The sequence below is a fragment of the Humulus lupulus genome, chromosome 9 (assembly GCF_963169125.1).
Source record: "Humulus lupulus chromosome 9, drHumLupu1.1, whole genome shotgun sequence".
Taxonomy (NCBI): Eukaryota; Viridiplantae; Streptophyta; class Magnoliopsida; order Rosales; family Cannabaceae; genus Humulus; species Humulus lupulus.
The window spans coordinates 35,945,445-36,017,533 of NC_084801.1; the positions used below are offsets into that span (position 1 = coordinate 35,945,445).

The following is a 72,089-nucleotide window of genomic DNA, read 5'->3' on the forward strand; positions in this document are numbered from 1 at the left end:
TCAGAGATCCCTAGAGACTCGGGATCTCCTTTATACGTTTATTTATGACCAGGCTGTCGTATTTATTATTCGAGAGAACAGGAACCTGTTATCTTGTTATCAAATCATATGCCGATATAAATGAGAATTATTTGTATTAAATGTAGACATTATGTAAATACGTGATTGATTCATGCGGTTACCCAAACCTGTCCATGGAATTTTCCTATAAATACTGGGAATATTGGACAGGTAAGAGGAGCCATTATTCTGTAATACAAAAACTCTGCCGAAATAGAGAGAGAAGCAACAATAATATTGACTCAAGGACTAGGTGGATTCTAACCACTGAACCACGTAAAAGTTCTCTCTTCTTGAGTGAATTTTGTTGATTGTTCATTACGGTTTATTATTAAGCACTAACCTGCCTAATTATTTCTTAATACACTGTTGGCGAAAAACTGCGTCAACAGTTTTGTGCTTTCATTGAGAGAAAATTAGTGATTCATCAAAATCCCAGTCGATTCTCATCATTGTGCTCACTCGCTAAATGCACAGTAATGAGATAGAATAGCCTGGTGGGTAGGAGGCCCATCATACCGCTGTTTCGAACGAGCGTGGCCCTGAGATCCAACAACGTCCGGGAAAACAACCGGAGGGACAAGGCGACACTAGGATTTCGGCATCCTTGCCACCGAATCCAAATCTAGATTACCTAACTACCGTTGAGTTAGAAAACATGCAATTAAGAAGCCATCTCGCTAAGGAAAATAGGCAGATTGAGGAGGTTTTGGCCCGGTTACCCCTTTTTGCAACCGACGTTAATGTCAGAAAGAGGCAAAGTGGGTCTCACAACTCCCACAGGAATAATCGATCTGAACCATGTCGACCAGTCATAACTGCCACTCCAAGTTTTGTACCTGCGGAGCGAGATCACCAAAATGCTCGACCCAGCGACCATCATAGTGGTTGTCAGCATGTTAGTCGGTCGGTTAGGACTGCAACCCCAAGTTTGGTGCCTTCTTCACAGGTCCCCAGGAATGCCCATGGAAATCCACGAGGAGGGCTGGGATAGGCTCACAAAGATCAAATGTCCAACCAACCCTCCTACGTCGCGATCGGATCACCAGGCGCAGAGAACCAGAGACATTAGAGTAGAACAAACGCGAGCTAATTTAGTCCGCCTTGATGGAATGAGGATCATCTCCAATAAAGCATCCCCCATCGCCTATAAGACATACGACACCACCTCGTCCTCAACGGGACATTCCAGCCTATGGAGACAATAGGATGAATCCTTCCCCATATGCTAATACTTATGTCCAACGAACAGGTGTCAAAAATCCAGATCCTCAGTCACAAGCGTGAGCTGTAAGTTTCACAAACGGGAGTTACTGGACTAAAATTCATCATAGTGGTAGTTCCGAGGGTGACCTAAGAAATCAGTTGAGTTTAGCACAGAGCCCTCGGTACGATCCACAACTCGATTTGCACGATCATTTGAATTCGCAAAGAAGAAATCCAGCTCGGAATGAAGATATTAGCTATACCCGACAAGAAGGAGGTTCGTCCATAGTACGCGATAACGGGAATCCCTCACAAGACCAAGCTCAAGCTTAGTGGGACAATAACCCATCAAACGCATACGATAGGATGGGAGCTGTTGAACAGCCCCCAGGTAACCTAGGGACTAGTGACCAAACCCTCGAAAGACTAGCTTTGATGGAAGAGAAAATGAAGAGGCTTTTATCTGGAAAAGAAAAAGATGATTGTGACTTAGTAGACGAGCTTGAGCCTTTTGCTCCAGATATTGCAGCGGCCACATATCTGTAGGCTTTAGAATGCCACACTTGTCAAAATTGGATGGAGATGGAGCTCCGTCAGATCACCTCGGAATTTTTAACACCATGATGATGGCTCATAATGTAGGGCTCGATCTAAGGTGTATTTTATTCCCTACAACTCTAGTCGGGCCAGCTAGGCAGTGGTTTAAGCAATATAAGAGGCATTGCATAAGCTCGTGGAATAAGTTTTCTTCTGAGTTCCAAAAAGCATTTTGAGCTTCACAGGTAACTCGGGTTGATACCGATTCATTGGCCAACATAAAGCAGCAACCTCGCGAGATGTTGAAGGCATATCTAAGTAGGATTTCCAATGTCGCTGCACGAGCTAGAGATGTTGATGACAGCTCCAAATTCATGGCAATGAGGACGGGAATCCTTTTTGAGCGTGACCTGTGGCAGGAACTCCAAAGAAAAGGAGTTAAGAGTGTGGAAAAATTCTTGGCCTGAGCTCAAGAGTGAATTAACCTAGAGGAGGCGCGAGCTTCCATCGCGAGAACCAACTAGACCCCTGTCCAGCTTGTTGGAATGGTAACGAACGTTACAGCTATGGCTCAAACCGTTACCCAGAATAACCAAGTAGGGAATAACAAAAGGAAGGGAAATAGCGAAGGCGACTAGAGCGGGACGAAGAAAAATAAATCTGTGGAGAAGTTCAAACCTGTTTACGCTACTTATACCGACCTAACAGACACTAGGGATCAGATTTTCCTGGCAAATGCTAGTCGCCTTTCATGGAAGAAGCTAGAACCGTTGAAGAACCAGAGGGTGAAGAGAGATTCTTCAAAGTTCTGTCGATTCCATAACGACATCAGTCATAACACTGATGACTGTCGACAGCCGAAAGATGAGATCGAAACTCTCATCAGAGCCAGATCGTTGGCCCAGTACGCCCGAAATCGGGTTGTCTCTAATCAGCCCGTTGGACCAAACCCTCAATCAGTTCCTGAAGCTCCAGTAAGTTAATCCGGAGTCAAAAAAATTAGGTCGAACCTCCTTCGATAGTAGGGGAGATATAACAACCATTTCGAGAGGAACTCATTTGGCAGGCACGAGCAGCGGGGCTTAGAAGAGGTACATTAACAAACTGAAGTCCAATAATGGGGTGGAGTTCATCCCGGAACAGCGGTTATCGAAACAACAATAATTGGAAAAGTAACCAATCATTTTCATAGAAGAGGATGCTAGCCACGTCCAATTCCCACATAACGATCCGTTGGTCATAACCGTTCAGCTCGCCAACTGAAGGGTTCGGAGAACACTAGTAGATAACAGAAGTTCTGTGAATCTATATCAGACACCTAGCAATAAAAGTCCCCTCAGCCGTGGCAATATGCATCGTCAGAGGTGATCAGCTCGCTATCAGAGAAAGCTATAACATTTCTATGAAGGGAAAATCACAACCCGGGCAACAAACAATGGTCATAAATGACGGAGGTTAGGAGTCCCAACAAGTAGAAGTTACTTGCGGGATGGAAGAACCTCACCGAATAGTGACGTCGCCAAACGCGATGACATTGACCCACAAATAGGCGAAGACAGGTCAGAACTCCATGCCATAGAGGAGCTAAAGGAAGTAAACATTTACCCCAAAGTGGCTTCAAGAGTCGTAAATATTGGGAAGAATCTTGACGATAAGGGGAAGAAGGAGTTAGTCGATTTCTTACAGGAGAATCTGGATGTTTTAGCTTGGTCGCATGAAGATATGGTGGGAATAAGTCTGAATGTAATCATGCACACCTTAAATTTGGACAAGAACGTGCCTGCAAAATCTCAAAAATGAAGACGCTTGGGAATAGCTGAAGCTCTTGAGGAAGAAGTAGCATGACTATTGAAATGCAGGTTTATCCACGAGGCAAAATACCCGATCTGGGTCATCAATCCCATGCTGGTCCTAAAGCCAAATGGGAAGTGGAGGACCTATATCGACTTCTTCGATCTGAATAAAGCTTGTCCCAAGGATAGTTTCCCACTACCAAGGATTGATCAGTTGGTAGGTGCCACGGCAGCTCACGAGCTTATGTCATTCATGGACGCATATTTTAGATATAACTAGATCGCTATGAATCTTGCGGATCAGGAACATACTAGCTTCATGAACGAACATAATGTATATTGTTATAAAGTTATGCTCTTCAGGCTGAAGAATGCCGAGGCTACATATCAATGTTTGGTCAACAACAAGATGTTCGCTAATCAAATCGAGAGAAGTATGGAAGTGTATTTCGATGACATGCTTGTCAAATCAAAGACTGCCAATAACCATGTGTCTGATCTAGAAGAATGTTTTGGAATATTAAGGAGGTATGGCATGAAGCTGAATCCTCAGAAATGCACTTTCAGAGTGGCATATGGAAAATTCCTAGGGTTCATAGTCAACACAAGGGGGATAGAGGCGAATCCTAAGAAAATCAGATCGTTGTTAGAATTTCCCTCGCCTAGGTCGCGTAAAGAAGTTCAAAGCCTGATTGGAAGGGTGGCAGCTTTGAATCGTTTCATTTCAAAATCCACTAACAAATGTCTGCCATTCTACAACTTGCTCAGAGGAAAAAAAATTATAGTGGATTGAGGAGTTCGAACATGCATTCCTTGACCTAAAAATGCACCTGGCCGAGCCCTCAGTGTTATCTAAACCTATGTCGAGAGAACCTCTATTCCTTTATCTGGTCGTGACAAAGAATGCAGTCAATGCCGTGTTAGTTCGAGAAGAAGACCGTGCTCATAAACCAGTATATTATATAAGCAAGAGACTTTTCGGAGTCGAGTCATGATACCCACTGTTAAAGAAACAGGCATGATGTTTGATATTGGCTTCCAGAAAGCTTCGGCCATATTTCCAATCCCATTCTATCTACGTCATGACCGACCAACCTTTAAGTCAGGTTTTGTAAAAACCTGAAAACGCGGGGTGTCTTTTCAAATGGGCTATTAAACTTAGCTTGTTTGAGATATTGTATGTGCCATGGACCTCAATCAAAAGTCAGGCCCTTGCTGATTTTATGGCTGAATGCACCAGATTTCAATAGGAACTCTTGAAGGAGCCGGTGCAAGAGTTATGGAAAATCTTCGTGGATAGATCATCAAATGAGAACGGATCAGGAGCAGGGATCATCTTAATCTCACCAAAAGGGCATCGATTTCATACAACTCTGAGATTCGGATTCGAGGCATCCAACAACGAAGCCGAATATGACGCCTTACTAGTAGGGCTGAGAGTGGCAAAGGAGCTCAAAGAGAAAGCTATCCAATGCTATAGTGGTTCTCAGCTCGTGGTCAATCAGGTATTGGGAGAATATCAAGCTCGAAGTACCAAGATGGTGGCCTACCTAGCTAAGGTAAATGGAGAACTGTCTGAATTTGAATACAGTTCTGTTGAACAGATACCCCGCAAGAAGAATTCTAATGCTGACACTTTGGCATGACTTTCCACCACAAAAGAAGCTGAAGCATTGAATGTAGTGCCAGTGGAGTTCCTGGAGAGTTCGAGTATGACAGAAGAAATTATAGAGGTCAAAATGATCGACATAAGACTGACCTGGATGACTCCCATAATGGAATACCTCGCAATAGGAAAGAAACCTGACGACAGAAAAGACACAAGAAAAATACTTTACCAAGCTCTGCGGTACGTAATAATAGATGGAACCTTGTATGACGTGGTCATTCCTTGCCTCTCCTACGATGCGTTCTGCCCGAGGAAGCCAAAACCATTTTACAAGAAATACACGAAGACTTTTGTGGAGATCATGCTGGGGGAAAAACCTAGCACTGAAGATATTGAGGCAGGGCTATTTTTGGCCCACTTTAACGAAAGACTCAATCTCGTATGTTCAGAAGTGTGACAAATGCCAGCATTTCACTTTGATTGCCCAAGCTGCTCCAATCGAGGTAACGATGATTTCTTCCCCATGGCCATTTGTGGTATGGGGAATCGACATAATAGGCTCCCTACCTATAGGAAAGGGGGGAGTTCATGACGCGGTGGTGGCGATTGACTATTTCATGAAGTGGGTAGAAGCCGAGCCTCTGGCAACCATCACTTCAAAAAGAGTCCTGGACTTTATGGTGAAGAGTATTATATGTTAGTTTGGGCTTCCTAAAAAGATCATGTCAGACAATGGGACACAGTTCGACAGCAATCTCGTCACTGACTTCTGTGAAAAATATGGCATCACTAAGAGCTTCTCCTCAGTAGCATATCTGCAGGCCAATGGGCAGGTCGAAGCTATAAACAAAACCCTTAAGGCAAGCTTGGAGAATAGGTTAGACAAAACCAAAGGACTATGGCCCAAAGAGCTCCCACAAGTACTTTGGGCCTACCAAACTTCTCACAGGACCTCCACGGGGTATACTCCTTTTTCCCTGACTTTTAGAAGTGAGGCCATGCTTCCAATCAAAGCAATGGTAACTACTCACAGGCAAATGATGTTTGATCAAGAATAGAATAATGGACTACTTAACACACCCCTTGATCTAATCGAAGAAAAACGAGAGGAATCGCAACTACAACTTGCCCATTATCAACAAATGATCACTTTTTATTTCAATTCAAAAGGCAATAGTCATAGGATGGGGTTAGGCGAGTTAGTTCTCCGAAGGGTCTTTTTAGCAAATAAGGACCCCAATAACGGTGTATTAGGCCCAAATTGGGAGGGAGCATATCAGGTTGTTGAGGTCTTGCATGAGGGAACTTTCAAGATAGCTCGTCTGAATGGGGAAGTAGTCCCACGGACGTGGAATGCTCTACATTTGAAAAAATATTATCAATAGCACCACCATCCATGTAAGGCTGATTTATAAAAGCCGTTCTGATTAAATAATAAATAGATTGCTAAATAACTATTTCTTAGTATTGTATTAGCTCGCATTCTCATATTTTTAGAAGCAACCAAGAAAGTTTATACATTCTGGTTGCTTGGGGGGCACATAACCCGAGGTTGGCAAAATTAAGGCTACTCGATAAGATTAAAACCTTAGAAGCTTGGAAAAATTGATTATTCAACGGCTTTTTAGAAGCTCGAGTTTTCAATAAACCTAGCACGAACTAAGTTTAAATCATTTAAAACTCTGGACGTAATCAGGCCCGAAACTTAGAAATTTGGGAAAATTGATTAAAGGGCTTTTTAAAGCTCGAGTTATCGATAAACCTAGCACGAGCTAAGTTTAAATTATTAAAAACTCTGGATATGACTAGGTTTGAGGCCTGATTCTTAAACATGTATGATACAAATAAGCAAACAAAACTTGGACATAACCAAGTTCGATAAAATCTATCTTGATCTAAAAGTCGATTCCTAAAATCTCGAATGGACAAGAGTCTAAGGATTCATAAGCATGAGAAACTAATACAGGAAAGACGAATGGATTAAAAGTTAGATATATATATTAATATAAAATAAACAAATACATTGTCATGTCGAGGAGGAAAAACCTCGAACTAAGCACGAAGGAAATTGTTTAATATCAAAAAAACTGTTAACAATTACAAAGAAAACTAAAAAAGAGATCATTGTGCTCCATCAGGTCTTCGCCCCGCAAAAGTAACCTCCTCACCTCCCTCTGCCATTTCGTATGCCTCACCAGTCTCTGATGGTTCTTGCGAGAGCCGAGCCTTGAATTTAGCAAGGTACATATCCCACAGCCTGGGCTCCATAAATGAGAAGTTTCCATCCTGGTTGAAGACCAAGCAATGGTATAACATCTCCTCCATGGCTGATGAAGACGTTACCTTTTCCTCCTTGGCTTTAGCTTCAACCTTGAGTAATTTTGTCTTGAGCACGCCAATCTCAGCCTGAAGACGTTCAATGAAATGATTCACCTTAGCGGTTTGAGCTTGGGAGGCAGATAACAAGGTCTTCGCGGCCTACTCGCTTTCCAGAGAGGAGGAGAGAGCAGCCTAGGCAGCCTATTCATTCTTCTGAGCATTTGTCAAGACAGCTTTGGCGGCCTGCTCACTTTCTCTTCATTTCTAGCCCTAGCACGAGCTATGCTGCGGTATTGGGCCCGAACGGACTAAAAAAAATAGAACAAGTAAAAAATATGAGTAAAAAAAACAACAAAACAATTTCACCAGCAAGTATGGGAAAAGAACTCAAGGTGAGATTCATCCCCATGGCGAACTCAAGGAGTTCTTGGGGCTGCGCTCCTCAATGCTCCTCAGGTTCCTCGAGATGGCTTTGTAAGTGAGACCCACCATGTGAGTCATGGTTTCATATATGATACCTTGGAAGGCTTTGGGAATCTTCTTGAGCTCTTAAGGATCGATAGGTATTCGGACGGTGGGGGCCTCTGCTTGAGTAACTTGGGGTTGTGGGGGAATATGTCGAGAGGGGGGAGGAGGAAGTTGCTCAACAACGACATTAGCCACCGGAGATGGCTCCTGAACTGAGCTCGTGTCCTTATTCTTAGCATGGGATTTTGAAGTGTTCCCCGTTGCAGGGGTGGTCTTCTTTGCCACCGTAAGCCTCTTCACGATAGGGCCCGTGCCGACTTTCTTAGCTTGGAAAGCAGTTTGCAGGTCGGGAGCTCCTGGTTGTTCAATCTCTTCACCTATGTAGAAAAAATGGAGTTAGTTCACAAAAGTTGTATCAAAAACATACATAAAGAAAGATAAAACAAAGATCCTACCCTCTGGGCTGGGGGAGGAGTCTATTATCACCAGCTCGGGTGTTTTGACCGGGATAGGCACGATCTCCGGTCCTTGATTTAGTGGAGGGGAAGGGGAGTCTAAAGTCAAAAACATATATAAAGAAAGATAAAACAAAGATCCTACCCTCTGGGCTGGGGGAGGAGTCTATTATCACCAGCTCGGGTGTTTTGACAGAGATAGGCACGATCTCCGGTCCTTGATTTAGTGGAGGGGAAGGGGAGTCTAAAGTTAATATCTCTTGGATCCTAGAGGGTTTGAGTTCTTCCTCAGGGCTGGATTCGTCTACATATTGTCTTAACCTAGGAGGAAATGCACGCTAGAGCAGAGAAGGCTAGGTCCTATGGTTTGTCCCATATTCCTCAAAAATGGCGGATCTAAAGTTTAAGGTGTTATCAACTACTATTGTGCCCCTAGGGTAGCTATTTTCGTAACGTACCACTAGGTGGTCTACGCACTGGAGAAGGGTTACATTTAGATTCGGGTTAGAAGGATTTCGGCTAACGAGCTGATTCGGGTTATAACAAATTATCCTAAAATCAGCAATAGCCCTATTTAATTCCCTAAAAAGGTATGGGTTACCTTGGTCGGAAGGGCCGACTGCTACCCCAGAAGGAGCTCGGTTAGGATCAGGTCTATGGTCTGCTACAGGGGCTTGCCTTTTTCGCATGAGAGGCACCTCATCCTCTTCCTCCTCGTCATCCCTAGTGGCTGGCAAGGCCTCTTGAGTGGAAGGGAGCTTGGGGATCACCGGAAGAGGAGCCCAGGTCCTCAAGGCTAGTGTTTGACCCTCACTAATAAACTTACAGGCCAGTATTGTGACATCATTCACGACCTGGAGATAGTCCTCTTCACCAGGGGGAAGTCTAGACAGCTTCTCATACTGACCCCCAAGGTTCCCAAACTTTTCCGTCCTTGAAAATATGGCTGGATGAGAAACAAATTCAGTTAAGACATGTACAAAAAAAGGGAAAAACATTTCAAACCAAGGGATGAGATACTTATGGGAACTATGTTCGTCGACTGGAGGATGTAGATTCAGATCACGGGAAGCTTCTAGAAAGATTTTGAATGTCTGGGCACGATGAACAATTTTGGGGATTCTGGAAAAGAAGGGAAGCTTGGAAGTTCAGAAAAGGGAAATTTTTAAATGCAAAGGTGATGAGTTTTGAAATTTGGCCATCCTATTTATACATAAATTATGGAAATTAATCTGGGCCATCCAATTGGGTTAGTTCAAAATCCAAGGGCCAAGATTAAATAGACAAAATGGCGGCAAAAAATTGACAAGACAATTATTGCAGTCCTCAAAACTCGAACAGACGCCAATCGCAATAGACCATGTGTCCAGTATTCGAGTAGGGGGCAGGCATGGTTTTATGTAGCAGAAGTCTAAAAGCCCCTATTGTGTAGGTTAGAAAGTGACAACATCATACACGAGTAGGAGCTTGGGGGGCAAATGTTGTACCCTAATTTTAGCACGAGTTCATTCACTCAGCTCGGGTACAACTGGCAAATAAATACACGAAGAAATGACTAAGGGAAATAATATATAATTATTGTCCAGGAGGACAACTCGAGATTCATAGTAATCATACGTGGTGTTAGGCGGCCTAAATTTATCCAGAACTAAGGATACGATGGATGTGATGCGCGAACTCGAAATATTAAATAACTATGAAGCACGAGCTTGGAGGAGATATCCAGCTCGTAGTAATTCTAGTATATTGCATACTCATTGATCCCTAGAGACTCGGGATCTCCTTTATACATTTATTTATGACCAGGATGTCATATTTATTATTTGAGATAACAGGAACCTGTTATCTTGTTATCAAATAATATTCCAATATAAATGGGAATTATTTGTATTAAATGTAGACATTATGTAAATACGTGACTGATTCACGCGGTTACCCAAACCTGTCCATGGAATTTCCCTATAAATATTGGGAATATTGGACAGGAAAGAGGAGCCATTATTCTGTAATACCAAAACTCTGCCAAAATAGAGAGAGAAATAGCAATAATATTGACTCGTGGACTAGGTGGATTTTAACCACTGAACCACGTAAAAGTTCTCTGTTCTTGAGTGAATTTTGTTGATTATTCATTACAGTTTATTATTAAGCATTAATCTGCCTTATTATTTCTTAATACACTGTTGGTGAAAAACCGCGTCAACTTCTTCAACTCTGCTTTCAACTCCTAGTTTGATCGTCAAAGAACCTTTCAGATCGTCTTCATTCTCATTAATCAATGTTGTAGTTCCTTGAAATTGTATTCTCTTTCTTCTCCATCCTTTCCTTAACATCCCACTTTTTTATCTTCTCCTACAAAGCGGAGCTTAATTGGTAACTTCATCCTTTTGTAACCAAATCCCTTACGATTCTTGGCTCTCTGCCTCGCTTGAGTCAACTAACATTGGTAGTTCTGCTCTAGGTGTTCATCCAAGTTACTCTAAAAAACCTTCCAACTAAGGCTCTGAGCTCGCCAAAGTCATTTTTCTAAAAATCTATGTGAAAATACTTATAATAAGTACTTGTTTGCTTTCCATCCGCTTTTCTTGTTGTATCCAAGTATACTCCTTCATCTTTTATAGTTTAGACCTCCGTGTCTATCGTGTGTGCGATTAGGATTTCCTTCTCCTACATGCTGGTCCTTATGACGATAGGTCATGGTTGCCATCCAGCCAACCTATCCTTTATTTCCCAACGACTCAACTCCTTCTTGAATGTTGGAGATCGTTGATTCTAAAACCTTCACTAGTTGCATTGACCAGTTCTCAAGACTAGGATCATATCAATCAGTGAAATTTCGATCATGCTTTACCTACGTTTGATGAGTAGCTTGCCTCAGATAATTCCTCAACGTCGGAAAAACATCTGGTTTGTAAGAGCTAACTGAATGCCTTCTCCACTTCCTTGGGCTAACTCCTCTTAACCATGACATGTTGAACCGAACACAACACAGCTCCAAAAATTGTTGGCAACCAACAATCAAACAAACAAAAGAATCTATCAACTCAAACTGTTGAAATTATTAATGTGTGGATTGATGAGTTTAATGCCATTTATAATTTGTATAATTTAGATAAATATTATACTAATTATTATAATTTTTTTTTTGCAAAGTTTCAGATTCAAGTTTGAGATACTATAATATTTTATTAAGTTATTATTCATGATGACATTGATGATTAAAGATGGTTAAGTTTGAACATTATAGTTTACAATTTTTGGCTTTTTTAAATATCATAACTTGATAGTTTTGACCTTTAAATCAAACCAACTAGCCCATAAAAACGCATAAATCCGCCTAGAAAAAAACTGCCCAAATCGGACACTTGTTGGGCAGTTATGGGTTGCATTTTTCTTAAACCGCCAAATAAAAAAACCACACAAACCACCCAAAACCCGCCTAACCCGCCCGCCGTGCACCCCTACATTAAAAGTAGTGTGGCACGTTAAACGCAATGCCACTCGACCATATTTCACCAATCATGATACTCATTCTTTCTCACTTGCGACTTCCAATCATACTAACCAAGACATTCCTATAAACATACAACTTGAGTCAACCCTAACAAAATTTGTGTTAACATGCAGTAGTAAAGCGTAAAAAAAACCAAAGAGCTAAGTTAAGAACTATAACATACAGTGTGATGAGTCGAGTCTTCTTGGTCTTCATGTGCATATTGTGAGGGTCTACAAAATAAGTAAATTAATATATACATGAATTTCCTTAAGAAAACAAAACTTTTACTTAATCATTTTTAAAAACAAACATGAATTTCATCTTTTACAAAACATGCAACTAGAGATCTCGTCTTTTAAACAAATCATAGGTAGCAACCCCTTGACCCTCAGGTCAATTAATAAGAACATGCACATATCTATTCGAGCCTGCTCCAACTCATCGCCTCAAGAAACTATGCTTTGGTCCTTACCTGCAAAATAAGGTACCCGTGAGCTAACACCCAGCAAGAAGATCTATACAAGGCACAATACCCAAAGCCCAAACATAAAACATATACTAGCTCAAATTTTCACAACTGATACCATATAGTACTCATAATCTATACCTTAACATCAGAGTTCCATAACCAATTATTGACCCACGATTTGGCCAGCGACAATGAGTCAATAAAACAATATAAAATGAGAACTGAACTTGAAAATAAATAACAACACCAATAGTTTTATAGTGGTTCGGCCCCAGATTTGTAATAACCTATATCCACTTTAATACCTTGATTAGTGTAGAATTCTCAAAACCCTCGATCAATTGAAATGGATAAACTGAGTTTCGTGAGTTTGAAAGAGTACAAACAATGTGCATAAAAGCACCTAGAACTCTGAATTTACCCAAAGTTTTAGAATTAAAGCGTATGAAATAATGATTCACTAAGACCTCTATTTATAGGCCTAGGAATGTACATAAATGGGTCGTGTGCCTTATATGATTCACATAATAAATGATAATAAAATAATACAAGTTAACTGAATATTACATAAATATCTTGTCTTAACTAATTATGAGCATTCTTTGCATACCATCCGAGCAGCTCTGGTCGTGCCCATCGGCCATCGTGATCAGTATTTACCCCGATATGCTTGTTGATCCAACCAATAAGAAGAAACGAATACTCTTGTCTAGTCAAGGGTCGACCATGTATTCTTTACCTACGCTGCAATGTGTCTGCCACGTGTCATATTCTTGTTCCATGTCATCATGCTAAATTTTAGGGAAACATTTGCCCCCCAAGTTTATTATGATGCGACCAAAATAAAAAAAACTTAACCGATCAACAATATTTAACCCATCACCTCAATTGTACCTTATTTCCTTGAAAAAGTAAGTAGTCATGATTTCATGATTTTTAAGAGAAAAACGAACGACTTCACACTTCCCAATGCTTTAGAAATCACTTTTTTGATCACGACTTTTCACCTACCCTACTCGAGCATATACGACCTTTCATTTTCCCTTTTCATTTTTCACCTTCACTTTCTTTATCTTCAAGAACACTCTAAACTTCCAAAGCAAAACTCAACCAGTTCGTGATCAATTATGAGGCTTTCCAAGTGATTTTCAAGCGATCTCTTCATCATTCTTCAATCCAAGTAAGTTTTTACACTACTTTCCTTTGTTTTTTAAACTATTTCTTTGCTTGATGGACATGATTTTTGAATTCGTAAGTCTGTGGAAAACCTGAATGGTGTTCGTGATAACTTTGAAATTTTTGATGATTTTAGTGTGTACTTCTGGGGTTTAAGGACATATTAGGTAGTGTGCAGGTGCGTAGAGACAATAAGTGGGCTTAAAATCGAAGTAAAAATTCAATTTTGGGGTATTGAAAAATCTGGATTTTTCCCGCCTGCAATGAGGATGAAAAGTTTTCTTGAAAAACCTTTTCATTTTCACTTTTTGATTTGTAACCTTCGCTGCTCACATATTAAAATATGTTTGCTGTTAAATGCTGCTGGTCGGATAAATACTAGATTTTATCCATGAGCAGTAATTATTTTCTTAGTTTACTTCATTCTATTGGTCGTAGATTCTCACTTCTCTTCTTCTTCTTCTTCTTCTTCTTCTTCTCAATTATTCATGCACACTTTCTAGGTAAGTTAGAGGCCATTAGAAGAAGACCTCCTAGAATTGCTGTTCGATGATACTGAGTAGCCTATTCTTTGTATCTCTCATGTTCCTCCTCTTATGCCAAAACCTTCAACCATTCCTTCTATGTGTAAAACAAAAAAGCACATAACACCAATGGGCCGAGTGAAACAAGTGGCCCAGAGAAAGAAGTACCAAGATCCTTACGTTGGTTAGTAACCAGCCAACACTGAGGTCTCAACAACAAATCCATCTCCAAAAATCACCGAACAGGCCCCTGAGAATCTTCTTACCCACAACCTCTGCAAGGTTGGCGTTCACAACGAAAATGTTCTTTAGTACGTTGCCCCTCCAATTTTGATTTCGAATAGAACGGTGGAAAAGTATCCCAAGAAGTATGGCCAATGTGCCCAGAGGCGATTACACTGCCTTGTTGAGGCATAACATGGAGGCAAGGGCAACCTTGCCTCTTCACAAATACTTTAGGGGGGTCACCAAATATTTCGACATAGCCCCTTTTCAAATAACCTCGAAAGAATATAAAGTACTTTCAGCACTCTATATCATTTGCCACCATATGAGATGGCTCGAACCTACCCCTCACGAGAACAACTACCTTTTTTGATCTCAAGTTGAACCCTAACAAGAATAACACAGGGTTCTTTCACTTCTACTATCAAGAAATTACCCGTACATTCCTTATAGACACCACCTAAAAATCCAATGTAGGAAAATACCACCAAGAGTATTTCCTCACAACGGACCAGGTCGCAAACAACCTGTCCTTTACCTGGGGAGGTAATTTCTTCTTATTCCACTATTTTCTATTAGCTGGTCGTTCTTTTATTTTTGTCTGAACTTGTCCTTTCTTTTCCTAGGACCATGGTATCAACCAGAGCTTGGGTCAACCACTTGGGCAACTTGACACACGTGGATAAAAATGTCAAGGAATTGGTCACGGTAAACAATTTAATGCTTGTTAGGCTTTTGCAACCTAATCAGGATGCAAAAGAGTTGACTGGAGGGACTGGCACTGGCAAAGGCACCGAAGAGAAAATCCCCTCCGACCAACCCCAAGACATCTTACAACCCCCAGGCATCGGGAAACTGGGGTTGCAGTAAACCCTGACCAACACCAAACCCGTGCATTCACTACAATGGAAAAGAAAAATTTCTCGAGCACCTTAGTCGGGTAGATATCTCCTCATCAGAGAATGAGAATGGTAGGAATCTTTCTTTACTTGTTGCAATGTTTCCCATCCCAACTAACTTGTTCGAAATGGATGGTATTTTTATTTGTTCGACAATAGCTTTGATTCAGACTTTTTTGAGACAGATAATGCATGTTTTAGCAGTTCCAGTAGTTTACATAATGCAGATCGGGTATTCATAGTAGAAATTTTCTTCTGTTTATTCCTTATTATGCTCGCATATTCCTGACTAATTTGTTTTAATTGTAGTCACACAACTCTCAAAGGCCTTTGACATGTATGCCTCAGGCGGTGCTTCTGCTGGAACCAATAAGTCAAGTAGGAAAAAAGCTAATGGTGCAGGAAACCTCCTTCAACCAAGAATACCCAAGGAGCAAAGGTCACCCCGACCAAGGAAACTACTCCGCCACCATTTCCTCAACCTGAGCCTTCATCCGAGCAAACTAATATCCCCTTGTTGACTAAATTTTTGTGTAATGCAATTAGGTCCACCATCAATAAGCTCAACAAAGTAGCCAGACACTGGTTGAGCAAGTAGGCGTTCGCTGTAATCCCAACTCTAAGGTCCGACCAGGTCCAAGGTCGGAGCTTTAACGAGTTCCTTGGTGTAAGTTTTTGCTATTATTTTTTTTACTATTTACAAATTTTTGTACATGCACTTTTATCTAACCATCTGCCTTGACTTTGTGCTAACCACAGGCGTGTTAAGGAGGAGAACAAAAAAATTTCTTAGGAGCAGAAGTGATGGGCCACTGAGCAGCAGACTGCAACGAACACCATCAAAGCTCTATCTGGGAGGCCAAAACAGGTGAAGGATGACCTGAAAAAGGTGGCCAAGTCAGTAGAGAAATATAAAAGTGCTGCTCAGACCAATCATGACGAGGCTGTAAAGTTGGAGAAAGATCTAGTTGAGAGCAGGAAAAAGTCGGATGCCAACTTTGATTATCTTCCTGAGTTGATAAAGCAGGAAGAACTTGAGAAGTGTGCTGCTCAATTATCTGAAGAGAACAATCTGCTTGCCTCTCCAGAGATTTCTTTGGCTACTAGTATTAACGTCGAGGAAGATGCTGGAACTGCTGTCGATCAGCAAAACTAGCAGGCCCCACCTGGTCAATGGTTTTTTCCTATGTAACTATTTAATTTCTATAATCTTTTTTGAAACATCCGAACAACATTTTGTCTTTTATTTATCTAATTACATCCAAGTAGTACTGCTCGCAGTCTAACGACAATCTATTAGTATTATATCTTTTACGATTATAACACCAATTTGTATGAATGAACCTAGCACAACACATTATATTTTCCTACAAAAATGCACGAAAATGCGTAAAATTTTGAAAAAAATATTCTAAGAGTTTTGGCATGATTTCTCTTATTTTCTCATGTCTTTACATATTTTTATATGCTTTGCTTAACCTTAGTATCTCATGTTCCCCCCAAGTGATCGAGGGGCTTAAGGCTCTCGGTCACTTGCCATAGATTGTACCTGTTCGAACATAACTACTTGTGTAACTTATAAATTCTTATAAATACAACAAAAGAACACATTAAAGAGAAAATGACTGAAAAATACAATAATTGGCAAGAATGACTTGCTATGCACAATTTCTTTTATTTCTCGTAAAAACTAGATAAAATTCATGTCTATACGAGTGACCATAATGGCCTTACTCTTATAAGCGACCAGATAAAAAATTAACTAGCCTTTGTTCAAAACTTGTAAAAAATGCGTAAATATAAGCCACCCCTTGAAAAAGTGATGTTTTATTGATAATACTTTCGTAGGTGTTCTCCATTCCAATAGCGAGGAATGGGATTTGCATTTAACCAAGGATTAAGTCCATGGTTTGAGAACTCTTCTAAGTACCAGGTTACCCACAACAAATTTCCTTTGGCGTACTTTATAGTTAAAGTGTCGAGCGACTTTTTGTTGATAAGTTGCTACCCGTAGTTAGACTTTCTCTCGACGTTCTTCGATCAAGTCCATGGATTCTAATAACAATTGTTGATTTGCATTTTGGTCGTATGTTAATCTCATGTGTGATGGTGGGTCTAAGTCAATTGGTAGCATGGCCTTAGACCCATATGCCAGAGAAAATGGTGTGTGGCCAATTGTTGTTTGGTGTGTTGTTCTATACGATCAGAGTACTTCGGGTAGTGGTTCAACCTCTGTTTACTTAGTGAAATAGTCGACAGCTACAACTGCATATTTTACATCACCTTTCCCTTTGGGTAAATACCTAATCATGTCTATTCCCGAGACTGCAAACGGCGAGGGGCTTTGCATTTGCTTTAGCTGATTGGGGGCTGCCAGAGGTATTTTGGAGAACCGTTGACATATATCACATTTTCTCACATACTCCATGGCATTCTCATTCATGGTTGGCTAGAAATACCCTTGTCGTAGTATCTTTATCGAAAGACTCTGCCCCCCAGCGTGATCACCACAAAACCCTCCATGAACTTCTCACAAAATTTCTTTGGTGATACCCTACAATAGTGGTAGTGAGTAACCTCGTCAATACAGGATTCCATCGATTTGTATAAACTGAGCAGATTTCCTCTGAAGCTCTTTGACTCATTTCTTTCAGCCGGAAATAGCCCCTGGATGAGATATTGTATGGTGGGAATCATCGAGGTATCGGTATCGCTAATGACCATGGTAGAGTCTTCTCCTTGTATGCTAGGAGTTGCTAAAGGTTCGATCGAAACAATGTTTAGTGTATCAGCGTCCTTTTCACTAACTAACATTGCTAGTGCATCAGCGTTGGAGTTCTGGTTGTGAGATACTTGCTGCAAATTATATTTTCCAAACTGTGCCAATAATTCCTTGGTTTTGTTCTAATTGGAAACCATCTTCAATCCTCGGGCCTGATTGTAACGCCTTGGTTAACCAAGTCAGTTACACTGTCTGTTTAAAATAGTGCTTAACTCGCTTAGCGAGTCATTTGGACTAAAATGTGTAATTAAAGACTAAGTCAAGGCCAGGTATTAAAAAGTTTGTTTAACAAGTGATTATTTTTCATTAAAAAATATTAAGTTTATACACGAGATCCCAAAAATCAGTTACAGACTGAAAAAAGACAAATGAAATACCAATTAGTCATCCTTAGCGGCAAAACAGGGTTCAACCCTAGTTCCTCCCAGGCTATCCCAGCCGTGGCGGTCGAGTAGGCTGCATATGTACACACTACCCCTGAAGCTCTCCAACTCATGGCTGGTCCAGCTATCCCTTTCCCTTACCTGCACCACATAGCACCCTTCAGCCAAGGCTCAGTAAGAAAACGTCACATGCACAAATGAGCAACAATATATAAACAGTAAACTCAAATCAATATATTCAATCAAGAACAATATATACGCAACAAACTCAACAATAATATTCAGCACAATCAAAAGCATAAGCCAATCTCACCCGTTAGTAAAAATAGTTAAGTGCAAACAACACTTCTGTTTATTGTATAATGTTCAGGCCCAACGCCCTTAGGCCGAGTCCTTTAGTTTTATAGCCGACCCCGACACCCTTAGGTTGACCTTTAAACATATATAATCACAAATATACATTGAACAACAAGCAATAAGAGGCAGTGTATACAAGCATGTCTATCCAGATATTCTTAGATACATATATATTCACAATAATAACATATTCATTAACAGGGGTCTAAGCCCCATACACAACCCGGGTGTAGTTTTATTACCTCAACTCTCGAGCAGCTAGCGTATGGCAGCCCCGAGCACGATCCCTATCCCTGAGCCCTAGCAGTATAACCTAGTCACAAGAAATAATGGTAATCATCAATCACTTAGATTGTTCAAAAGTTGCAACGTGTAATTCTAACCTCCGAGACCTCGAATTCTACTAAACTGGGCAGTAGAATCCTTCCCGAGCCTTTAGGTTTGAGTTCCCAAGCTTAAAACTCTTAATTGACCAATGTCCTCTATTTGAGCTGTAGCCCTCCTCAGAGGCGCGGCAGCCCCCTACAAGTCAGAGGGTATTCCTAGGCATTCCCCTTGACACGCGCTGCGACACAAACTATCTAGCGCTGCGACGCTAAGGCGATTCAGTGAACCCCCTAGGCCTCTAAGTTCGTGCGGGTCGCGGCGCTCAAGAACAGGGCCGTGACGCGGCCTTGCGTACTCAAATTTTCTTGCAAATTTAAGATTTCACAACTCCCTAACAATCACCCAAACATAATTTTAATATCATTAGACCACAAAAGTGGTCCCAACTGCTCAAAACCTAGCCCATAACTCTAACAAAATATCATCAAAATTAAAAATTCAAAACAAACTCTAAACTCAAAGAAAACTAAAATTCTTAAAAACTTGATCTTACCTCTGATTGATCCCTTTACTAGCTGCCTCTTAATCCCACTCCTAGCTGCAGCTTCGAATTCCTTAGCCAAATTCCTCCAAAAAGCCTCAAATCCCAACAAGTATCAAGAGAGGGAGAGAACCGTGAGAGAGAGAAGCAAAGGCTGCAAGTGTTGATCCTTTGAGTTTCTAGTTTCATCTAGGCTTCCTAAGGCCTTTAGGCAGATTAAGCAGTCCAAGGGTGAAGTCTATCCTTTGAAAAAAAGACCATAATGCCCCTTAGTCACAACCTTATCCTTTAATGGCCCCAAGGGAAAAATTGTCATTTTCCACATTTCCTGCTAATCCTCAAATTGTCCTATAAATTCCCAATCAACACCGACATACCAAATTAATCACCAAATGACTACCAGTTATCCGATAAATCCCGAATACTCACTAGGTTTCCCAAAATACCCCTAGGGTCACCCCGAGCTGGGTATTTGACCTCGTTGTGACTATTCTGCTAATCTGCTCACTAGGATTGCCTCGAACCATACATCTCAAAATATATCCACATAGTAATGTGGCCTCAATCATTTAACACATATAATCACATTTATACCCTCAACAGGTCAAAAATAAAAATATTCCTGTATTGACAAGAACGAGCCCACATGCATATTTAATACACATAAACATGCATATATAATCATATTATCATGTATGCCACGTAGTCACACATTTACTCAATCAATTCCACACATATATATATATATATCCTATTATGCTCTCCAAGCACCATAATTAGAGCACTTAGCTTGAATAGTGAATTCGGGACATTACACTGATATTCTGCTAGTATTTGATTTACCACTAGCTGTGAATCACTAAAGACCTCCAGTGATCGTGCATTGACGTATTTTTCCAACCTTAATCCTACGAGTAGTGCTTCGTATTTTGCTTCATTGTTTGAAGCAGTGAAGCCAAATATAAGTGCACAATGGGAGTAGTGTCCCTCTGGTTTAACAAGAATCAAACCGGCTTCGGAGTAGTGTTCGTTAGAGGAACCATCAACGAACAGCTTCCATATTGGGAATTCTTATTTTTTTTTCTCATGTGCTATGGCTGTTGGCTCGGTTATTAAGAGTTCAATAAACTTTACTACAAAATCCTTCAATGCCTGCCCTTTCATAGCTGCTCGAGGCTAATAGGTAATCTTGAACTGCCCTAATTCCACGACCCATTTATGTAGTCGACCAACAACTTCTGATTTTTCCAATACTTGTCAGAAAGGCTGGTCAGTGAGTACTATTATTGGATGAGCTTGAAAATAGAGTCGTAGTTTCCGTGATGCCATAACTTGGAAATAAACAAATTTCTCGATGGTAGGATATCTTGATTTTTCTCTTATCAGCCATTTACTTATATAATACACCACACTCTAGATTTTATTTTCTTCTCTAATCAAGACCGTGCTACCACCATAGTTTGCGACTGCTAGATAGATGTACAAAGTTTCCCCTTCGATTGGCTTGGAAAAAATGGGAGGTTGAGCCATATGCTAATTGATAGCGTGGAAAGCTTGCTAGCATTCTTCTTTCCATTTGAAGAATTTGCTACCTCTCAATAGATTAAAAAATGGGGCACACTTGTCTGTAGTTTTTGAGATAAATCTGCCAAGCGCAGACATCCTTCCAGTCAAACATTGAACATCTTTAATCTTGGCGGGTGATTTCATTTTTATCAGGGCTTGGATTTTTTCAGGGTTATCCTCTATACCTCCTGACTTTACTATAATTCCTAGGAATTTTCAAGATCCTATCCCAAAAGAACATTTAAGAGAGTTAAGCTTCATTTGATGTTTTTTCAAGATGTTGAAGCATTCTTTGAATTGACTAGCATGTCATCGACATATTTACATGTCCACCAACTATCTTTGACTTGACCAGCATGTCGTCGATGTATACCTCTACATTTTTGCTGATCTGGTCTTTGAACATATGGTTCACAAGCTGTTGGTAAGTCGCTCCAGCATTTTTTAGATTGAATGACATTATCTTGTAGCAGTACAATCCGATGTCGGTCCAAATGTTGGTGTGTTCCTCGTCTGGTGGATGCATGCTTATCTGGTTGTATCTAGAATATGCATCCATGAAAGATAGTCTCTCATGCTCTGAGGTAGCATCACCAGCTTGTCGATTCTCGGTAGTGGAAAACAATCATTTGGGCATGCTTTATTTAGGTTTGTAAAATCTATGCAAGTTCACCATTTACCATTTTGTTTGGGGAATAGTATGGGATTGGAGACCCATGATCAATAAAATGCTACCCAAATAAATGAATTTTCTCTAAGCTTCTCAACTTTAATGCTCTCGACCTATCTTTATAGAGCAACCTTCTTTTCTACTGCACCGAAGGATAGTTTTTGTCTATGTTCAAGACATGGCTGATTAATGTTGGGTCAATTCCAATCACGTCTTTGTGCGACCAGGCAAAAACTTCCTGGTTTCTTCTAAAAAAATCCTCCAGTTCTTTCCTTATTGTTGTTTCTAAGTTTTACATACTTTTACAACTCTGGTTTTAAGTTTTTCTTCTAACTAGATCTCCTCGAGATCCTCCACATGTATAACTTCTTCCACAAAATCCCCAATGCAAGGATCTATATCCTTGTCCTTACTTTGGGAAACACCTTATTTGGTGACTTGATCACCTGATGGGGAATTTAGATTGTTAACAACTCCTTCCAACCTATTCTTTTGTCCCCTACGACTGTTCGAGGAAATCAGGCTTGTGCTCTCCCCACTCTTCTTTGCCTTTGTAATTGAAGAGTTATAGCACTCTCTGGCCTCCTTTTTGTTACCAAAAATATATCCTATTCCAGAGTCAGTTGGGATTTTTATGGCCAGATGCCAAATGGATGTTACTGCTTGCAATTCTACCAAGATAGACCTTCCAATTACAACATTATATATAGAAGAACAATAAACTACTATAAAAGTAGCAAATATTGTCCCGTTCGCTGGTACAGAACTTGCTATTACAAGAAGCCTGATCAACCCTGTTGGTGCAAACCCTTCTTAAAAAAAAACCATAAATGTTTTGGATGCATGGTTCTAAATCTTGTACATAAAACTTCATTCTTTCTAGGGATGACTTATATAATATATTCACCGACACTACTACAAAACTGTACTTAGATGACACACATGAGACGATGGTTTTAGTAGACCTGTCTTCTTATATTAAAAATAAACATATGACGACTGACTCTCTAGAACCGTCATGCCATGCACAACAAAACTTACATTAGACAACAGTTCTTAGAAGAATGTCGTCACATATTTATTTTTAACACAATTAGACAGTTCTACTTAGACTGTTGTCTTATGTGCGTCGTCTTATTATTATTATTATTTAAGGCTTATTGAGATTTTTTCCTCCGAACTATTACCGATCCAAATCGTGCCCCCCGAATTTTTGAACTGGTTAAAAATTCCCCCTTAATTATTCACGTTATTGAAAATGTGGGACTTCCTTCCGATTTCGCTAATGGAATGGTGATGTGGTAGTTTGGTGGCCGATGTGGTATTGCCACGTCAATGCTTCATTTATAATATAAATAATAAATAGTATTCTTGCCCCCGAACTATTACCATTACTAAATTGTGCCCCCTGATTTTTAAAAATTTACAATTAAACAATCTTTTGAATATTAAAAAAAATGAAAAAATCATTAAAATTAAAAAAAAAATTAATGGTGACAAAAAATTGGCTTGGGTGTTGGGCATGCGTCAGAATGAGAGTAGTGACATCGTCGACAGACTGGACTCATGCGGGTCCCTTGCGACATTCAACTTTGGTGTCGTCTATGTCGCTTTAAGTTTTTATTTTGTATGATTTAATTTAAAAAAAATGATTTTTTAGTTTAATGTTTTTAATATTTTCTTTTAAATATTCAAAATATTGTTTTAATTTTAAATTTTAGAATTTGATGGGCATAATTTGGTAACTGTAATAGTTTGGGGGGTAAAAGCCTATCTATTTTTTAAATTATACAAGTAGCAATCTACATCAGCACTCCAGTATCGTCATATCACTATTCTGTTAGCAAAATTGGACGGAAGTCCCTCATTTCAATAACATGAATAGTTCAGGGGGAATTTTTAACAGGCCAAAAAATTCAGGAGGCACGATTTGGTAGTCGTAATAGTCCGGAAAAAAAATCCTAATAAGCCTTTTTTTAAAAGAGTATTAATATATTTAATATTATTGGATCACATATATATTTTAATATTTATAAAAAATATTGTCTAGACATATCTATTAATACTTTAATTAGTTGTTAAATTTTTATATATAATATTATACTTTTAATTAATTATATTATATTAATAATACTTAAAACTTAAATCAAATAAAATCATGCATATGTCTAATATTAAGATATATTACTCATGCATATGTTTCTTTTTTTTTTAAACTAAAAATAATTTATATAAAAAGAAAATTTAATCCACTTGTAAAAAAAAGATTATTCCTTACAAAAGAAAAAAAATATTTGCATGTTTAATATGTGATATAATTTTTTTTTTTAAAAGTAATGAGTCATATACACAAAATTAATAAAACAAAATAATAGGAGACTCACTCAAAATAGCCCTCAATCAAAAATAGCCAGACTATTCTGGCGCTTACCTGCTTACCTGTCAAACTTAACCAATTACAACACCACACGTGTTGTCTCGTTTTCCTTCCCCAGCATCGTTAACACAAAACAAAGAAACAATAATATGACAAGGCCCTCTTTAAAATTCTGGTGACCCAGTTTGCCCTTTTCAGCTCCAATATTGTTCCCAGAAGAACTCAGGCCACCAAAACCACTATTTTGGAAGAATTTTGTATTAGCCAAGGTATTTTTCTTGTTTTTATTTACTTTGCAAGTATTATAATCTTTAATTGCAGTCGTGTAGTTTTTTATTATGATTTTGACTCTTCAATGTTGTGTTGTTAATTTTCTTTTCTTTCGTTTTATGTCTTTTATAATGGAAGATATTTTGGTCCATTCAATCCCAAATACATATATAATTATTGATGATTTAGAAAGATATACGGTAGTTCATTTGTATCACTTTCTCTTTTACTCATTTTGTCACGCGCACAGATATTGTGTTCTTTTCCCCTTCTTTAGGAAGAAATGAAATGTACATCAACAAGATGATCTTTAAATAAACAAAGATGATTAGAATTGTCATCATGGGCTTTTCACTTCTCTTTGGGAAGTTGACTAATACTAAAGAACTTTGGTAAAAACTGTTAGACCTTAATATTGATAATGCTCGACTTTAGGGTATCCGAATTTTTATTATCATTTTATTTGTTTGAATAATTTGAATTACTTGATTCCAAGTTTTTTATTTTTGTTCAATCATAATAATTAGTTTTGGGATTGCTATGTTGAAAATGATGATTGCATATGCTAATTAAGACTGGTTTGTTGTGGTGTTAGAAAATGGTGATTCTTGCCTCTGCACAAACTGGTAGGATGAATACTTTGAATTTGATTCAAGAATGTTATCGACTAAGATATTATCTTTAGACTTATTGCATTCTTTAGTTGTGATTCTCCATTGAATACAAGATATTTACTCAGGGTGCTTATGCCACCTTTGTTCTTCTTTGTTTTTACTTGAACAGTGACGATCCTTCCTAAGAAAAGCTATGGAATACTAGTGAACAGAGGTTGGGCTGGCATTATCTCGCTGTTGCTTACAACCATTATATCTCTCACCTTGTTATGGTAAATTCTGAGAGTTGATTTTATGTGTTCGTTACTGTATAATTGTCGACAAGGAACATTCTTAAATTTCATTTTGGTTTATCTTTTTTAATCTAAGCAGTACCTGAATGTTTGCGTTTCATCAGATATAAGGGGCAAAATATAAAACTAGGTACAAATGGCTCTAGATACTTATGGTGCTGATTCACCTCGGTGACGATCTGGTCTCCTGCGAGATCAGGTCCAGCTTGTAAAAAAGGACACTGATCGTTATGAGATTGTGCCAATCCAAGATACACTATCCTTTGAGAAGGGTTTCTTTATAGTGATTTGTGCTTGTCAGTTGTTGGCTCAAAAGAATGACGGGATAACATTAGTTGGAGTAGCAGGCCCCTCTGGAGCTGGGAAGACTGTTTTTACTGAGAAGGTTCTGCACTTTATGCCCAGCATTGCTGTCATTACAATGGACAACTACAATGATGCTAGTCGTATAATTGATGGCAACTTTGATGGTAAAATCTCATATTTTTTTTTGTAGGGAAATATGAATTAGAAAGGTCCTCTAACTAACTCTTAAATTTTCTTGGTATGCCAGCCTTTTAAATCTTCCTTCCATCCTTTTAGCCTTCTGAACACCATTATGATGATGATTATGACTAGATGATGTTAAAGCTCCTTTACTGGCTCTATGAGTCCTTTATTCTCACGGAGTCACCTAGCATTAACTATACATTGGTATATATGGAGTTTACAACAAAGATTACCCAACACAACTACAGAGACTCAATGGAGAGTATGATTTAAAGACTACGATACTTTACTGTCAATGTTTTGCATATGTATATAGTAGGAGACCGAGCTAAATTGTCAGTTCTAGTTAATATGTGGAGTTCCATGTTAAAGGTTGTATCACTTTCTGCTATACTCAGCATGTAAGTCTACCATTAAGTTCCAGTTATCATTATTAATATGTTTTCTTTACTTCTGATGGTAATTGTGCTTGCATCTTCTGCCCATATTTGTTCTCTTCCTTGGTTATAATTGAAAATGTATTTTTTTTCCTGCTCTGCGGTCAATCTCTTGTATTGTTGTTAGCTATTGTCATTTCAATCACTCATTTCTTATAAGAATGTTAATGGCAGAGTTCTAATTAAGTTAATGTTTTCCAATAGATCCACGCCTTACCGATTATGACACGTTGCTTGAAAATATACATGGTTTACGAGCAGGGAATCCTGTGCAGGTTCCAATATATGATTTCAAGACTAGCTCTCGCACAGGTTACAGGTAATGTGTCACTGGCACTTTTTCTGTAAGATGTCAAAATTATTTTATTAAAGGGGAAATTAGGAGGAGCATGAAGTGCATTTACCTTATTTGGTCAAAATAAATTTCAAGGGATCCTATAGATTTTGTATTTTGTAATGCAATTTATCATATGGAGTTTATTATGATTCATAGAGTGGGTGATTTCATCATGTCCTTTCTTTATGCAAACATTTTGGTCAGTTCACAAGCTCTTCTGTCTACCCCTACTACTTTAATATATATTTAACTTTTATGCTTCTATCAGGACAGTTGAAGTCCCTAGCTCACGTATTGTGATAATAGAGGGCATATATGCCTTAAGTGAAAAATTGCGCCGATTCCTAGATCTTCGTGTATCTGTCACTGGTGGAGTTCACTTTGATCTTGTGAAACGGGTTTTACGAGACATTCAACGTGCAGGCCAAGAGCCTGAAGAAATTATCCATCAAATCTCTGAAACGGTTCTCCCTTTTAAGCTCCGTTGTGTGATTTCAGGACTCTTAGTTACTTCTTTGGCATATTACTTAAGGTAATTTGTTAATGTTATTCTTGTTGAAATTGGCAGGTTTATCCTATGTACAAGGCATTTATTGAGCCAGATCTGCAAACAGCACATATAAAGATCATCAACAAATTTAATCCCTTCACTGGTTTTTAGAATCCCACTTATATTTTAAAGGTTATTCTACATTTGTCCTTGTCCAGGTCATTTATCATTTTCCTTTAAGTCTCCATGTATCCATGTTAAATGTAAACATAGTATATTTTTCTAATTGAATCTCTGAATGATTCCTCTATTTGCAGTCAACTAAGGTTGTAACTATTGATGAAATCAAGGCTGTTATTTCTGTGGATCACAAGGAAACTACAGAGGAAACTTATGACATTTTTCTTCTTCCTCCTGGTGAAGATCCTGAAGCATGTCAGTCTTATCTGAGGATGAGGAACAGAGATGGAAAATACAATCTCATGTTTGAGGTGAACCATTGTAGAATAAACTATCATTTAACTTGTATCTAGCTTTATCTTTAGTGCTGGTTACGTACTACATTATATCCAAGGTTTTAGATCCATGTTTTTACTTGAAATGTGGCTACTTCACCATCCACAATTCATTCCTGATGATGTGTTTTTTTGTTGCTTGCTGCTGATTTGATTCCTGATTTTTTTGTACATGACTACTTGTTCTTCCTTTCTAACCATTATTTCTGGTGATATAATTTCTCTAGAGTTGAAAGTGGGCCAACATTTCACTTGTTCTGTTCTTAGTTCTAATACATATGTTCAAGTATCTTTAGTTTCTTAAGAAAGTCTGTCCATGTCAATGTTAAGTTGGCTTAGTACCAGTGAGTTCATTATGTCATGCAGAAGCTCCGTACTTAAATACATCAGGCTATCTATTGGTTTATTATATTATTATTGTTTCTCTCAAATATTGTAGGGTTAGGCAAGGAGCCATTATGAAAAAATACATATGTATATTATTATTGTTCACTTTTTCTCCTTTCAATACATTTCTCTTCTTCAAGTAATGAAACTAATCTTTTGTACTTATCCTTATTAATGGTCTTTCTGCCTATTATTTTCTTTGTTAGAAAACTAGCAGGGAGTGTATGTTTAGGCTAAATATGAAAAGCTCATATTCATTTTTCTTTTCTTTTGGTGGAGAGAATGGAATTGAAGTTTCTTAAGAAACGCAAGCTACTTTCAAAATTGAATGTTATGTATGATATTTTGATATGTGACTTGCTACAAGATAGGATTTGTTTATCAAGGAGATTTATGAATAACCTTTAGAGAGAAGTTCAGATAACAGAAGGATTTCTGACCTGTTAACCTTTCTTCTTTCTCTCTAATCAGGAATGGGTTACAGATAGTCCATTCATAATTTCTCCTCGAATAACTTTTGAAGTTAGTGTGCGCCTTCTCGGAGGACTGATGGCATTGGGATATACAATTGCTAGCATCCTGAAAAGAAGCAACCATATCTTTTGTGACGATAGAGTTTGTGTTAAAACTGATTGGTTGGAGCAACTTAATCGTCAATATGTTCAGGTATTATACTAGTTTTAGCATTCACGTGCTTGCAATCAGATTTTGATTTTAAATCTTTCATTTATAGTTGCATCTTCAATATTATTTTACCTTGAGGAATATTATTGGACATTTAGATGAAATTATTCATTTTAACTTGGCATTATTATATGCCTTTCTGATTGAAAAAAATTTAGACTTCAGAAGCATGCCATATATGTACTTGTTACCATTTGTTTAACTTTTCCTTTGTATGATAGCATAACAAAACACTTTTAGTACTTAGGCCATTGTAGAAGTAGAACTGTTAATTAGGCAATTATAATTGTTGGTACTTGTTATCACTTTCTCTTCTTTTCTGGAAGAGAAATTATTCTCACATGATTTTGACATATTAATGCAAGTGCTTCAAACTTCGTAAGGTTCTATTTTCAGACTTTCTGGAGTATTCTAATGTGATATCGACCTCTCTCCTAAGATACATCCTGGCCAACATGGAAGTTTATTTATTTAGTTTTTTCTTTTTCTTTTTTCATGGAATTACGCCAGAGACTAGAGTGTTTACTCTATAACTCTTATGGACTTGCTTGGGCAGTTCACTGCTTTGTTAGGCAATTATGCTAGAAAATATAGAAATGAATTATCCATGTCAAAGTCTTATTATTAGGTGAATTTTAAGAAGCATGGCACTAACTTCTAGAATGGATATGAAGGTGCAAGGGAAAGATCGGCTATACGTTAAATTTGTTGCAGAGCAGCTGGGCCTGGATGGTTCATATGTTCCTCGTACTTATATTGAACAGATTCAGCTGGAGAAACTTGTAAATGATGTTATGGTATGACTCTTATTGGCAACGATGCACTCTACAGCTTCTGGATGAGTGAGTGGTACTAACATGCTTAATCTACAGGCACTGCCAGATGATTTAAAGACAAAACTCAGCATAGATGATGATTTTGCTGCAAGCCCTAAAGAAGCTCTTTCCCGAGCATCAGCAGATAGAAGAATGAAGCATCTCGGCCGGTACTCTCAATTTTTCTACAATTTGATATATTTTCCATCTAAACTGGGAGAAAATAAGAAATGGAAAAGAAAATATATGAATAAGTGTGGAAATTGAATAAATGACCAAGAAGCCAAAGAAAAAGGGTTTCATTCATCATAAATACTAAACTAGCACTGGTCATTTTTTAAAAACCTCGGTACAAGAATCCAAAACTATAACCATTTCAGTTAGTGAGAGCTTGCAACAGTTTTTATGGGTACATCCCCTGGTTGGAGACACTATTATTAGCTCTGTCTGATCCAAATGATTGTTCTATTAGACTGAATTGTTATGTAATGTCTTAACTAAAGTGTTATTTACACATGAAGTTCTTAAAAAATTAAGGGCTTTTAGCAGTGTAATTCAATAATTTGTGAAATTACTGAAAATGTGGGGTGGTGATTTATCCCTCAATGTGTATCTTTGTTTTGGCAGAGGTGTGTCACAATCATATTCAAATCAGAGAGACAAGACTATGGCCAAGCTAACTAAACTGGCTGTTAACCACAGAAGGTTTGATGGAAGGGCCCCAGATTCACCTGCACCACTTTCAAACCAGGTAAATGGTTTTTGCCTCTATATAATCAGAGCGATAAATTATGTTGTTTATTCGGAAAATGAAAAGGGAAATAAACAATCATAGAGTCCTTAAGATTTTTTTTTTATTTAGGTTAACAAGAAACTGAATTGTGTAGTGGGCATAGGAAATCATCTGAATTGACTCTTAACTTACTATGAAAAGAATAATCCATATAATGTATATCAAATATTAAAGATCAAAAGTGGGTTGACTTCCTAATGATAATGGAATGAAACGTGAATGTAGGCTGTGTGGCTTTGCTTTTCATCCATCAATATTTTTTTTAATTTTTGGTCTCAGGGAATTATAACTCAGCATTCTGAACAAATTTCTACTCTAAACGAAAGGATGGATGAATTTACATCTCGCATTGAAGAATTGAACTCCAAATTCTCTGTCCGGAAAGTCTCAGCCAGCCAACAAAACTTGGCTATGTAGGCTGAAACCTGCAATGGTTCGGGACCCACTTCTCTTTTTGTCACCGGATTAAGTAATGGTTCTTTGACTGGTTTGCTGCTGCCCAATTCTTTATCTTCTTCTCAATTGGCTAAGGAGTCCCCACTGATGGAAGAGGTGATGAGTTTGGCTGCTGTTTTATAATTTGGCAAGATAACAATAATCAAGCTTAGTTTTTAATTTCTGACTTAGTTTTTATTTTGTGTTTTGTAGTGTGGTGGAAAGAATACATATACACTTGGTGAAATTAATGAAACTCGAAATGAATGGGCAGCCAAGCTTCTTGAGCGGATGAGTCATAGTTAGAGTAACTTTTGAAATCAGAATTAAAAAATATACTAATTGTAGTATCTAGTTAGTACTTACATAGTTATTCCTAGTGTATATTTTGATATTGTAATTTTAGATTTGGAACATACTGAGTTCTATTGATTTTGTCTGCCTATTGATTATGTCTGAACTATGTTGTAATTACACAGGAAATTATGAATGAATATAGTGGTTGAAAATAAAGAAATGAAAAAATTCTCATATTCTACATGGGACGTCGGTCTCCATGAACTTGTCGTCTTATGTATTGCAGGGGACGATGCTTGCACATAAATTGTCATCTCATGTACCGCAGGAAGATGACGCTTTAGTAGGAACTGCCGTCTTATTTATTACAGTAGATGACGCTTGCACAGAAATTGTCGTCTCATGTACCACAAGAGACAACGTTTGTATAAGACCCATCATCTCATCGACAGGAGATGACACTTTTATTTCAACTGTAGTTTTATGCTTTACATGGCATGACATTGCATGGGACGACGGTATTAGAACCGACGTATGAGAGTCCATACGACGGTTTAAAACCATCGTCCCATGTCAATTTTGTAGTAGTGCGAACTTCTTGTATCAACCAACAATCTCTTCACCATCATGTTGGCTATCTGAACATCTATGACCAGGGGGTCTGTGTTGGGAAATAAAAAATGCTATGAAACTAGCTCGGAGAAAATTATACATTCTTCCTCTAATCAAGCTTTTTTGGGAGTTTGCTTCTTGACTATTAGCATTTCAATATCTTGATCGTGGCGTAGGTTCCTGGCATATATCTCATCCTTTATCTAGCTTCATTCATTCGTACCATGTCCATAATTATTATGGAAGCGAAAAAACTTAGTTGTGTCTCTCTTAGAGATGTATGATGGGCATGATACACCTTAGCTTGACTGTCCACTGACGCTGTGTAGTTGGTAAATCTTGGCCCATATTTATTCTGCTTATGGCGCTTGTTGTCAGATGTAGCAGAATCATTGCTTGCCCATTTTCCCCTATTCTTGCCATTGTTTTTATTACCATTATTGTTGGGTTTTCCATAACCACTAACAATTTCGGTCAGCTCTACTTTTTTACCCTATTTCATTTTTGGAGCCTTTCCTTCATTTGCGATTGCCTCTTCTAACTTGATATACATATCAGCTCAGTCTAAAATCTCTTGGGTAGATTTAACTCCATTCTCTTGCAGGCTACTCCATTGTGGGACTATCTTTCCACTCCTGCTGTTATGGTCATCATCTTCCCTTCGTCTCCCAAAATTTTGGCCCGAGCAGCTGCTCTGATAAATCTTTGAATGTAATTCTTTAAAGGCTCACCTTGTTTTTGTGTTATGTTCACCAGTTGATTAGTTTCCATGGGATGTATGCAACCAGCATAGAATTTTCGATCTCCTAGAGGTAATGCTTGCCGGCTGAAATTTGAAGTGCCACTCCTCATCAACATTCGATAGAGTTGCTGGAATGATTCAGCATCGTGCATCCTCGGATATCTTTTGAATATCCATTTGTATCTCAAAATTATTAACATGAGATACCAAGTCTTCCATTCTAGTGTAACTAGGCAGAACATACATTTTGAACAGACATTCGAAGTTTTATTCCCAACTAGCTTTTGTACAACCTGGTTCAGCGCATCAATTTGAGCTTGAATAGCGGCTGGAAGTTAGGAGCAAGTGTAGCAGGTGGAATGTGTTCATCATGTTGTACTCTTTGATCATTTATAACATTCATCAGATCTTCTTCTCTACTCCTTTGCTCTGACCTTCCTAAATGATCAAACACATTAGGTGCCTTGGTTGCCCCCCAACAATTTGGCTTGCTGGTCGGTTATTTATGGGAGGAGGCATTTTCTGTCTATGCCTTTACCCATCTGGTTAACCATCATTCCTTCGTTGATTCCAATAGTATTAAGATTCTCCCTTATTATAGCCATGTCTGTCCCTAAACTGTGACCGATGGGTACGTGATTGACTATACATATAATCGCCTTCCCTCAGACAAAAACCTTCACAAGAAAGAGGTGGTGGCTTTTGGGGCCTGTGCTAGTAGCTAGGTCTAAGAGCATTATTTTGTGGTGGGGGACCTTTGATCGTAGAGCCAAATTCGGGCTGCCACCTATTTCTGGAAGGGACGTTTCCTAGCCCTCGTCCAAGGAGAACCTGTTCATCAGTCACTAGGCGTCTTGGACTCTGGGAACACTGCTCGCCCCTGTTTTGTCTTGGAATTTGTTCGATTCTTGGAGCAAATCATGGAAGCTGGAGCTGCTCATTGGGTCCACCATAATTCTGTGGCTGTCATATGGCTGAGCAGCTCATGGTCATTCCAGATGAGGTTGGTTTTGAGGAGGTGGGGGATTTTTCTCAGGTTGTGGAGGATTTTGGGCTGGCTGATATCCCCGAGCCAGCTGAATGGAAGCCTCCAAGCCAGCAGTAGCAGCTCTCTGACGGCGGTCCATTTATTCTTGTATGGCATTTAGCTCTTGTATTTGCCTGTCAATCCCCATTTGTTGCAAAATCATTGTCTCAGCCACATTTTCTTGATTAGCCTTTATAGTTGCAAACTTATCTTGTAACATTCTCATGGCTGCTCGCATGGTTTCAACATCTTCCTCCTTGATATCTTCCTCTAATTCTACCTATGGTTCCTCTTCAGTGACTCCTGGAGGAGGTGGGGATTCTGAGGATTCTCAGTCATCTAACCATCTTGTTGACCTTGAGTCTTCTTGGATTGAGGAGCCATGGTTTCTTAGTAAGCTTTTGACTGTTGATTTTCTTGAGTTCAACTCTCAATGAAAGCACCAAAATGTTTACCCACGATTTGGCCAACGACACCGAGTCAATAAAACAATATAAAATGAACTGAACTTGAAAATAAATAACGACACCAAGAGTTTTATAGTTGTTTGACCCCGGATTGGTAATGACCTACATCCACTTTAGTACCTTTATTAATGTAGAATTCTTAAAACCCTCGATCAGATGAATTGGATCAACTGAGTTTCGTGAGCCTGAGAGAGTACAAAAAACGTGTATAAAAGCACCCAGAACTTTGAATTCTCCCAAAGTATTAGAATTAAAGTGTAAGAAATAATGATTCACTATGACCTCTATTTATAGGCATAGGAATGTACATAAATGGGTCGTGGGCCTTAAATGATTTACATAATAAATGATAATAAACTAATGCAAGTTATCTGAATATTACATATATATATTTCCTTAAAAAATTCCGAGCATTCTTTGCGTACTATCCGACCAGCTAATGGTCGACCAAGAAACGAATGCTCTAGTCTGGTTGAAGGTCGACCAAGTATTCTTTAACTACGCTGCCATGTGACTGACACGTGTCATATTCTTGCACCACATCATCATGCTAATTTTTAGGGAAACACCAATCATATTGTATCGTAACATAATCATATCATAATATATCATATCATAGCGTAACATAACCCAATCATAACATGCATTACCTCTATCGTTCAGATCCTTTACCTTTACCAATGTTGTTGTGACCCTTTAATTGTAGAAACAGTCTTTTTTATAATTAAATGTCTTTTATAATTAATTAGATTCATAAGTTATTAACAAACTAGTAATTAATTTAAAATTAATTGATTAGTTTAATAAAACACATTATTTCTAAAATTGTAAGTGGGAGAAGGTGAACATCTCAATGTGACCTAGGTCTCCATTATTAGGGCCTCAAGGCGGCTTTGTTTCCGTCCCCCTAAGGAAGGTTTCTAGACATTTTACTATCAAGGTTTGCTTCTTACGAAGATAGGAATGAGTGATGTATTTTAGGCTTGACAGACCCTAAGGTGACACTCTCTAATTTAAGTCATGAATTCTGAAATAATGGGTCACACTTACAAAGATACAATTAAGCTTTTGCAGTGGATACTTGCATCTTGTCCAAACCAACGGTACTTTATTTTTAAAAGAGAAAATAAATAGTTATTTTGAGTTTTAAATAATAAAGATAAGATTGTCGTATGAGCTATCTTAATTTAACTGTACCGACCCTAAGGCGACACTTTACTTGTTGGGTAGTTTTATCATGGAAAAGTAAACGTTTATTAATGTTTTTTAATTATTGCATTCATACATCATATTTACTTTCCGAATAATTGATATTTTTCAAATAGTAATATTATTGTATTTTATTTCTTTCCGTTAAAATGTCTGAAAATGACTGCAATAAAGTAATTGAACTTAATGATGAAAATATAGTATTCTAGAGACATGATATGGATATATTATTGCTAAGAGAGAACTTGATGGAGGCTGTTAAAATACTACAAATTCAAGAACCACCAATAGAAGCTTCACTGAATGATTAGTTTGAGTATGCCAAGTGGTTGAGGATAAATCGTATGGTAAGGTATTATTTACTTCAATCAGTAAAGATAGAGACCAAAAATACTCTACAAAACCTTAAATCTGCATATGATATATGGGAGGCCATCCATGCTACATATGGACACATATATGATAAATGGTTTTATGAGAATGAAATCCTATCGGCAAGCATGAAATAATCGCTAAAATTATGATGAAAAATAAAGGTAAATATGATTTATTCATTCTTATAACTAAGTGGAAAAATATATGTCATCCTGAATTTTACACTAAGGGTCCACTAACAATGTTTTATTTTTCTATGTAGATAATTGAATCTTACGATTCAAAGAAGGCTACTGATGATGTTCATGAAGTAAAAGAGAAAGAAAGTGTCTAGTTCAAGAAAGTGTTAAAGAAAGTCTTTTTATTTTAAAATTATTTTGTTATTATTAAAAGAAAACTTTATTGTTATTTGAACAATGTCTTAGTTTGTTTCTTTTAGTATTTTTAATTTTATTTAATGTATTAACTTTAAAATATTTTATTTATAATTTGATTATTCTAAATTTTTCTTTTGACATGCAATTGAATATTCAGACTTTTCAAACGCTTTCATGAAAATTGAACAAACTCTTAATAACTCAGAATTATTTAAAGTAACAAAACTGCAAGGAAACAAAAGACAAAAAGTTTCAAATGAAGATGACACATATCTTTGGCATCATAGACTTAGTCATGTAGGTCTAGACAGGATAAACCAATTAACAAAATATGGACCTTTGAGAGAACTAAGAGTTATAACTCTTCTAGTTTGTGAATCTTGTCTAGAAGGAAAAATGACCAAATGTCCTTTCTCAGGGAAAGGCAATATAGTTAAAGAACCTTTGGAGCTTGTACACAGCGATGTCTGTGGTCCAATCAATGTACAAGCAAGAGGTGGGTATGAGTACTTTGTAACTTTTATTGACGATTACTCAAGATATGGTCATATTTACTTAATGCTTAGGCAATCTGAAACCTTTGGTAAGTTTAAAGAATTCAATGCAGAGGCTGAGAAAAAATTAGGTAAGACTCTTAAAACTCTTCGATTTGATCGAGGTGGAGAATATTTGGATTTATAATTCAAAGATTTCTTGCTAAAGCATGGTATTCTATCCTAACTCATAGCAGCAGGAACACTACAACAAAATGGTGTTTCTGAAAGAAGAAACAAGACCTTGTTAGACGTGGTCAGGTCTATGTAAAGCAACTCTTCACTTCCTCTCTCATTCTGGGGATATGCACTTCAAACGCTAACTTACATTTTGAATGTAGTTCCATCTAAGACCATAAGTAAGACGCCACTAGAACCGTGTAATGGCAACAAAACTAGTTTGCACCATTTCTGCATTTGGGGTTGTCGTGCTCATGTTCTTAGACCTAAATGAGGGAAACTTGATTCAATGTCTGAAGTGTGAATTTTTGTGGGCTACGCTCCAGAAACAAGAGGCAGTTATTTCTATGAACATGAGGCACATGTCCTTGTTTCTGATACAGAAAAGGATGATCCATTAACCTTTAAAGAGGCAATGGATGATCCTGAAAATGAGAAATGGCAAGAAGCCTCTGTTTGGGAACTTGTAGATCTACCTGAAGATGTCAGGCCCATTGGGTGCAAATGGATATACAAGAAGAAAAGAGGAGTAGATGACAAAGTGAAGACTTTCAAAGCAATGCTAGTAGCCAAAGGATACACTTAGAGAGAAGGTGTTGATTATGAAGAAACATTTTCTCCTGTGGCCATGCTTAAATTCATTTGCATCCTCTTATCCATAGTTGCCACCTATGACTATGAGAAATGGAAAATGGATGTCAAGACAACTTTTCTGAATGACTATCTTGATGAAAATATCTATATGTTACAACCAAAAGGGTTCATCAAGAATGGGGAAGATCAAAAGGTATGTAAGTTGGTGAAATCCATTTATGGATTAAAGCAAGCATCTAGATCTTGGAATATCACCTTTGATGAAACAATTAAAACATATGGCTTCGAACAGAATGTCGACGAAGCATGTGTGCACAATTACATCAAAGGAAAAGTACTGGTTTTTGTAACGTCCCAAATTACATAATAAGGCTTAGGGCCTTAATTTGGGGGTCAGGATGGAAAATTATGGAAATTACGTGATTTAGTTATGAAATATATGTTTATGTGATATATATGTGCATCATTATATGATTACATGAGTTAAATTATAATATGACTAGATATGCATGTTTAGGTGAATTAAATATGCATGTTGGCTAGTTTCTTCTCAGAAAGGAGATTTTCGTAGTTTGGTCCGTTACAGGTATATTTGGAATATATGTGCATATATGTGTGAGACCAAATTATTATGTGGATATATTTTGGATACTCGACACGAGGCGATCCTAGGGAGCAAGTTAGTGGGAAAGTCACAACGGGACCAATACCCAACTCGGGGTGAGTCACGGGGTATTTTGGGTATTTAGTACATTATCAGGACTTCAGGTAATGGCAGTAAATATTTGAGGATATATTTGGAGTTAGCAAGATTAGGAGGAAATTTTTGGGATTTTGACATTTTTATCCTTGGGGACGTTTTTTGTACCCCCTAGCCTCAGGATTTACTTAGAGTTACTTGAACTATAAGTAACCTCACAAACTTAGAAACACTCAGAACGTTGATGCACTCTCTCTCAACTCTCTCTCTCTCTCTCTCTTGTTCGTCACTCCTCATTCAATCTTTGAATTCCTTGCGATCTAAGGGGAAATCGAAGCATGTTTAGGCTCGTGATCGCTTGAGGAGAAGCTTAGCATCGATTGGGGCAACAAAGGTAACAGTTTCTAGCATCAAATCTCTGTGTTTATCTGGTTTTTAGCTGAGTTTTGGAGTTTTAGAAACCCAGTTCTAAGTTGGAGATTTGGTGAGGTTTTGGCTAGGATTTAACTTAGGTTTTATGGGCAGTGAGGTGCTCAATGGTTTGGGAACTTAACTTTTGGAATTCAACCATGTTCCGATGGGTTTTTGGTGAGATTTGTCTTAGAGAAAATAGGGAAAATTTTTGGTTTCCATGACGAGCCGTGACTCTGTTCTTGGGATGCCACGACTCTCATGAACACAGGGAGAAGGAAGTGCCAAACCTTCATTTGAGCCGCGTCGCTAGCAGGGGTGTGTCGCGGCGCGTGTGGTCCAGAGGAGAGCTCTTGGGCTCTATGACTTGGGGTGGGCCACGACGCTTGAAGGGATTTTGAGCCCCAAGAAGGTTTTGCGTACGGGAACTCAAACCTAAGGGCTCGAGATCGATTCTTTTACCTGGTTTAGTAGGATTCGACGTCCCGGAGACTAGGACTCAGTACAGAAGCCTTTATTCGCTCATTATTGATGGGATTCTATATTTTGGTTGTGACTAGGTTTTCGCTAGGGGTGCAGAATTAAGATCGTGCTCAAGGGTCATTCTTAATATACATTGCATTCAGACTTGAGGTAAGAAAGCTGCACCTGGTCTGTGTTTAGGGCTTGGCCCGATTATAGTATAGGATTAATGTTATGTTGAGAATGTTTTATTAAACTTATTAAATGCGCTGTGTTTACATATGTTATGTAATAACTGTTGGTCTATATTTCTTATTGGAAAGCTCAACTTATAAGATGAAAATTTATCTATGTTATGTGATGAAGGGCTTGGCTTAATAGTCAAGAGTATAACCGGTTCTAAGTGACTCGACTTATCAGTTGAAGGTTAAGACTCGACTTATCATTTGAAAGTTAAATAATCGACTTATCAGTCGATGAATAAAAGACACAACATATCAGTTGAAGGCTAAAGACTTGACTTATCCGTCGAAGGATAAAAGACTCGACTTATCAGTCGAAGGTTAAAGACTCGACTTATCAGTCGAAGGTTGAAAGACTCAACTTACTTGTTGAAGGTTAAAGGACTTGACTTATGAGTCGAGAGTTTAAAGGCTTGACTTAGAAGTCAATGACGGCAATAGCGTGCTGAACGCTGGCTGATAGGGTTAAGAGAACCCGAAAGGGAGAAATACGCTTGAATGCCTCTACGGTCGTATAGAATGTTAATCATCAGATCTGCTTGGTCAGCTCTAAGGCTGGTTATATGAAAGATGGGCCTAAACCCTAGTGTGACTATATAGTCACTTATTTGAGTCAATTTCATGCATGAGTGGGGTTATTACTGCTAGACATGTTAATTATGAATTTTTGATATGATAATGTACTGCTTATAAGAACGAATATGTTTTCTTGCTGAGCCTTGGCTCACAGGTGCTAAATTGTGCAGGTAAAGAAACGAAAAGCTGGACTAGCCTTAAGTTGGAGAGCTTCAAGGGCGGAGTGTACATATGCAGCCTGCTTGTCCACCATGGCCGAGGCTATCAATTGGAACTAAGGTTTGACCCTTATTTTTCCGCATAGGTCGGCTTTTGTATACTGTAGAGTCCAAGAACTTTACTTAGCTAGTTAGATAGTAGTATTATAGTAATAGTATTATCTTTATGACTGTGGATTTTTGGTTCAGACCGGGATTTATTTAGACACTCATAGTAGTACTTGTAGATTTTCTAAGTTTAACCTATAGTTTAAGAATATTAATTTTAACCTAAGGTTTGATTAATATGACTGATATTGAGGATAATATTTATTATATTATAAGGTTTAGATAAGAACCAATAGGATTTTAGGCACATGTTATGTATGGGTGATTAATGATTAAGTATTTTGAGGATTAAATTTATTAAAGGTAAAGTTTGAATGCTCTAAGGTCAGTCAGCAGCTTTGAAAACGTTTAAGGGCTTAGTTAAGGCTGTTTACTCAATTTGAATTAAGCTAAAAATGTGTAATCTCGTGTTTAAATAATCAGCGTATGCCGATATCTCGCAGCTATAGGGGGCGATATATCGCAGCACGTAGATACGGAAAACACGAAACGATGCACGTTTGCATCGGGCATAATGGTCCAGGCGATATATCGCCTATAGGGGGCGATATATCGCTTCCTTCAGCATATTTTGAATGTTTTCCAAATCGTTTCCCATTCAAACCTTCAACCTCTTGATAAGTCCAGCACCTTTTTGAACGAGTCGTCAGCCTCTGCTGAACGATAATTCAAATTATTTTCACCTAAAAAGCCATTACTTTTATTCAAGTTAAATTAAGATCCTTTCATTCCTAAACTCTATAAATAGGACCTAGTACCCAACCATTATTCATCTTTTGCTCTAAGTTCAGAGGCTGCAAGTTGCTAGGTGAGTGTGAGAGTGTAAACACTTGGGTTGGGAATCATAAGCTTGATCATCATAAGCTTATCAAACACTTGGGGAAGTAAGGTTTTATAGTATTTCGGTTTGAGGTTTAGATTGGTCTTACAAGTCTTCAAGGTATTTCCACACCTTAGTTCATTGGTATTATTTTATTTTAAGTTCTCATAGTCTTCTACTCAGCCTTCTAACCTTAATCTTTATTTTGGTTAGGAAATCTAAGAACTTGCACATAAGTTTTTGGTAAGTATTTTCTCAATGGTTTAGTCCTTCCATTCCTTTCATTTCTCTTCTTCACTATACTCACTCTTTTTCAAATGGTTCTTAGGAGTGTTCCAAAGTCCCAACTCTGTCCTCATATCCCGGTAATTTTGGTAAGGAAAATAGGATAGAATCTATATGATTATGTTATCTTTTGTTTTTATGTTATGATATGTATGTTTGTAGGCTTGGGCATATGACCCATATGACTAACAAGCCCCAAATAGATTATGGGCATATGACCTGCTTAGCTAGTAGGACCCCACTAATCTAATGGGCATATGACTTGTTTAGTCTATGGGACACCAAGTAATAATGGCCATTATAGTATGTGTATGATATAAGTGTTATGTTATGTTTTTATGTTTCTTATAAAATTTATGTATATGAACTATGTGTTAGATTTTCCTTGCTGGGCATTAGGCTCATTCCTTTTTGTTTATATGTGCAGGAAAATAGTCTTAGTGGCGGGAAAGGTTCTTGGAAGCTTGGAGAATGTGTATTGAGGCGGAATGGATTCAAGAGCCGAGCGTTACGATTCGAGGATGTAGTCTTATTTTTATGGTTTTACATGTATTTTTCCGCACTTGTTATGTAATCCCTTTTTATTTTAAATTATGTTTTGTTTTGTTTTTAAAACAATGGGATCCCATATCCTAACCTAAATTTAATGTAAGTTTAACTCTTATTTTTACAAGTTTCTTAATAAAGTTATGGTATTTTCATAATGTAAGTTTTATTAAGGATTAGTATGTATAGTTTTCGTTAATGGTCCGAAAGTCTAGAGTAGTTGGGTCATTACATATACATATTTTGGTTTGTAATCATTTTAAACTATGCTAGGATCCCATGTATTGAAGTCAAACTCCTTTAATGAAATGGTTGACTTTTGACCAAAAGTTTTAGTACCTAAACCTGTGGTTAGTTTTAATTACACGATTCAAGCCCAAATCACTCATTTAGCGAGTTAAGCACTATTTAAATTACATAGTGTAATAGTCCTAGATTAGGAGGACATTACCATTTTCCTAGTTCTTTACGTGGGTGACATTCTCATTGGCAACAATGTAGAGACATTATCAGATGTGAAGAAGTGGTTATCCAAAAAGTTCCAAATGAAAGATTTGGGCAAGGCGAGCTATGTTCTTGGAATCGAAATCCTAAGGGATAGGAAGAACATGCTCTTGGTACTTTCTCACGCTAATTGTATCGATAAAGTGCTTGAAAGATTCTCTATGGAGAATTCCAAGAAAGGTCACTTACCGACCATACATGGAATTACTCTCTCCAAGGAATAGTGTCCTAAGACACCTTATGAGGAAGAAGATATGAGAAAATAGCCATATGCTTCAGCAGTTGGGAGTCGAATGTATGCCATGTTGAGTACTAGACTCGACATATGCTATGTAGTAGGGATTGTGAGATGTTATCAATCAAATCCTGGTTTGGAATACTGGATTGCAATAAAGCACATTCTCATGTATCTCAGGAGAACAAGAGATTATATGCTTGTATATTCAAGGGGTGAGTGAAACCCTGCTGGATACATTACTTCTGACTTCCAATCAGAAAAAGACAGTCATAAGTCGACGTGTGGATCAGTGTTCACTTTTTGTGGAGGATTTGTGGTCTTGAGGAGTATTAAACAATCCAGCATAGCAGATTCAACCATGGAAACCGAATACATAATGGCTTGTGAAGCGGCTAAGGAGGCAGTTTGGTGAGAAAGTTCTAGACTGATCAAGAAGTAGTTCCAGATATGGATAAGCCACTAATCCTATACTGTGATAACATTGGAGCAGTAGCTAACTCCAAGGAACCAATAAGCCACAAGAGAGGAAAACATATAGAAACGAAATACCATCTGGTTAGACAGATTCTACACCGATGTGATGTGACTGTTATGAAAATAGCGTCGGAACAAAACCTGGCTGACCCATTTACCAAGACACTTCCTGCAAAGTCGTTTATGGGTCATATATGCTACCTGGGATTAAGGGAGATGCATAACTTTCTTTGAGGGCAAGTAAGATATTGTTAGGATTAATGCCCTATAAGCATGTAAAGACATTTTATTGAATTAAAAAAAAAGAACAATTTCATTATAGATTTGAATATTATAATTATTGTTTGAATTATTTATATAATAATATCAAGAAAATTCCTTATTCATTCTTGAGAATATGATCTTGTATTAGTACGAGAGAGTTAAGATCATATATAATCAATAAAATAGTCAGTAACATATTAAAGTAAGGAATCTTTAATGAATGGGTACTAGTGCGATTTACTAAGCATACATGATGCAAGTGATCTAGATTCAGATTATTGATGTGGATAGACATCTTAGTAAAGGTGCTGTATATAATAGAGATTATATATGACAGGACTGATAAGAATTAATTATCTTTATAAACTTACCATTTGACATAAGTATTTGATTCTTATCATAATATATGATCATTTGTAGACCAGTCTAAATCCTGAGTATTCATTAACTCCTGTTTGTGTTTATTGGATCTTTTGATTCACTCGTTAAGTTTTCTTACTATAATGAGGCTAATGACTTTTTTTTTGGAGATTCAATATCATGAATGGCTGAGAACATGAATTACAATTATGGAATCCATACTTTCCTAATGGATCCAATATTGGTTCCCTTATGGGTTAAATTCTGGAACTGAATAGTTATTGAGCTTTGATCTATAATTTGATTATACGTTAATTATTCGCTAGTGAATTAATGGTACTTAAGGATCAAGAGGTAATTACAAGGGTAAAATGGTAATCTTGACCATATCTAATTAATGAACCAATAAATGGCAGACAAAACTACAATTATTGATTATATCAATGGACTACAAGAGAAAACACAGGGATATCTCCAATCCCTGGGATTTTAATTTCAAATAATTTGTTTATTTAATATATTTAATTATTAATTTTTAAATATGATTTAAATTAAACAATTAAATAGCTTATAATTGATCAGTTTTATTTTAATAAAAATAAAGATTAATTAAATTAGTTAATTATCTTTATAAACCTAAAAAGAAAATATTGTTAGACACAGAGTCTCTCTAAAAAACAGAAGCGATAGTTTTTCCTAAACATGAAAAACTATTCAATTACTCTTCTCTCGGTTAAACCTCTCTAGATCTCATGTGTTGAGTACATCTAGAGAGTCATAAATCAACCTTTTAAGTCCTACATGCCCATACACCTCCTTGTGTGTTTGAGGATTGGTCTGGAAGATTAAGGTGTGAGTCTTCAAAACATGGATAGGAAGATCGTTGATTTTATACAAAAAGATTCGAGGACACTTGATAGGCTACAAGAGGTAATCTCTAATCTTATTGTATGTGATTTAATATATATATATATATGTGTGTGTGTGTGTGTCTAGATGATCTTGACTGATATTAATAATTATTAAAAAGGACCCACTCCCCACTGCGTATCTTTGATTTTTTCTTTTAACACTAACATAATGTTGACAGAGCTATCGTTGTCAACTAGCACTCTCAACACCTTTAGACTGAAGATTTGAGACACTATGACCATGGGGACGTTATGTGGGTAATGGAAATGTCTTGAGTCTTTGCTAGTGAAAGTGATGTCTTGGTCTTCCATGCGTGAGACCTTGTTCGGTCTCTCTTTATTGGTCATCCCCACGTCTGATTGATGGCGTAACTCAGGTGCATACCTCTCCCGACACTTGTTATTTTCCTCGACGAAGTGTTGTCCTCCAAAGATTATGACCACATTCATTATCACATCTGGTACTTTGCAACATAGGCTAGCAAATTTGGTCGATTGGGTGGCGATCGCTACCTTTGCCTTCCATGATTTTTATCATTGTTTTGGTACTATCCTTGGCAACAATCAATGTAATGAGCCATGTAACCCTTTTTGATTAGCAATTCTATCTCAACCTTAAGTTTATTAGATATGTTTGTCTCATGACCATAGTCCCTATGGTGACGACAGTACGTGGTCGGGTCGAGCCTGCTCGGATATTTCTTTATCAGGGATGGATTTCTATATGCTACTTGGTTTGTAGTAGCTGTGAAAATTTCTTCGAGCGTCAGGGCTAGGGCGGTGTAATTGGTAAAGTGCGGTTCATAATTGAGTTGTCTCTCTTCTTGCCTGGGCTTCTTGTAATCACGTCCCCGCTTGTGAGACCCTTGATGGCTACTAGGGACCTTTGTGATCTTCACCATTCTTCCTGCCATGGTTGTTAGCCTTGACTGCATCTATACTCTTCATCACCTCGTCTAGCTTGATAAACTTGTTAGCACGGTTCAAGAAATCATGCATTGAGTTGGCTGACTTCTTGGTTAAGAAAAGGCTCTTAATTCTGATGCCTACTATGATTTCTATCAATTTCCCCTCGTCGCTGACTGTTTTGGCACAAATGACTTCTTTGTGGAACCTCATGATGTAGTCTTTGATAGTCTATTTCTTGCCTTGCTTCAAATTTGCGAGAGTGTTAGCTTCATGAGGGTGGCTTCATGAGGGTGGACTCATGCAGCGTAGAGCAACTGAAAGAAGTCTTGAGTTAGCTACTCCCAAGAGTTGGTCTACACCTTGTGAACCTCCATACTTCTTTCAGCAACTGATAAACCTTGCATTGCACGTTATCTGACACCTTGTGAACCTCCATATGAAAAGGGATCCCCACTGCCATGGTAAGTCATCATAATCAGCATCCTGAAGTTGTCAGGCAGTTGCATGCTAGCGATGATGGAGGAGAAGGGGCTCGACTTTCAAGGGGTTAGCACGAACTCGCAATTCTTGACTTCATCCATCTCCCTAATCGCTGCTTTCAGCTCTTCTATCTGGGCAAAGGAGTGGGTCGTGAGAACCTAGGGCTTCCTGTGTAATGACCCAAAAATACTACAACTAATCTTGCCAAAACCAAACCATTTAAAAGGTCTAAAAAACTCATATAAAAAACTTATAAATGTAATGTGTGCACACACTAAAATGTTTACATGTTAAACTTAAAAGTCTTGCAATGAACCAAAATAGTTTAAACATAATTAAAAGAATCATTTCAAAAGTGTAGGCTCCACAAAGGTCGGGCCACATGTATACTTTCGCAAGCAGACCCCAACCCTCACTGTTGTATCTTTTCCTTGCCCTTATCTACAACATGAACAACTGTTATGATTGGTTAAATATAAAATGTAAGTGTTAAAATACAAGCAAGGTATAAACACTTAGTAAATTTCATTTAGTGAATATGTGAAATTTGTGCTTCAATTGTAGGCACTTTTAAAATGCATTTTTGGTCCAAAGTGATGCATGAAGGTATCTAAGGTTTCCCAAAACGTTTTGTAGCATCTAGAGAATTTTTAGGACCTTTGGATGTGTCCACAAACAGAGAGGGTGGTGATACATCGCCACCTAAGAGGCGTAGCATTGCCTAATGCTTAGGGTTTCAAAAAACCCTAATAGGCGATGCATTGCCTGCATGCAGACGACGTATCACCTAGCTGCCAATACAACGTATCGCCTAGCAGGCAGTACATCACCCGCATGTAGGCAACACATCACCTAGCAGGCAGCACATCACCCGCATGCAGGCAACACATCGCCTACTGTAGTACGTACAAGTTAGGTGAAATGCTCTGAATGACGTATTTTACAAGTCTAATCCTATTGGTTAGACCTAATGACGGTGCCTACTCTATATAAGAGTCAAAATAGTGTTTTGGAAGACTTGATCACTCTCTCCAATCTCTCTCTACCCTCTCTCTCTCTCTCTCTCTAGCTCCAAGAATCTCTAGTTTTCTCCTAGAACTTTCCAATGAAGTACTTGACTTTGAAAGTTTAAGGCTTGTTCAATCTCAATCCTCATTTCCTCTTAGAAAAGGCCTCAAGCATCCATGGTGGGTAGGAAATAGAGTATTAGGACAACATTTTGCAATGTGTATAAGCCTTGGATTTGTGATTTTGCTTTGTTCAAAAGGATTGTTGAAAGTGGTGGTTTCTGCCTAGGCTTTTGAAACTTCATCAAGGTTTAAGAAGACCATTCATGTACTTGGGTTTGCATTTTCTTTCTTAATTCTATTTTAGTCTCTGTCAATCCAATAAAAACTAGGTAAGAGATAATACTTAGCAAATCAAACTAACAACACATAACATAAATAAACAACAGGAACCAATGACCAAGTCATTTTCTGCACAACATATAACTTACACATTTAGACTTATGGATAAATCTGAGCCCTAATCAAACAATTCAAGAACACATAAGTGTTCAGAGAATTTCATACCAGAGTAGAACATAAATAACATAGAATAATAAAATCGACCCTAGAAGCCAATTCGAGAGTTGCTAAAGTATCCTCTAGTATCTCAGCTCAAATCGCAATGGACACTCAAGTCTCTGCACTGATATCTAAATCATAAATTCCTCTCGAGGGTAACCATCGGTTACCTAGTGCATTCACACTATCATACACGTGGTTGGTGAATCACACCGGTTCATCGAGACTTCTAGGGTTACCCAGTACACTTACCTCCTGCCCAAATGTCATGATAGCTAACCGGACCACATAATAACATTTCACAATGGAGCATAAGCACCCCAAGGATCGTTCAGACTCCTAAGTTTACCCATTATACTTATCTCTTGACCAATTCTCACAGTCGCAAACCAAATTAAAATAACAAATCTCAATGAAGACATGTAGATGAATGGTCCTAGGTTTATCCAGTACATTTACCTCAAAGGTCCAGGGCGTAACCCAAACAAACAATACAAAACATCTCACGTGGAGTGTAAGCACCACTAGTCATTGTCTGCAAATGAGCCCTCTCACTAACTAGCATAAAAGCCCTACTTCTAGCAAGTAATACACTATTTAATTCATGATGCAGACACATAAATCACAGACTAACTTACGAGTTGTCCTTTGTTGCGCATGGGCAATCTTCCCACAGAGAATCCCATCTTGTTAGCCAACGCTGTAAGTAGCATACATTGTACTTGGATTAATTATCGCATAATTGTAGATTATCACTCTACTTTGGGTCATTAAGGTCACAATCGAATACCCACCAAGGGTATTTTTCGTCCTCACACGTTTTAAGCCATAACAACATTTAAGTTTTGGTAGAATTCTTTAAACGGGTCTAGTTATTTGAAAGTTAGCTTTTAAGAAATTTCCCGCTCCATTTTCACTATTGAACCTAGTTAAAAAATATGGTTTTGGAAGCTTTTAGGCTTTACACATTTTAGACTTCTTTTGATAAGTTACCAAAAATCCAATACGTTTTGGTCAAATCACTTAAATCTTAAACTTTGATAAATTAGGTTGGATTAATTGATTATGAAATAATTATAAAAATATTGATTAAGTTTAGTTTTTTTTAAGGAAAAATTAAGAGAAAGTTAATTTTATTTTAAGATAGTTTAAATATATTTATTTGAAAATTTATGGTTTTCGACCCTTTTTAATTTCTTAAACAAAATTTCATTAATTAATAAAAATATTTATTTTCTAGTATCTAAATTAACCATAATAATTATTTAGGGTGCTAAACCTAAATCTATAATTAGCTAGATTAATTATATTTCCTTGCAAAACACTTGGAAAAATCCACATTTTTATTTCTAAGTGTAAAACTTTTTTAGTTTTAGTTTTAAGTTGCCTACTTTACAAATTTTTATTTTGAAAACTATAACTCCAAAAATTCTGAAACTTTTTTAGAACCAATCTTGGCTATTCCAAGAAGTTCCTTGCCAAATTTTATACAAAATAACCATTTTTAGTTGGTGAAAACTATTTTTAAATGTCCCCCTTCAAAACTGACTAGGGAAAACTCAATATTTAGGTCTAAAATTTCGTAGGCCCATGTAAGGATATGTAAACATTATCCATATGAATTTTTTTTTCATTTGAATAATTTTTACTCACTGAAAAGGGTTCCTAAACATGGGTGTCCAGAACCTATTTTGAGCTTCTAGAGTTTTTTGCCTAACTTTAAGAAATCATATCTCTAAGTCTTTTTAATATTTTTCTTTGAAAATTTATCAATTGTTTTACCAATATCAAAATATTGTTCATTCCAAAAATCAGCCAAAGATACATTAATTTATTTATGGAACTTGGTTTCCAAAACCGACAGTTTGTACCCTTTTTGAAAGCCATTTTCCAGATTGCACAACAATTTTGAAAAAAAAAATCATAACTTGACCATTTCATAACCTTTGTGAATATTTCTATACACTATGGATATTTAATCTTCCTAAAATTCACAATGGAACCAAGAAAATCCAGAAAAAGATTCATATAATTTTCGCCTGACCCATTGGAAGTTAAGACTTCAACATTTTCTCACATCATATTATAGTTTGGCTATAGAATGATGGATTCCATCACTAGACCAACAACCAACAACCAACAACCAACATATAAGCATTATTACAGATGGCCCAAGAGGCAGAACAACACCCTAAGAAGGGGAAACAAGTGGCTGGCAGCAGCCAGGCTCTTACTACATGGGAGAGCTCAGAGCCAGCAACAGTGACACCTTGTAGAGCTAGCCTCTCGGAGGAAGAGGCCAACGCTAGGCCGATGCTGTCAGATACCCCGTATCCTGCCATAGGATTCGAGGCAGAAGAAATTCTGAGTAAACAACGACATCGGGGTGCCTTGACTAAAATACTCACAAACAAAAACGAGATATTAGTGCGCCTGGCTCGGGAGGATGAGAGGGTGCATGATAGTATTCACGGGCTCAGGCCTTGGAGCGCCTTATATCTTCAAGCGGGAGCAGCCTTGCTGCTGCATCAATATTATTTTGACTTCCTCAAATTCGTCGGCATAGGCCCATTTCAATTGTCTCCAAATGAATATCAGGTACTGGCCAGATTCTACATCCTATACAAGATCAAAAACTGGCCCACTCCGTCCCTAGCTGAAATACTGTATATTTACAGTTTTCGGCAATGCTCGAAGAAGGGGAAAAAAGTGGGATATTATACACTGATGGAAGACACAAGTCTGTGGAAAGGCTATAAAGCTCCATGCGACAACGAGAACCATGCTCGGCCTGATGGAAACCACGCTCGCCCGTTGCGGTGGTGACAACGAGGTGGCGCTGGTGGCAACCAGCAGTCACGCTACCACTAGGGTAAGTCTTGATTTGTGTTTATGTCTTGGTGTATATGTTGTCTTTTTGGATGACTTGTCATTATGAATTTGTAGGTCGTGGCCTTAAATCAACGACTTGGGGACCTAGTGCTGACGCACTCCCTTGAGCTGAAGAAAGCTCCGGAGGAGATGGTTCGTGTCCAGGTGGAGCTTGCTCAAACCCAAGAAACTGCAACCCCCCTAGAGGAACATTCACGGCTCCAGAAAGAGGTGGAGGACACACCAGGACCCGTGTTGGAGAGTTTTCCGCCTTCGAGGAAACATCCACCAAGTTATTGGAAGATGTCATTGTCCGCACACGGACCGTGGAGAAGGAACTGGCCCGAGTCCACGAGGAGTTTCGGTTTAGTCAAGTGGAACTTGAAGCCCATGTCAGTGAGTTGGGAAAAACCAATGGGGAACCAACTAAACACCTCAACGTGATGGCTGAGGACTTGCTCTTTGTTGTGTGGCAAAGGAAAAAGACATGGACCTCTCTTTCACAGAGGATACTAACATGAGGACCAAACTCAGGCACGTCTCGTGGCGGATGCTGCCCATGCAGCTCAAGAGAGAGATGCCATCAGGTGAAGGCCCCTAGTAATTTTTAAATAGAACAAGCCTGTGTGCCATAGATTTTAGGGGTACAATCACTCAATTCTCAAGTCCCCGAGCACTATTGTAATTATTTTTATTTGAATTGGTTCTCTGAATTCAGCTTAATTTATTGACCACGAGAATAAGCACTCAAACCATCTTAAGTGATTGGCTCTATAAATTCAACGTAACACAACTATCATGAGAATAGGAACTCAGACCCTCTTAAAAACTTTTGGTTCTATAAATTCACGAGAACAAGAACTCACACCATTTTATACACTTGGTTCTATAAATTTAATGTAACACGAATATCACGAGACAAGAACTCCAAACGTTTTAACTAGTTGGTTCTGTAAATTCAACGTAACACGAATGTCATGAGAACAAGAACTCAAAATGTTTTAACCAGTTGGTTCTATAAATTCAATGTAACATGAATGTTACGAGAACAAGAACTCAAAACATTTTAACCAGTTGATTTTGCAAATTCAACGTAATACGAATGTCACGAGAATAAGAACTCAAACTGTTTCATACACTTGGTCCCTTGTAGGCTCATAGTTCTCGAGGTAACTTTGATGTGAAATTTACCATCGGTCCATACTCATTGTCCTATTCCCCTAAAATCCAAAGATTCAGGCTTTCGGGGGTTGCTTTACGTGAAACTGCCTGCCACCCGAGTACACACTTCTAGGGAGGTTGGCCGAGGGTTTTAACATCGCTCTCTGAGTGCATCTCACATCTCCTCAGGAGGTAATGTTAGCGAGGTTCCCAAGCATAAATGCCTAGGACATCCGCTCGTATCTCACATATTAGGATTTGGCTATTACTCTTCGGGCGCGCGTTGTCCTCAGAAGGTAACATGGATTCTTAAGTCTGCGTTATACTGGTTTTCTAGCTATGGGATAAAGTGACATTAAGGGCGCTTAGCTTGGCGACTACTCAAGCTCCCCATGCCACAGATTTCTCGAGGCCAAGTATGGGTTACTCAACCTTTTGTTCGCATCTCGAGACCAAGAGACTTGGTCAGAGCTACTTGGGCTCAGTGTCGACGGGAGGTGACAATAGTCTATGCTCATGCTACTTGGGTTATCTAGCTCTTAGGTTCTAAGCTTAGTTCTGCCTAGAACAAACTGCCTTCTAGGCTAAACCTAACTAGTTTCGTAGGATTTTCTATTCTCAGGATGACAATGCTAGGGTTACTCTTGACAATTGACAAGTTTAGTTTCCTAAGTCGTTCCTTGTGAAGCTTAGTGCTTCCCTAACTCCATGCCCCCCAAGTGATCGGAGACTAGTCTGCGGTCACTTGTCTAGGTTAGTAGGTGCTCTTATACAACATTAATAGAGTATAAATTAAATGAAAGAATATAAGCAGACAATAAATTTTTTTATATAAACTTTTTCCATTACATGTGCTCTAAGGATACAGGGGGTATTACAGAAATATACAATGTTTGCTACTCATATTACTGGTAATACTAACGAAGATGCTTGACATTCTAGGCGTGAGGAATCCGATCCCCACTAAGTCGGGCTAATTTGTATGTTCCCGGATATACAATGCACTCGACTTGGTATGGGCCCTCCCAGTTGGGTCCCAGCACTCCTGCACCGAGGTCTCGGGTGGCTAAGAAGACTCTTCGCAACACCAGATCTCTGACCCCGAATTTTCTATCTTTCACTTTGGAGTTAAAATATATTTCTAATTTCTATTGGTAGGATGCTACTCGAAGCTGAGAAGCTTCCAGTAGCTCCTCCATGAGGTTCAGGGACTCCCGAAGTAAAGCATGGTTCGTGGTAGGATCATATGTATCCCGTCGGTGTTTGGAGATTACTAATTCAACTGGGAGCATAGCCTCATACCTGTAGGCCATCGAGAAGGGAGAATAGCCATTGGAGGTCTGGGCAGTGGTGTGGTAGCTCAACAATGCCCTAGGCAACTCTTCAGGCCAAGCTCCTTTTGCCTGCTCTAGCCTTTTCTTCAAAGTGAATTTGAGTGTCTTGTTAACTGCTTCCACTTGCCCATTGTCCTACGGATGGGCTACGAAAGAGAAGTTCTTGATGACACCATGCCATTGATAGAAGTCTATGAACACTTCACTGTCGAACTGCAATCCGTTTTTGGAGACTATATTCTTTGGAAGCCCATACCGGCAAACGATGCTTTTTATGATGAAATCCAAAACCATTTTGGAGGTGATTGTAGCGAGTGGCTCGGCCTCAACCCACTTTGTGAAGTAGACAACGACCACTATGGCATATTTCACCCATTCCTTCCCTATAGGCAGGGACCCAATAAGGTCGATCCCCAGACAGCAAAAGGCCATGGGCTAGTCATCTTTGTAAGCTCATTTGGAGGCGCTTGGGGGATATTGGCGAAGCGCTGGCACTTGTCGCATTTCTTGATGTAATCCATTGCATCTCCATTCATGGTGGGCCAAAAATACCCTTACTTTAAGATTTTCTTGGAGAGGCTCTTCCCCCCAGCGTGATCACTACAGAAACCTTCATGTACCTCTCGTAGTATTAAACCGACTTCTTGCTTGGACACACATCGAAGCAAGGGTAAAGAATAACCTCACCTGTAAAGCCTATTATCAATGATTTTGTACCTTGGTACTTGATACAACAACTTCCAAGCTGCCTTCTTATCTTGGGGCAACTCCTCGAAGATGAGGTACTTAACTATTGGCTCCGTCCATCCATCATCTTGAGGCTGTCTAAATTCCACCTCGTCTGGAGCCGAGATTCTTGGAGACTCAAAGTAATCATTGGGGACCACATTCATTAACTCAACATCTTTGGTCGTGGCCAGCTTGGCCACGGCATCAATATTGAAATTTTGCTCTCGCGGTACCTGCCTAATAGCGAATCCTCATAAGTTATGCAGCATTTCTTGGGCCTTTGCCAAGTACGCTGCCATCTTTGTTCCACGGGCCAGGTACTTATGAGAACTTGGTTCACCACGAGTTGGGAGTCGCTAAAGATCTCGAGTCCTTCGACCTTGAGCTCTAGATCCACTGGGAGCCCATCGATTAAGGCTTCATGTTTTGCTTCATTGTTAGAAGCACTAAACCCAAAGTGGAGGGCACTATGCACCCTATGCCCCTCGGGGGAATCCAAAATAAGTCCTGCCCCGACACCATTTTTTTTCAAAGACCCATCCAGAACAGCTTCTAGGCTGGTCTGACCAATGGGGTACACTCTGCCCTCTCCCAATTCTCGGTGCATTCGGTAATGAAATTGGCAAGTGCTTGTCCTTTTATGGCAGTCCTCGAATGATAAGTGATCTCAAAATGACTCAGCTCCATCGACCACTGCAAGAGCCTTCCCGACGAGTCAAGCTTCAAAAGGACTTGTCTGAGGGGATGGTTTGTGACGACCTTAATTAGATGCGTGGGTACCTAGACTCTGCCCTGAGGAGTCTTTTGCTGACATAATAGATAGGGTATTGAACACAAATTTCTTCCCATACCAATGCGACACTGATAGTTTTCCATGTAGAGCAGGAGAGGTTCTTTGTCTACTGGCTTGGATAGAATTAGAGGGTTTTCCATGTGCACCTTGAGCTGTTGGAACGTCTATTCACAGTCTTCTGTCCATTCAAACCTCTGAATTCCTTGCAGAACATTGAAGAAAGGGATGCACTTGTTCGTTGCCTTGGAGACCAAATGGCTCGAAGCTGCGATCCTTCCTGTCAGGCTTTGAACATCATTATGTTTTTGGGGAGATGGCATCTCGATTAGGGCCTTGATCTTATCGAGGTTTGCCTCATTCCCCCGAGCACTGACGATGAAGCCTAGGAACTTGCCGGAGGCAACCCCAAATGTGCACTTTTGGGGGTTTAACATCATCCCAAATCGGCGGAGCACCGTGAAGACCTCAGTTAGGTCACCCACATGGTCAGCGACAGTCATGGACTTGACCAACATATCGTCCACATAGACCTCCATGTTCCGACCTAATTGGATTTTGAACATCTTGTTAACCAGCCTCTGGTAGGTTGCGCCAGCATTTTTCAGCCTCAAAGGCATCACAATGTAACAATAGACACCCTTGTCGGTTCGAAAGCTAGTGTGCTCCTGATCGGCGACGTGCATGGATATATTTTTATATCCCGAGTATGCATCCATGAACGACAGCAGCTCGTAACAAGAGGTGGCGTCGACCATGTAGTCTATCTTGGAGAGCGAAAAGAAGTCCTTTGGACAGGCCTTGTTAAGGTCTGAGAAATCGATGCATGTCCTCCAAGTGCCATTCAACTTTGGCACGAGGATAGGATTAGATAGCCACCTAGGGTATTAGGCTTATTCACTTCGGCCTTGAGAGCCTCTTTTTGAGATTGATCAAACGTTCGTTGCTTCTGCTGGATGGGAGCAAAGCTAGGATCAATATTCAAGGCATGGCATAGGATATTTGCATCAATACCAGTCATGTCGGAATGTGACCATGCGAACACGTCTTGGTTTCCTCGGAGGAAGCCCACCAATACCTCTCAGACTTCCGTTTTTAAGGTTCCCCCAACTTTTACTTTTCTATCAGGGGTGGAGGTATCAATAACTACCTCCTCCACCTCCTCTATTGGTTCAATGGACCTCTCCTCTTTTACCTTTGGATCTAAATCGTCGGGCCCCGACTGCTAGACAACTTGTACCTCTGAGGCCTTAGACTTCTTAGGACCATCCTCCCTTAGCATCATCACTGGAGCCTTGAGGGAGACATTGTAACACTGTCTTGCCTCTTTTTGTTCACCACAGACTGTGCTGATAGCTGCATTCATGGGGAACTTCATGCACAAATGAAGAATGGAGGTGACATCTCCAAACTCCACCAACGCAGGTCGTCCTAGGATGGCGTTGTATGCTGAGAAACAATCCACCACCATTAAAGTGCAGTATTTGAAGGCTTGGTGAGGCACCTCTCCAAGTGTCACGGAGAGCTTTATTTGTTCCATTCGGATGAGGGCCTCTCCCGAAAATCCATAGAGTGTCGAGGTGCACGGGGACAAGGCTGTCGTGGTTAGCCCTATCTTCTCAGAGGCTGACTTAAACAGGATGTTCACCTAACTCCCACTGTCTACCAGGATCCGCGCCACCATTTTGTTGGAGATTTGGATCTCAATCACCAACGGGACGTGTTGTGGGAAATGTACTCCCCAAGCGTCGTCTTCAAAGAATGTTATGACTTGGTCAGTCATTTGTGGCCTTTGGGAAAATAGCTGGGCCAAAGCCATGAACTCATCATCATGATTCAAAACTCGCGCATATCTATTTTGTGAGCTTCATGATGTCCCCCCCTAAGAGAGGCCGTCCTAAGATGGTTCCTATCCGGCCGTTTACTGGAGGAGGAACTTGGGCCACTGGATGTTGGGGAGCTACTGGTGGGACTTGTGGTGCAACATGAGGTACCACTGTTCCTTCCACGAGAGGTTGTGTTGGATGCGCTCCACCCTTGGCATATTCATGGAGGTGTCCCAGCTTGATGAGATTCTCAATCTTGTCCTTGAGTTGGCGCCATTCATTAATGTGGTGCCCTATGTCATTGTGGAAACGAAAAAATTTGTCAGGGTTTCATCTATCCCTGTCTCTTTGGATAGGCTGCGACTTCCTGTAATGAACGTGTTGTGATGTGGCCACGAAGATATTCTTTCAGGAGTCTACCAAGTCAGTGTTCTCAGAATACTATGAGACGTACTTCTTGCCGGATGGGACTCCCTGCTCCGGTTCTGTGGTTCCGCTTCCCCTGGGCTTACGACCCTTACTCTTCCTTCCACTCCTAGTGTTGTTGGGAGCTTTACTTGATTTAGCAAGTTGGGAGGGGGCAATAACTCTAGTATTGAATGCAGGCTAAAAGCGCTATATCTAGTGGGTGTTGCCCCGACCCCTACTTGAGCCATACTGAATCCAGGAGCAGACATGACGTTGTAACCAGAAGGTGGGGCACTGTCGCTGGGTTGGACTCCCCCCGAGCTCTGTTGGACGGGAACATAGGGGGAATATTGGATCCCCAAGGCCATGGGGATGGCCAGGCGTGGCCAATGTAGGGAAGATGGCAGGCGCTCTGAATGTCCCTATCTGGGCATCCTCCCAGCTGATGTATTCTTGTGTTCGATGAATGAAGTTGTCGAGACACCAACATCCCTTTCGTTGGAGATCTTCTCAAAGCGGGGACCCTAAATGGATGCCAGCTTGTAACGCCATCAACTTCTGGCCATCATTAACCTTTTCGGTTCTCACCACTTCCTTTTTGAAGCGCTTGATTTAGGCCTTGAGGGTCTTGAAGGGCCCTTGCTTTATGTTGGCCAAGGCATTGACCTTAAAGCTTACCTTCCAAACTTTTATGAATTGTCTTCGGAAGGCGGATGATAACTGGTGCCGTGATTGAATGGACCCTGGTCAGAGCTTTTTAAACCATTCATCTGCTGGCCCCGTCAGGGTGATCGGGAACACATGACACTTAGCGTCATCAAAGACATGATGCACCGGCATTAACCTATTGAACTTAGACATGTGGTGTGTGGGATCCCAGCAACCATCATAGGGCAGTATGGATGGAATTTTGAAGCCTAGAGCTATTGGACCCTCAACAAGGTGAGGGGCACATGGCTCCACCTCTTCATCCTCCGAGTCAAACTCATGGCCTTTCTGCCTGGCCATCCTGAGAATTTTTCGCTTCAGACTTTCTAACTCCGCACGGAGTGGGGCACAATCCCGATTGACGATCTGAGCTGGGATATCTCTTCTCTGAGCGTTGAGATTATCTTGGAGATCTGACAGGCCTCTCCCAACTGGCTCGCATCCTCCTTCCTTATTGCATCTCCGGGCATTGAGGTTGTCTTACAGGTCGGCCTATCCTTGAAATGCATTGTTATCCTCTGGACCAGCCACTTCTGTCTCTCCATTGGACACATCATTTTTTATTACCGAGATACTGATGTCGCATTCTCAGTCTTGTGGGGCATTCTTCTGGTGGATCCCTGGACCATGACTCCTATGGGACTGGTTAGGTTTTGAGGGGATACAATTTCCAAGCCTCGTGTGGTCTGTATGTGCGCGTTGGGGCAGAATGCCTCGAGCTCCACGGGCGCTGATTGCCTGGTGGTGTCCTTGGGGCCCTGGCTCATTACCCCTGCCAGCTTGCTGAGGAACTTGGTGACCTCCGGGTTCTTAACGAACTCTCTTCTGCTTTGGAGCGGGATTACGGTCAGCCTTTCCCTTGCTAAGGTCCTGTAGTTGCATTGGGGTTCCAACTCCTGTTGGGTGCCCGGTGGGCACCTTAACTGGCGGATCTCGAGCCTTTGTAGATGGGTGCTCTGGAGGCACTCTAGTGGAATTGACAGGTGGCACTCCAACGGGGTGCGCAGGTGGCACTCTAGTAGGGTGCCCAACAGGTACGTTGACATTGGGGTCCACTTGCAGGCCTTGGGAATCGAAAGTGGCCTTCATGGAAAGTACCATCTCATGTAGGGCGGCGATATTACCCTCTTGAGCATCAATCTTTTGTTGCTGGGTGGCCACCTGCTCACAGAGCACCACCACCTTTGGTGTCTCTTCTGCATCCATGGGCTAAGGGTATTCTTCCGCATAATACCCCTGGTCAACACCATTATCTTCACCGTCATACTTGGCGTATTCGTCGTAGTCCTCCATTATCTTAGGCACATCGTGAGGTGGTTGCTGACTGGGTTGTCCTCCTTCAACTCATGTAGGAGGGAGCATGTCATCTGTAACATTTCTTCGTGCAGTTACGGTGGCTGTGAGTGTTTCAAATTCTTTCTTCAAGCTCTCAATGAAAGCACCAAAATGTTGACTGCCTTTTTTGCAATCAACCCTAAGAAGAGAGATTAAAGAAATAAGCAAATAGAACACAAAGATTTTTACGTGGTTCAGGTTATAAAAGAACCCTAGTCCACGAGTCTCTGGTATTATGAGGATTGGAAGCTTCTGAGGGCAGGCTTCAATGGAGTATTCTCATACAGTGTTTTGATTGCTCTGAGCAGAAGGTGTTTTTTCTCAAAAAAATGAAACCCTTTACAATGAGACTCCCAACCCTATTTATAGAGGATGAGGTCATTAATACTAATCATAAGTAATTAATACACATTCTTCCCATTATTGGGGGATTAATACCACTTCAATGCATTGGGCTGAATTGAATTGAGACCACGACCGAAGCGAGATTTGCAGGGCCCACTGCAGAAAGGTTCCTACTATATAGAGAACATGCCCCAGGTACTGCCAGGGCATGCTGCAAGTACCTCCATGTCAGACGGCGTAGTGGGTGTGCGAATTGTTGAGTCATACACTCGACAACACTGTTGACGGATCACCAATAAAGGTTTGTTAGGTCTACCTCTGGTGCAGCTAACCTGCATTAGTTGACACCAAACTTATCCTCTAGATCTCGAGGACAAGGTCCTTGGCCTGGAATATAACTGATGGCAAGAAGCAACCCGTGGATGGCCAAGCACCCTCGGCACATAGCCTTAGGAAGACGTTCGTAGCTCTCGGGACTGTGCCCTGGGGAGATGTCAAAATCCTCCCTCTATCCGAGAGAATGATCACCAACTGTAGAGTGGACCTCTCGAGGACTCATGTTTAGGGGCCAGCCTCGTCGAAAGAAGCACATGTCTTACTTAGGTTACCACATGTCCTACTTGGACGATCACCGTTTCATTTGGTGAAAATACAGACAATCAATACTGTTTGAACTCTAATTTCAAGAATGTATACTATTCAAATTTCCCAAAAATTGGCGGGCTGCCTACTATAACTATCATGTATGCAGTCATATAAAAAAGTTAGTTTAGCCAATTTTAGAACATTGTAACAACCCAAAATTACTAATAAGGATTAAGGGCCTTGATTAGTGTGTCGGGAGGGCATAACTGGATTATGTGTTATTTAAATGATTAAATGCATGCTTATATGATTATTTGGATATATGTGATGCATGACTATGTGTACTAGTATGCATGTAGGCTCTGATTAGGTTATAGGGGCATAGTCGTAATTTTGGCCCATTGAGGGCATAAATGTAAATACTTGTAATAAATTGTTGAGACCACATGATTATGTGGATATATTCGCAGCTTGTGACTCGAGGCGATCCTAGTGAGCGGTTTAGCGAAAAAGTCACGGTGGGAATTTATACCTGGCTCGGGGTGAGTTTGGGGGTATTTATGGGAATTTAGGAAATATATTGGAGGCTATTTGATATTGAGGAATATAATTGGTAATTAGATAGGTGCCGAGAGGTAAGCGGTAATTACTAGAGACACTCGAGGAATTAGCGGGAATTGGGGTAATGACCAAAATGCCCTAGAATGATTTAAAGGTTTAATTATTATTGGGAGGGCAATGTGGTAATTTGGCTTAATAAGGGATAAGTTATACTATGCTTTTTAGCCTTAGTGAATGTGTAGAATATTTGAGAAGCTGAAGGAAAACAAAAGAGACAAAAAGAAAATAAATCTGAAGGAAAAGGAAAGAAGGAAAAAAAAAACAGAGGTCTTTTCTTCTCTCTCATGATTTAGGTCTTCTTCCCCATTTCTTGAAGGATGTTGGAGCCAAAATTCAGAGAAGACTTAGGCTAAGGCTCAACACTTGGTACCTTGATCAAGCTTGAGGATTCAACAGGAATTAGTCACCCAATTAAGGTAAGTTTCAAGGTTATTTTTCAGTTTCTAGTTTTTGGTGTTGAAATGGATTTCTAAGCTGAGTTTTGATGGGAATTCTAGGGAATTAAGGATGAGGTTTTGAGAAGTGAAAGCTAAGGAGGTGTGGAAGATAACCTAGGTCGAAATTCTCCATCAAAGGTATGAAGTTCTGGTTTGAAGTTCTGAAATTTCTGTGGTTCTGTTGAGTTTTGAGCTTTAAGCTTAATCATGGAAGTTTCTTTATTTTGGGGAACGTGTGGTTGAATTTCATATGGTTGGGACTTATGGGGTGAGTTATAGATTATGGTAGGCTTGTTTTGATGTTTGGTTGAAGTTTGGAAAGGTTTTAGGGGGTTTTGGTTCAAGGAAATTCGAAGGAGACAAATCTGGGCATTTTTGGCTATGGTTGTAGCGCCATAAAACCCTCTTCATGGCGCTGTAGCTCTACCCTATTTCTGAAAGAGGGTTTATTGGGTTATTTCTTAGGGTTTTTGCCTAGGGGCTCGAGGTTTGATTCCACCACCCCATTTGGTGGAATTAGGGCTTCCCAAGGGCTCGGGATTAGTCCCGAGGCTAGGTTTTGGAATTGAAGTTTGGTGATGTTATTAATTTATGGCTGTGACTAGGTGTACGCTAGGGCTTGGACGGGATCATGCTTGAGGGTTGATTTCACTAATCAAGCTAATGGAATCAAAGGTAAGAAAGTGCACTCAGTTATGTGATTATGTTGGGACAAAGAGCTCCCTATATTTGAATGGTGTCATGGATGGTATTATGCCATGGGGACATATGATAAACGACCTAAGAATATCGGAATCAATATTTGCACACAGGGCGCGACTTGGCCACTGGTAGCTGAGGAAAGCTTAATGTAACACCCTGGTTTCCCCAGAACAGTTACGGTGATCGGTGAACCAGAAATTTGACCCGTTACCTGAGTCCTTTGGTTAAAAACGTGCTCTAAGTGTTATTAACAGGCTAAGGTGGAAAACCAATAAAAAGGAAAGGATATATTTTATTAAGTATATAAACTGTTCACGAGCTCATCAAAACATTTACAGGTTGTTTATAATACAAAGTGGTCACTATTGTTTAAAATTTACAACCCCGCCGACCTAAGCGGCAAAAATAGGGTGAACCCCCTAGTTCCTCGGAGAACTCCTTGGCCGTGGTGGTCAAGCGGCTGCATATGTACACATCACCACCTAAGCTCTCCACTCAAGGCTGGGTGAGCTTTTCCTTCCCTTTACCTGCACCATATAGCACCCATGAGGCAAGGCTCAACAAAAAAATACATTACATCATGATATAATATCAACAATGATCATAATAATCATTCAGGATTATCAGTCCAAAACAGATAAGTGAGAGTCACAAAAGTCACTACATTGGGTATAGCTCCCTTCAGCCTTGTGACGATAGGGTCACCGGGCTTAGCAGATAAGTGAACCTTTCACTAGCTTAAATAGGATAGGTGCATGGTGACTGGTCACCAACATAACCTTCCTCATGACCATAGAGTCATAACCCTGGAACATCATTCCCTAGCCATGTGACAAACGGTCACCTAGGCCTTTGGCCCTGACTCTTAGTAACTAGTCTTAGACTAGCCAAGCGCTTATAAGTTTCATCGACCTTAGGGTTGGTCCAGCATTAATGCCTTAGAGCCATTCAATGCTGATATCGATTAGATCTAATCTTCATTCGGCCCTGCGTTCAGGACGCTCATGCCGTTTCTGACTCTTAGGTCTGTGTCCCTGACTAGTCAGTGCCATAGACAAGAAAAAAATATCCGCTAGCATTTAATATGCAATCATTGTCCACATTTATCAACCAACATGCTCAATAGCAATCATGCATGTCATATACACAGGGTGCAGTTTTCTTACCTCAGGTTCGAGCGAGAAATATAATTAGAACGACTCCTGAGAACGATCGACCTTTTAGTTCCTTAGCGGTTACCTAATCAAAACCAATTATAACCTCCATTAATGAGAATCAACATTGAAAGGGTCTTAACCTAACCACCACCCTCAGGACCTCGAAACATGCCCACACGGTGAGCAGATTCGATCTCGGGCCTTAAGGATTGAAACCCCAAGCCAAATCTCTTTAAAAATACTCAAAACGAGACTTTGAAGGAACAGGGTAGCGCTACAGCGCTGCTCCCTAGCGCCCCAACGCTAATCTCAGAACCCCCAACACGCCCAAAAGACTTCTATGTAGCGCTGTAGCGCCCTAGGGTGGGCGCTATAGCGTTACCACCAGACCTGATACCCCTTGATACCTTCTTCTTCAACTCCGATTCTAACTTGATTCCAATGCTTCCAAATCCCATTTTTGATGCCAAATGAACCCAAAAGCCATCCTAACATACCCCAAACATCGCAACCATAAGAACCGTAGCCAAAACTCCCAACAAAACCAAGTATTCAACCTAGAAATCACATCTGCAAAACAGAACTAAAACAGGGCAAACCAGAGAATTCAATGGCTAGAAACTTACCCAAAGCTCAGCTTATGATGCTCTTCAATGGAGGAACACTCTCCCAATCTCCCAAGGCTTACTTCCCAAGCTTGAATCCTCAAGAATGGTTCAAAAATCTCAAAGGAAACTGAAGGATAGAAGATACGGGAAAGCTCTTCAAGATGCTCTGTTTTTCCTCTCCTTTCACAGCCTAAAATGGCTTATATCTATCCTAGGGGTAAAAAGACCATTATACCCCTAGGTCAATTAAAGGCTTCTAAAGCCTCCCAAGGGAAAAATTAGTATTTCCCACCTATCTTGTTAATTATAGTTAACGCTCTCCAATTCCCACTATTCTCGATAATCTCAAACACCAATAATTCACATCCCGTTAGCCTTTAATTCCCAGTAATGCTCTAACTATTAAAACCACCCCGAGACTCATCCCGAGCACCGAACTTAAACCTATTATGACTAGACCGCTAATCAATAATCCAAGATTGTCTCATGCTGAATAACTCGAACAAACCCACATTATAATGTGGTCTAAAAAATATATCACCGACATGCATACAAATATACAATTATACCCTCAATGGGCCAAATTACCATCACACCCTTGGAATTAGAATGTGGACTCACATGCATGCATTTAACATCATATTATAATATAATTCACATATACATGCATTTATCAACTAATGGCATAATTAAGCAAGTATGGCCCTCCCGGTCTACTAATACCGCCATTTAACCACATTAGGGATTCCAGGGCATTACACTTAATGTTCGCTAAGCTCGGTTTAAGCGGGCCGGAGTTAGTGGGATAAATAGAGGGTCCGACCTAAGGGTGTCGACCCGGGTTATTTTATGTAAATTGGTTATTAATGTCAATTGATGAGCTTGGTACACTGAATGCCTGATTATGCGAATATCTTGGATTGTTAAGTATATGATCATACTATATGGGTTATCTGATTGTTTAATTGATGATTATGCTCTGTCATTCCGTTTTCTTGCTGGGCCTTCGCTCACGGGTGCTACGTGGTGCAGGTAAAGGCAAGGATAAAGTGGACCAGTCCTGAGTATGAGAGCTTTGAGGCTGAATGTTCATAGTCAGCTGATCGGCCGCCATGGCTGAGGAGTAGTTCAGGACGGGGAAAGCCTATATGTTTGTTTTGCCCTTAGAGTGGCAAGTAACTGTACTTTTATCCTGAATTTTTGTAAACTGTCTTTTAAACGTTATTACTAATGGGATCCCATGTTCAAAATGTTTGATTATATGAAATGTAACTTTTGTGACCGAAATCTTTTGACCCTAGTTCAATTATAGTTTCAGTAACACATTTCTAACTAAATGACTTGATTAGCAAGTCTTGCACATTTTTAAACACACAGTGTAATGCTCTTAGTTATCCAGGGCGTTACAAATTGGTATCAGAGCGTCCTAGGTTTAAGGGTTCATGAAGACTGGCTGGACAAGTACATTCGCCGCGCAAGACAAGCTCAACTCAGGGTTTGGTAATTATGTATACATAATTATATGCTTAAATAATTAGAAAGGAATATGAGTTCTAATATCCATATGATTAATAGGAAGCATGAGATACTGATAGGGCCTGGCCCTTGACTATTGTGTGATGATATTGAGGAATGCTTATTAGCATTGCTATGCATGTGAATGAATACTTGGATAAACTGTTATATCTTGATTGTTTGTGAATGTTTGAGTTTCAATGATGGATCTTGGAGGGATTATAACCTTGTCATCATAGTCTGACCGCCGAGTCATTGATTGAAGATTAACTTGGATAGATATGCGTCCAAGACGATCTGTACAACTTACTGGCAGTATGTCTCAGTCTAGGGATGATGATCAGCGCCATACCCCTCTGCCAGTCCCTAAGAACTGGCAGCAACTTATGGCAGACATGCAAGCACGACTACAGAGCTAGGATGAGTAGATTCGAATTTTGCAATAGCAAGCTCCATCAGGGAGTGTCTCTCCTATTGTGCCACCTATAGTGGTACCAGTTGTACATCCAGTAGAGGTTGGGAACAGATGGGAGCCGTTGTATGAGCGGTTCAGGAAGCAGCAACCCCTAATTTTTGAGGGAGGACCTGATCCACTGAGGGCCAAACAGTGGATGACTATGATTACCACTATCCTGGATTTCATGAGGGTAGAAGGACATGACAGGGTGGCCTGTGTCACCTATATGCTGAGAGAGGATGCTCGCATCTGGTGGGAAGTGGCATCACAAACTAGGGATGTTACCACTTTAAGTTAGGAAGGGTTTAAGGATTTATTCAGCCAGAAGTATTACAATGTTGCCATCAGGGCAGCGAAGGTGAATGAATTTGTGGGGTTGGTTCAGGGCAGGATGACAGTCACAGAATATGCCCTGAAGTACGACAGACTTGCAAAGTTCACACCAGATCTTGTGCCTACTGATGCAGCTAGGCAAGGCAGATTTATCAGAGGGCTTAATGCTATGATAGCCCAAGATGTGAGGATTACAACAATTCCTGGGGGAACAACTTATGCCCAGGCTGTAGAGAAGGCTCTCACCACTGAGGAAGTGGAGAATAAGATCTGGAGGGAGAGCGCAGTAAGGCGGGAGGGCCGCAGGGCGGTGCCTCCATACTCTGGGTCTGGTAGGGGCAGAGGCCCCAGTGATCTGAAGAGGAAGACCCCTGATACTTCGAATGCTTCTAGTCCTGACAGGAGAGGTCAGGGTACTCAAGGTGGCCATCAGGGAGGCGGTGATTCATGGAGAAGTTATCCTGAGTGCACGAGGTGCAGAAGATGCCATTCAGGCGAATGTCCTGCTAAGGCCTGTTATGTGTGCAGGGTGGTAGGACATCTCAAGAAAGACTGTCCGACAGTGAAGAAAGGGGAAGCAGGGAAGGTGGACAGCTTGACTCCAGATCGAGTGTTCACTTTGATGCAAGCAAAGGCCGAGGCTAGGCCCTTGGTAGTAACAGGTCAGCTTTCTAGCGCTGGCACTCCATTTACTGTATTGATTGATTTTGGTGCTACACATTCCTTTGTTTCTAGTAAGGTGATTGATAGATTGTGTAGATCTAGTGAGTACCGTACTGTGGGGTTGGGACTATACTTCCTACAGGGGAACTGTTAGTTTCTAGGAGATGGGTTAGAGCACTGCCAGTGATAGTTGATGATAGAGAGCTTTCTATGGATTTGATTGAGCTAGGTATGGAGGACTTCGACATGATTCTAGGAATGGATTGGCTGGTCAGATATGGGGCTACTATTGACTGTAGGAAGAAGATGGTGACATTTGAGCCAGAGGGAGAGGATCCCTTACGTTACAGGCTTTGTATGTGCATCCAACCTCACATAGTGAGGCCCTTCATGAAGGTTACCTTAAGCCTTTATCAATTTTCCTATATTCACATTCATCAATCCTGACGCCATAATTTTCCATGCTTGAAGGAAAATTGAGAAAATTCAACACTACTTGGTTTGATTAGGTATGCCAATTGATTAGAAAATACTATAGCAAAAGATGCAACATTTTACATATGTTACTATCTTTTCAACCCAAATACTATTGAGCAAGCATGTCTTCTTCTTTTTCTTCTTCTTCTTGATTTTTGCAAAATCATCAAAATAAAATTCCAAAACTAAATCTAATCTAACAGTAAAAATTCTATAATCTATAAGCTAGCCCTTTTCTTTTTCTTATACTTAGTGGCACTCATACCCTTCTATTTTATGTATCTGTTGATGTTGAAAAATTTGTGAAGATATTTATGAAAATTGATCTTTCTTCACCAGTCACTTTGCTTTCTTCTCCAATTGAGTTCTTGAATCTCTGAAGTGAGCAAAGCGCCTGGGGGTTACTTGCAAAAAAACTCTCTGATGCTTAAGTCAGATGAGTATTTAGTTAAGCAGAGTAATTGTATGAGAAAAATCATATTGGTTTGTTGTGCAAAATTCAAGTTATTTATAAGGATTGTATTGTGAATCCAAAGAGAGAGGAGAATTCGTGATTGGTTATAATATAACAAACTTTCTTGCATCTTCTTCTTAGCTTCTGATTAGTGAATTGCTAGCCCTCCTCTAACCTCGAAGCTTAGCTTTTAAAATTTTAATAAATGATCTTACCAACACGCAACCTATCATATGTTATTAAGAAGTCATTTGGGCCAAGTCAAATGTGTGACCAAGCTTCAGTATTTAAACGAACTTTGGCCAGGCCTGATATTTTTGGGCTTAACAATTGCCCCTCAGTCCATACTTTGATATTCTACAAACTCTGATATAAACTGAATCCTTTACGAATTTTACAAAAATACCCCTCTTTAACGTCGTGCACATTAAATGCATATCATCATGAACTATTCATTTCCCCAGTCAAATCCCACGTCGCGAAAACCGAGGACCAATAGAAAGTACCCATGGCTACTACCGCTTGAACTTCCCCCATAATTTGAAAGAAAATAATAAAGAGTCGCTTATTCACTTTCTTCATCATTTATTTCTTCTCAATCGTATATTTTTCATCTTTTTCTCTCAAAATTCCTCGCAAAATTATCCCCTGGTTTTCTTTCGAATATGTGAACTATGGCAGCAAAACATAACCCAGATCAAAACCCAAAAATAACCTACAAATCAATTTTGGAGCATCTTCTCGCTGATTGCAATAACCCATAAAATATGTCCATTTGCATGCTCATCGATTATGAGTTGCGTAATTGGCGTTACAAAGATGTGATGAAGAAGGATGAGTTAGTACTAAGCTCAAAACACATCAAGTACCTGCTCTTCCCTCTTCTCGTGATTTTGGCTTAAATCGTGCCATGTTCAAAGCTCACAACTTCCAGTTTGTTCCCAATGTTGCATAAGATATTCTGGGGCTCGTATGCTAGGCATGTTGCAAGGTGTTTCAATTTGAACAAGTGACATTTATGTTGCTTTCACCAAATCAAATAACAAGACTTCGAAGAAAAGACCTTGGAAAATGTTCTACTTGTCTCCAAAGAAAGGTAGGTGTAATTTTACTGATTATGACATCGCTAACAAAAATTGGGAAGAATGATATCCTGAGTTCTTGCCCTGCGAAACTTTCTGCTTTGTGAGGAATTTTGTCAAAAGTATCTATCGACCCGCAGATTTTCCATAGCTTCTATTTTCTTGTATAATGCTATTATCCTAATTTGGGTCTTCTGTTTCTAATGCCTGGTGATTCATGTGTAGTGTTTGTTTAACTACATGTTTTTTTTAAAAAAAAAAAAATTGTTTGGCTATTGTTGCTTTAGACTAAATTTGGCCAAATATCAAATTATGTAAAGACAAGGAATCCTTTCAGGTAAATAAGGGCTTTTTTCATGAACCTAAAGCCTTAGTTGTGAGTATTTGGACGATTTTCAATCCGTACTGTATGCAAAGCATGTCTCGCCTCTATTTTTCAAAAGGTGTGGATCACAATGCTGCATTAGCACGTTCTATGTGGGGAGACCGTTCTGAGGTTGAAATCATTAGGACATGTGAAGAATAGATGAACAGGTTCACTTCCCCTCCTCTACCATTCTATGCCTTTCCGTTGTCTCCTTCTGAAATAGAAAAGGGTTATTTATAAGACTCAAAAGGCCCATACGAAGCGTTAGACAACCCAAGATGCTAAAGGTAGAAAGGTCACTAATAAATGATCTTCTCCAGAAATTCCCAAATCGAATCTTAGCATTAGTGACAACTCTTCCTACCAATATAGTTCTCACATTTCAAGGAGAACCTCCAAATCTAACTTACCCTCACAAGCTACGAGCTCAAGAGAGCTTGAAAAGCAGAGGAAGTGATCATCTGTTGTTTCAAATGATGAAGATTTTGATGATGGGAAAGCCCTGGAATCTTATTTCAAAATGGAAAGGAGGGTAAACACGGACCCTTCGACTAAGAAAATCCTTGGCGCAGATTTAGGTTCTGCCCCTTATGCTTTCCCTGAATTTGTAAGGGCATCTGGTTGCCAGGAAGAACAATCTAGGACAACAACTCAATATACTACCCCAACACCTAGTCCTACAAGCATTGCCCCTATGGCTTCTGACGCCCACGTTCTTGCCGAAGCATTCCAAATCCACCTTCTGAGCCTACACTTGTTGTAGAGGTGGAAAACCCTATGTTTTTTTCTGCAGTAAACTCATTTATTATTGGGGCATCCACAACGTTCCCTCCATCTTCTAATACTTTTGAGATGCCAGTCCTTCCAAGTACTTCCACGAACATTATTCCATCCATTTATGTAGAGGGGTTATGGTACGGCTCAATTAGACTCTTCTGTTCCTTTGGAGGCAAATGAGGATTAGGTCACTCCCAATGCGAATGTTCAAAGAGTTGACTCTTCTAGGGAAGCCCCTACTAATCAAAGATGAGGATTAGGTCACTCCCGAGGCAAATGTTCAAAGAGTTGACTCCTCTACAAAACCACCTACTAATAAAACACAACCTCAACTACCCATGGGTTTTGATTCTCCCACTGTGTTCTTGAATCAACTTGGTTCCACAATGATAAACACTCCTAGCTTTTTATCGAGAGAATCAGGTTATGATGAGGATGGTAACACTGACTTGTCTAAAGACCAGCCTAATGTGCTTGAGTCTGTTGTAGTCATGGAAGGATCGCAAAGAACTCAAATGGAGATTGACGTTGATGCTGGTGAGGAGCCTTGGACACTTCCTGATGGTATGGCTGCACCCAATGTTAACATGTTTTCTTCTCTACTGGATGCATCAGAAGTTGTTGAGGTGATGCCACATGCGACAACAAGTACAGAGTTTGTGGTATCTTCTACCCCCTTGCCTCTATTATTGGTGAAAGAATGGTGGCAGTAGTTGTTGTGAGGGATATGGGTTGAGTGGAGGGAGAATTCAAGGAAGAGGACGTGCTCCGTGCCTCGGTGATGCAATTTCAAGATGACCTTATTGAAAAGGCTAGTAATGTTGTGCACCTTAAAGAGGTGATGCGTGACCATTTAACCTTGGTAAGTATGTAATGTAATGAAACATGTTGTTATATTGGAAAATATCGAGTAATGTAAAGTAATTAGTTATCGTGTTGTAGGGGTTCTTTTATTCAAACATTATTGACCATTGTGAATCCACATGAAGGAAAGTTAGGCAGTTGCAGTGAGGAGAAGAAGAAGAAGGTAGAGGAGTTAGAGGCCAAGTTGGTGGAGGCCATGAAGAGTTTAAAGCAAGAGAAAAGGGGGAGGCTAAAAAATGTGAAATATATAGGGGAGTTGGAGACCAAAGTTGCAGAACAAGTGACAGAGGCATCTTCTGTTGAGATGGAGAAGAAGAAGGCTATTGAGGAAAAATATTTGTTGCAAAAAAAGGTAGGTTCTTTAAAGTAGTTAATTGAAACCTTAAGGGAGAATTCCGCAAAGACAGAGAGATTTCCTGTGACTGCAATTACTGAAAGAGACGCTGTGAAACATATGATAAATGAAGTTTGTGAGAGGTTGAAGGGAGTAGAAGAGAAATTGAACGAACTTGTGCAATAAGTTGACCGGGTGCATGTGGAGAAAACGCAAGACTGTATTTGGCATCGAGAAATCACTGAAAAAATACATATTTGTATTGGCGAGAATGAGCTGGCAAAATATTTGGACAAAATACTGCAGTTACTCAAGTATGTTGGTCTTTCAACATCTTGCTTTGTGAATAAAAATTGAATCACTATCTATGAGAATTAGGTGATATATCTTTCTCCTACCCTCAAGAACACTTGGAAGTGCTGCAAAGGAATGAGGATAGGTTGGGTTTTCTTTATTATGTCGATGGATCTCAAGTGGAGGAGTTCTTGCCAATAACTAAAGAGGTGAATCCTCTAGATCCGAAGGGAATGCATGTGGTAGAAGCGGTAAGGAAGGAAGCATTAGAGGAGAACTCGACAAGATGAAAAAAGATGTGTCACGATTAGCTCTGCAGAACTCCCATTGACAGGTGTTGTTGGAGCAAGTTCGTCTTCAGTGGCTAGCAGAAGCATAGAAGGTGGGCAGAGGCAATAACTAACTACAGATTTTAAAACATATTAATTGACTTAGTGTGGTTTTTTGTTCTGTATAAAAAATTCATTATAGTGTTATAGAAAAAAATATATTAGTTTTGAAATGAAATTCAGAATGCGTTTGAAACTTTTTCTTTGATTAAATTTTGATTTTTAGTTAAATGTGATGTATGTAAAAAGTTGATCTAGAAAAAAGTTGGGTGTCTTATTTTCAGTGTTGTTTTATGGCAAGTGGTATCAAAAACCATTCAAGCCATATGCATAGAGGTACACTAGGATGCCTTATAGATGGTGGGAGCGATTACCCAGTAGCTTATTATTTTTACTAAGGTAATGTTGCATTATTTGTTATCTGCAAATTAGGATGGCTTATGTTGAGATGTTTGTTGTTTGTAATACGTGAGAGACACATATTTTGGTACAAAATCCCCTTCCTTCTTAGGATTATTGATCGATCGAGTTGGATGGAGTCATCAATAGCTTTTCGGAAGATGATCGAAGATGGGATCCCTTTTTATATTTCTTGTGAGAGATACAAGATCAGACATCCAAACTTAGTTGCTGCCATGAAGGAATATATAAAAAGGATCGGCGAGTTTAAATTTTAATGTGTGAGTGAATGGTTAGTGGGTTAGGATTCCATGTATACACCAAAAACTATTTTGAACATGGATATCCATATGAAAAGGATTTTTATTTATTATGGATGATTTAATAGATAAATTACAACAAAATAAAATGAATTGATTACATTGGAGTACATAGAAATGCAGTGTTGTGTTATGTTGATTTTCTATAGAAGCTCTGGACTACGCTAAAGATTGGGGCTAGTGAGGATTCAGATGCATCTCTATGATTATGTGGTCACCATCAAGCTTGTAGAGGTAGTAGTTGAATGCGGTGCCAAGAGCAAATATGCAGAGGCTAGCATGATTGTGGCTTGTTGAGGTGTATTGGAATAGCAGAAACAGTCGTTCCAAATGCTTGCTGTGTGTGGCATATGGAGGATGTTCAAAAAATGAATCCACTAACTGGACATGGCCCGTGGCATGGAAGGTGGAAGTAGTGCGCTCGTCATTTTTCATAGCACCCATACCCTTATATTTCATGCTTTTGGGCTTCGGGTAAAGTTGAAGCTGTTAAGCAATTATTTTAGAAGGACACTAGGAT

At 39.4% G+C, this 72,089-nt stretch overlaps 1 pseudogene; it reads left to right on the plus strand.

Annotated features, from left to right (window-relative positions):
- Window positions 1-24,356: 24,356 nt before the first annotated feature.
- Window positions 24,357-31,230, plus strand: LOC133800450 (inorganic pyrophosphatase TTM1-like; annotated as a pseudogene).
- Window positions 31,231-72,089: the final 40,859 nt, after the last annotated feature.